Here is a 72,089-nt window from a genome sequence, read left to right as displayed (position 1 = left end):
GTAGTATGAATTAAGTAACTTGCATTCTAGGCATTTACTTTTAGTCTCTTTAGATAGATGATGAATGTGTGAGTGTGTTTAAAAAATAAAAAGATTTTTTTTCTTGCATAGGTTTCTCGTAGAACCCTATAGAGATCACTTTTCATCTAAGAAAAAGAAGTTTCAATTTCTCATGTAGCCTATTTTTTATTGATTTATTTTGTGTCAGAACATCACAAGTTTCACTTCTGCTACCCCTGACTTATAAATCAACCACTTAAAATAAATTCTTGGTTAAAATGAACTATACTTTTATTTTTGTCATAGATACATCAACTAGTCTAGGACATTTAGAACTTTGGAATAGGTGTGTGGAGAGTAAACTCTCCAAGGCCACTCTATACTGAAACATAAAAGTTGATTAAAGAGTGCAAAATCTAGTCTTGTTAAGCTGTCCAAGAAAGCTGTTCTAACACATGAGTTAAGAATGAGGATGAGTGAAGATAGGGAAAGAGAAATACCCCCTCTCCTACTTGTTGGATCCCATGCCCACAATTTTTCTGCCTGACTTCCGATTACGAATTGGTGACCTTATTTGCCTATCCTAGGGACCAAATAGGTGGCTACGGGGAGAATAACCATGGTACATAAGACAAATGTTGTATCACCTTCATAGTACTTTTGGAGGGTGTAACTTGCACCGAAAAAGGCTATTTTCGGGATGTCAGCGTAACTATTTCGGATACCTTTGCTAGTAGGCTTGGGTTGTAATTATGCCAAACTATCTTCAGAAGGTCCTTATCTTCGCTTTCTTGTATTTTGGTGTCCGTCCTAATCACCCATAGCAGAAATACCTAGAAGACGCTTGTTTGGTTGTATCTTTAGGGATTTTTTAGTGAGTGTTCTCTGCTCCTAGATTGCTATAAGTTTTTTTCATTTTTGGAGTCTTTAAAAATTTCTCTTGACATTTAAAAGTGGTTGATCAACATGTTCATCAGTCTAGGAGGCTTTGTGGCATTAGGGAACTTTTGAGGTCTAAAATGGGCCTCCTAAGGTAAATGTACAACCAAAATAAACTTTATAAGAACCAATATGATTCAAGATGATGATATCAACCATGGAGGATGATTCACCACTTTTGGAGTAAAAATGTAAAAATATTAAAAAATAATAAAATAATAAACTACTTTTTCAACTTGTATTTTTAAATCGTCTCCCTAAGGTTTTACTCAAATTTCAAGCGGGAGTACTCATTGGATGCAAAATTTAATTCCTCATCTAAGGATTACCCATGTTGCATACTTTCGATGAACCCTGCAAAATGAAAAATAAGAAATACATGAAAAAACGTGAGTGCAATCACGTTTTTCATGTATTTCTCATTTTTTGTGTAGTAGGGTCCAACAAAAGTATGAAACATGGGTACTCCTTGGATCAGGAGTCAAATTTTTCATCCAACAAGTGTTTCCACTCGAAATTTGAGTAAATACATAGGGAGATAAGTTGAAAATAGGAGTCGAAAAAATAGTTTTTTATTTTTTCCCTCTAAAATTTGATGATGTAATCTAATATTATTTTATTATTTCCACTATTATTTTATAATTTACTTAGGATGCCCATTTTAGACCTCAATATTCCCCTAATGGCTGTCACCTGCGAGTGTCAAGCCTTCATCTAGAAGGCACAAGAGTAGTTATGCAAGTGATTTTCCAACAGTAGTAGCTGGCACATCAAAGATTAATCCAGCTTTGGGGGCTCTTATTTCATAGGGTGAACCTAGTGCGGTTCCTAATTTGGACGGAAACGCTCCAATCCTTGCTAGGGTGCTCTTCCAATCAGAAGACAAGATTGATATTGAAGACATTCCTAAGTCCCCCGTGACTCCTTCGACACCCCTTCCTTCTCATATTTTGTATGTTGTATCATACGTGGGTACCCTGACTCATAGGCCAGCAAGCCATATTCACTCTCATTTTTTTTTCCAAATGGACAATGTTAGTGGCACAATCATGGCTATAGATAATGTTGGTGTGTAGACCCCTCCTTCAGTTGTAGGAGGGTGTACTATTTCTATCCCTATTGTTACACCTATTATAGTAGTTGTTGGCTCTACCTCTATTCTAGTTCCAAGTGGGGGAACCCAACCTTTCGCTTCTTTCACTGGTACCTATCCTTTCGAGATGCCACCTAGTGGGATTCCTAGTTCCCTCAACCTTTCCATCTGTTGTTTCCACATCTACCAATTTTATGGAAAGTGGTTCATCATCCTTTAGGGTTTTGCTTTTGGAAGTGATCACATCACTCCTTCCAATCCATTGGTTACCATAGGACAGGCTCAAAATGTTAATCCTTTCCAAGGAGACTAGGGATGGCCAAATCCTTCCATTAGTGGGTTAGGGGCTGGGAATTCGTCCCATTTATTTGGTCAATAGGGGGGTATGGCCTTCCCTTCCATGGTGACCTCACAAGTCTTTCATCCATTAGTTGGTGCTTGGAATCCTTATGAGGGGTTATCCCCTTCTCTCAATGTCCCACTAGGTGGAAAATATACATTGTATGGTAACCCTGCAGCAGGAGGTGGATACCCTTGAAATAATTTTGGGCCCTAAGGATTTCCTTTTGGTTTGGATCCCTTTATGAGAAATCCATGGAAACCTGTTTCCTCTTCAAATCCAGAATACTCTTTTAATAATATTAGAATTTCTACTCTTGGTGGGTAGAATTCTTCGACTCCTCCATGCTGCCATTCTTGGAAAACTTGAACTTGCTAGATATTTCAAAGTTGGTGAACAATTCGATCTGATACAATTTGGCTTGGTCTCCAGTTCCCACCAAACTTCCATCTGATATTCCTAAATTTGAACGAAATTCTAGGGAATATCTAGCAGATCATATAACCACGTTCCATTTATGGTGCTCATAAAACTCCTTGGTCGATGATTCAATCAGGTGGAGATTATTCCAATGCATCGAAACTAGAAACATTGCAAAATGGTATATTGAGCTAAGAGGGGGTACCTTTTCTACATTTGGCGAGATGGCTAATATGTTTTTAAATGATTTTCAATTGTTATTGGATATGATGTCAGAACTGAGCTTTTAGCTAGTTTCCAACAAGATAAAGCAACTCATATTTCTTACCATATCCAAGAGTGGCGTATAAGGAAGAAGCTAATTAAGACTTATGTCCCTAGTGAGTTCCTTCTTGAATGGTTTTTAAAATCTTTACAGCTAGAAACTTGTAAGGATGTGTTGCTCTTCGGGGTGTTCACTGAAGAACATGCCATCTTTAGAGCCCAATAGTTATAAATTATATATTCTCAATCTAGAGTCTTCTATAAGACTTTTCCTAATTATCCTTGATCAAATATCGATCTATCCAAACACAAGTTGGGACCCCATACCAATGGAATTGTAGGATCAATCGATAGTAGCACAACTAACTTGCTAAGTCAATTGCAGCAATTATATTTACAATCTGCTTCTCCAGCACAGGCTTCACTGTCAATGCCTATGCCTTCCCAACCTTCAACAATTAATGTTGTCTAATCTTTGAACCCTAAAGGATACCAAAAATCTGATGGGAAGAAGATAAGACGTGGTAAGAAGAAAAATAAGGCTAGGAAAGGGAATGTTAATAGATCCAATAATGACACTAGAGAGCGAAAGAAGTAATCGAAAAAGAAATTAAAGTTCCCATTAAATTTATGCAGAGTGTATCATCTAACCCATATTTTCCCTAAGATTTAGGATTCTCAGCACTTGTTAGCTTAGGATGGTTCTTCGAGTTCCGAGGCTATGTTGACTAACCATTTTCCCAAAGGGCAACAATTGTTTTTTGGTGCTAATGTTAGTACTGGAACCCCCACAGCGGGCAACCAGGAAGGGGAATCTACATCGAATGTCTATATGGCGAGGTCCCATGTTCATGTTGCTATAAAATCAGATGATTATGATGAACCAGAACCTTCTATGGCTAAGACTTATTACGATATTCTAGAGCTGCTCCATATTGAGAGGCCCATAGTTGATCATATACCTCAATGCCGAACGACTCTACAAAATGTTCAACTCTTAATCCTAATGCTAGGGTTTCCCAAAACTACTCTATTGTTGAAGATTTGACACAAATCCCTTGTGCGATGTCAACGTTATAGGTACTCCAATCATGTCCTGCACAAAGGAGTGTGTTTCTCACTGCGATGGCGGAGAAGTCGATCCAAAAAACCCTCTTGTTATAACATTTGATATGTCAAATGATAAGAAGAGACTCCCTCATCACATGGCTTTCCAGATTAAATCTACATATTAGAAAATGAATATCTTCGAACTGTAGTTTATGAAGGGGCTTCCACATGTGTCATGCAAATGTCATGTTGGAAGGCTATTGGATCTTTGGAAGCTATTCCTCCCACTACTCTCCTTACCGCATTCAATGGTCATACTCATAGGCCTCATGGAATTCTTCCAGCCTTTCCCATTTGTGTTCAAGGCAAGGTTGTCAATGTCGAGGTAGAAATAATTGATGCCAATTTGGATTATAATATGTTGTTGGGTCGAAATTGGGTTTACGCAGTGGATGCTATTATTTCATCATTGTTTTGCGTCCTATATTTCCCCCATGAAGGGAGAATTGTTATGATTGATAAAATGGCTTATTCCCCTAGTGATCCCAATGCATCTTCTTATTATACCATCCCCTTGGTGAAGAATACCAAGCAACCTATGGAGAATTTGGGAGTTGGAATATATTCATCATTGATGGGCACTTTTGATATTCCTTCTTGTAGGTTTTAACCCCGTATAGAAATTACCTGCATATGAATTCTAAAACACATAAAATAAACATTGCGAGAGCATAACACATAAAACACATATACACAGAGATTTTCCCTTGGATCCCAAAACCGGGACTACCAGCTTGATTTTTCATTATGTTCCTTTCAATGTTATTATACATATTTATACATGCTGAAGCATCCAATACCATGGACCGAAAACCATCGTGTCCAAAACCATGGACCGAAATCCATTGCATCCAAAACCATGTGCAAAAACCATGCAAAAAACAATAGGTAGGTCCGCCCAACCTAACATAGGGTCCAAAACCAAAATTTTACGGGCGCTACCCCAGACACCATAGAGTGGGGTTACCTGCATCCCTCAAAACCCCTATGACTCCCCCTGCTATGCAATCAGCGCAACGAAGGGGGGGATTCGCCCCCCTCCTAACCCCCGGTTAACTACATGGGCTAAACCTGGAAGGAATATAACACAACCCAACATTCTCCCACTTGTTGTTTTCTTTCCACAGGGATCCACAAGAGAGATTAGTTATTTATCCATCCTTGTAATGCTCATTGTTTCTCTACACCAAGGTAACTTCTCAGAGCTCACAGATTTTGTCAATGCATCTCCAGTATTATTCAAAGTGTCCACCTTTACTGAAAATCAATGTGCTTTGTCTTTGAATGGTAAGCAGGGTTCTTTGGCAAGAAAATTGCACTCTCGCTATCACAGTCTATCCTTATAGCTCCCTTTACTAACCCCATACTTGAACACAATCTCTACAACCAAACTGCTTCCTTGCTTGCATGGGTGGCTGCCATGTATTCTTCCTCTATAGTTGATAGTGCCACTATAGATTGTTTCTTACTCAACCAACTGACTGCACTTCCAAATAGGTTAAACAGACACCCACTTGTAGATCTTCTCTGATCCATATCTCCAGTGCAGTCCGCATAAACAAAGCCATGGATATCCAAAACTCTTTCCAATCCTGGTCTTCCTTGGTAGCACAAACCATAATCACTAGTGCCACGCAAATACCTTAAAACCCGCTTCACTGTTGTCCAATGCTCCTTCCCTGGTTTTGACATAAACGTGCTCAATACTCCCACTGCATGTGCAATGTTTGGTCTAGTATAGAACATCACATACATCATCAGGTTATCGACTGCACTTGCATATGGAACACAGGACATATCCTCTTCCTCTTCTTGTGTCTTGGGACACTGTTCAACAGATAACTTTACACCTACAAGAATATGAACCTTCACCAGTTTACTATCTTGCATATTAAACCTCTGCAATATTGTCTTGACATACTTCCTCTGGTTTAACCAGAGCTTCCTTTTTGCCCAATCTCTTTTAATTTCCATGCCCAAAATATAGTTTGTAGCACCAAGATCTTTCATGTCGAATTTGGAGGACAAATGGGTCTTCAAATCATGGATAATTTCTTTATCATTTCCAACCAGCAACATATCATCCACATACAAGATCAGTTAAATAACATGGTCACCAATTAATTTAAAATATGCATAGTGATCTGCTTTGCTTCTGGTGAAGCCAAGTCCACGTATAAATGTATCAAATTTCTAATACCACATCCTTGGTGATTGTTTTAACCCATACAGAGACTTCTTTAACTTGCATACCAATTATTTCTTACCCTTCACCATAAAGCCTTCGGGTTTCTTTATGTATATCTCCGCTTCCTGATCCCCATGAAGAAATGTTGTCTTCACATCCATCTGTTCTACTCAAAATCAAAAGCAAAAACAAAAAATAAAAGTAATCTAATAGAAGTTACCTTGGCAACAGGAGAAAAAATATCACCAAAATCAATTCCTGGCACCTGGGAATAACCTTTTTCTACCAACCAAGCTTTTTATTTCTCCACCTTTCCTTCTGCATTTGTCTTATTCTTGAACACCCATTTTCTACCAATGGGTTTCCTTCCAACCAGCAACTCCACCAAATCCAAGCCTCATTTTTTTGCAAAGATGCCATTTCATCAACAATGGCCTCTTTCCAGAGTTTTCCATCCTCTAAATCTACTACTTCCTTCACAGTTCTGGGATGATCATTAGTAATAGATAAAGTAAAATTTGAATAGAAAGCATATGGACTATACCTTTCTAGCTGCCTTCTTTCTCGAACTGATCTTCTCACACCCGGAGTTTGTGGCTCTTCATCCTCTGATTCCTCCTCTACTGTAGAGTTTGATTCTTCCTCCTTTAGCTCAAACTCTATCTTCTCAGATTCCTCTGGTTGGACTTCATGTTTAATAAAATCTTTCACCTCTCTAAACACCACATCTCGGTTGTACACAACCTTCCTTTCCACTAGGTTCCAAAGCTTATAACCCTTTAAACCATCCTTATACCCAATAAATATGCACTTTCCAGATTTACTATCCAACTTTGTTTGTTTCTCCTTTGGAACATGTACATATGCATCACATCCAAATACCCTCAGATGTGAAAGAGAGGGTTTCTTACCAGTCCATACCTCTTGTGGAGTCCTATCCTCCAACGCTGATGAAGGTCATCTGTTGACCAGGTAACATGCTGTCTCCACTGCCTCTGCCTAGAATTCCTGTCCTAACCTGGCATCACTGAGCATGCTTTTTGTCGTTTCCATCAACATCTTGTTCATTCTTTCTGCAACTCCATTTCGTTGAGGTGTATATGGAGTACTCTTCTATCGTGCTATACCACACTTCTTACAGAATTCTTCAAATTCATTACTGCAAAATTCTCCACCGTTATCTATCCTCAACACTTCATCTTCTTCTCTGTTTGGTTTTCCACCAGAGCCTTAAATTCTTTAAACCTATCAAAGACTTCATATTATACTTAAGGAAATATATCTATGTATTCCTTGAGAAGTCATCTATAAATGATACATATTATGCAGACATACTTAGTGATGGAACCTTCACAGGTCCAAACACATCACTGTGCACAAGCTCTAATATCTGTTTCGCCCTCTTACCACCAGAGGATAACTCACCTGATTCTGCTTCCCATATACACAATATTCACAGAAATCAAAATCTAGAGGGCTATTACTCATACCTTCTACCATACCTTTACCATGAAGTATTAGAAGGCCCTTCTCTCTAATATGTCCAAGCCTTTGATTCCACAACATGGTCTTCTCTCGAGAGACCACTAGATTTTTTGCTCCACTTTCAGGAACCACAAAACTATTGCACCCATCAACAACAATGCTACCTTGCAGCTTGTACGGAGTTCCAATCCAAACTCCCCACATCAATACTAGTGCTCCCCGAACCATATTGTAAGTATCCTTCTCGAGCACTGTTTTTACACCTGCATCAACAAGCTTGCTTACAAAAATCAAATTTTTTGGCCAATGCAGGAATATGTAGAACACCCAGAAGTGTTCTAACCCTTCCACCTTGCAACTTCAACTTTACTTTTTCACGACCAACGATTCTAGCCTTCCTGTCATCCCCTAAGAAGACATCACCACCATCATATTTCTCATACTCGCAAAACCACTCTCTATGGGGAGTGAAGTGAAAGGATGCACCTGAGTCAATCAACCATGCCTCATGATCTACATGTGTACTTGAAGAAGCCAAGTACACATCCCCACCTTCATCTGAGGTGGTTTTCACCTCTGTAGAAGGAGAATCATTAGATCCCTTTCCTTTATCAGGAGCTTTATATTTACAGTCCCTTTTGTAGTTCCCTTCCTTTCTGCATTTCCAGCACACCACCTTTACAGGTTTTCCTAGAGATTTAGATCTCCCTCTAGATTTAGACCTCCCACTCGATGATTTATTTTTGTTTCTGTTCTGGGACCATCCTCGTACAGACAAGGCATCACCATTTTGGCTCTCCATATTTTTCCATCTCATCTCCTCCATCAACAAGGATGAGACTATTTCATCAAACTTCAAGGCAGTTACATTGCTACCTATTGCAATAACTAGACTATCCCACGAATCTGTTAGAGAACACAACAAACTAATGCACTTATCTTCATCTGAAATTTTGATATCAACAGATGATAACTGACATACCACAGTATTAAACGCATTTAGATGATCTGTCACCGAGTCTCCATCTTTCATCCTTAGGTTATACAACGTTTTCCGTAGGAATAGTTTATTTACAAGAGACATAGATTGGTACAAAGTCCCTAACTTGTCCCACAAAGCCTTTGTCGTAGCTTCCCCTAATACATTCAGCAATACTAAATCTAAGACACACAATCGTATTGTGCTCTTTGCCTTCTGATCCAACTTATTCCGTTCTTCATCAGACACACCCGTTGGTTTAGTACCAGGATCTACCACTATCCACTAATCGTTATCCACCAACAGATCCTCCATCTTGATTTTCCACAACTCAAAACTCTAACCATTAAATTTCTCAATCTCTATCTTTCCACTGCTCACCATCTTCTTTCACCACCAGAACCAGTCTCGCGGATCTCCCACTGAACAGGGTCTACCACAGGCCTGGGCAAAACCCCTTAGCAAAAATGGAATCCCATTGAAGCCAAAATAGCTCTGATACCAAATGTAGGTTTTAACCCTGTACAGAAATTACCTGCATATGAATTCTAAAACACATAAAATAAACAATGCAAGAGCATAACACATATACACAAAGATTTTCCCCTGGATCCCAAAACCGAGACTACGAGCTTGATTTTTCATTATGTTCCTTTCAATGTTATAATACATATTTATACATGCCGAAGCATCCAATACCATGGACCAAAAACTGTCACGTCCAAAACCATGGACCGAAAACCATTACATCCAAAACCATGTGCGAAAATCATGCACAAAACCATAGGTAGGTCCACCCAACCTAACATAGGGTCCAAAACCAAAATTTTCTGGGGCACTTCCCTAGACCCCATAGAGTGGGGTTACCTGCACCCCTCAAACCGCCCGTGACTCCCCCCGCTATGCAATTGAAGCAACGAAGGGGGGGCTCCGCCCCCCTCCTAACACCTTGGTTAACTATGTGGGCTAGTGATGGAAAGAATATAACATAACCCAACACTTCTCATATTGCTCATATTAATGTTATTTCATCCTCTAAGGTCACTCCTTGAAGAGGTTCTTTTAGAACCCATTATTTTTTTGATCCTTGGTCCATACCCCACTCTACCGCCATATTAGAGGAAGGGAAAGTTGGTCGAATGGTATACCCTATATTTGCAGCAGAAATTGAGTACCAATCTATACTCCTATATATACTAATAGGAGGATGTGGATGGAGATGTGATTTCAGTCTGGAATATTGACTCTACTTCAACTATGGACTACCTTGATATAGTATTACCTTCTAAAGAGGAAATCCTAAAAGAAATGTCTGGTGTAGAAAGACCATGGGATAATTTGCATCACCTGTCATATTTTCTCCCTGAGTTGCATCAACCCGAGTCAAACTTGTCCAGTCCTTCTTCAACTAGAAGTGTTCACAAAATCTTAAATCCTTTGGCCCTAGCACAACTTTGTGCCGAAGGTAATATGTCCAATATTTCATAAACTATTCTGGTGAACATCTCGAGGAATCCCAATATTATCAAAAATGTCTTCATCAGAGTTGCATGTTCCCCTAAAGAAATCAATATTTATACTGACCTTTTTAAAGAATTTTTGGATGTGTTTGCTTGGTCTTATGAGGAAATTTTTGGAATTGGTCCATCGATAATTCAACATAAGATCAAGGCTTATGACAAGGATGATCCTATATGGTAGAAGCTTCGACCAGTAAATCCTAGGAAACCATCAACTATTAAAGCTGAGGTTGAAAAACTACTTAAGGCGGGTTTCATATACCCTGCTCCTTTAAGTGAATGGGTCTCAAATATAGTCCCTATTGATAAGAAAAAAGGAACGATCTATGTATGCATTGAATTTATGGATTTAAATAAGGTTTGTCCTAAATATTATTTCCCCACTCTATTTATCAATCAGATCATTTATGAGTGCACTAGAAATGAGGTGTTCACCTTCATGGGAATTTTTTTAAGATATAATCAAATAACTATTCATCTTGAAGATCAACACAAGATAACATTTATTTTCCCTTGGGGTACATTTGCATAGAAAAATATGCCTTTTGGCCTTAAAAATGTTGGAGCCACTTTTAGCGGGCCATGTCTTATGCTTTCCATGACATCAAGAGCATTATAGAAGCATATATGGATGACCTAGCTCCTCGTTCTTGAAAGATAATTGATCATCCACATCACATTCGCTTGGTTTTTGAATGATGTCATTACTATAAAATTTGGTTGTATCCTAATAAATGTGTTTTCGCTGTCACATTTGGTCGGTTATTCGGGTTCATAGTATCCAAAGAAGGGATTTGTGTTGATCCCTTCAAGGTTGAGGCAATACTTCAGTTGCATCCCTTGTCAACAGTTCACCAACTTTAGAGTCCCCAAGGTAAAGCCAATGTATTGAGGAGATTTATCGTAAATTACGTCGAGATTATAAAGATATTTATGAGATTGCTGAAAAAAGGAGTCTCATTTGTTTGGGATGATTTCACTCAAGGCTCCTTCAATGCTTTGAAAAAGGAATTGACCTCTGCTCTTCTTTTGAGTCCACTTGATTATAGCAGGGAATTCCTCTTATATCTCGTTGTGATAGAATCAACCATTAGGGTTGTTCTCATTCAAGAATACTATGATCTTAGAGAACATGTGGTTTACTATTTGAGTTGAGGCTTAGTCAGTCCTGAACTTCGGTATTGTCATATAGAGAAATTAGCTTTCGGAGCAGTTCATGCTGTTGAGTGACTTCTTCATTATATTTTGCTTAGAATTTTTTTTGTGTTGGACGATTTCAACTCATTTCAGTTTGTCCTCAGTAGGCGAGTGATTGGGGGAAAATATAACAAATGGATTGTAATCTTACAGGAATTCAATCTCGAATTCATGTATGCAAAATCTGAAAAATATTTAATATTCACAAAATTGATCTCATAGTTTCCTTGTGAAGAATATGTTGTTTATGAAGAGTCATTTCCTGATGAACATCTATTCCTCATTTATTCACAATATCATTGGTATAGTGACATCATAGTATATCTCCAGACTTCAAAGTTTCTTCTAGCTTTTTCGAAGGATGAATGTAGAAAATTGCATCACCTAGCCAAAAATTATGTTATTATCAGTGACACTTTATTATCACGAGATTTATTAAATACTTAAACGTTGTTTAACCTTAGAATAAGCTGAGTCCATTTTAAATGACTTCCATAGTGGAGCTTGTAGAGGTCATCTATTTGTGCTTGCTAAAACCCAAAAAATCTTGCGTGCCAGCTATTTTTGGCCCTCAATTTTTAAATATTACATGGAAGAGGTTAAAAAGGGCCTTCCTTGTCAAATATATACTTGGAAAATGTGCCTAATTTAGCTCCTCTTTTTCCATCATCACCGTTGGTCTGTTCACAAAGTGGGGTATTGATATTACGACTTGTAGCTTGGCTTCGACGAAAGGTCACAAGTACATTATCGAAGCAGTGGACTACTTTACGAAGTGGGTTGAGGCTATGCCTACTTTTTCCAATGATGGTGAGACATCAACTTTCCTTTTCAACCAAGTCATTTCTCATTTCGGTATTCCAAAGAAGGTTGTCATTGACCATGGCGGTCACTTTCAAAACAAGATGATATCTGAGTTGGCTTTAAAATTGGGATTCCGGCAGGAGAATTCATCTCTGTATTATCCTCAATCTAATGGTCAGGTTGAAGTTGTGAATAAATCCCTCAATATTATCTTACAAATGAAGATCAATAAATCTAGATCCAACAGGCACATCATGCTATATTCTGCACTTTGGGCATACCGCATGTTGGTTAAGACCGACACAAGTTTCACTCCCTTTAAGTTAGTTTACAGTTTGGAATCAATCTTCCCCATAGAATGTGAGATTCCATCCCTTAAATTAGTAGTAGAACTTCTTCGAGACATATATAGCCTTGAAGAACACCTTATTCATTTGGAACATCTTGATGAGAAGCATCGAGATGCAGCCACAATAAATGAGGCTATAAAAAGAGAGTAAAACCCAACATGACAAGACTGTGCATCTTAAGGTTTTCTCTGAAGTTGACCTGGTCCTAGTCTATGGCCAAGCTAAATACACCTTGGGGGCAGGCAAGTTCAAACCTATGTCATACAGTTTGTTCATCATTAGAAAGGTCTTGAAGAAAGGTGCCTATGAGTTGGTTAACTTTGACAGAAATGTGTTGTTCGAGTCCAGAAATGGGCTCTATCATAAGAAGTATAATACCTAGGCTATTTCCTAGCATTTTATTTATTTTGTAAATATTGTACATAGTTTTTTATTTCTATCTATGGGTCTCATGGTGATGGGGGTATTTTGGTCTTCTTTAGTAGGTGCCAATAGGTGATCTGATGTATCTAGGATTCACCGATGGTGCTAGTAGACATACTCAAAACTAAGCTTTCTTCACTTGTGTAATATATTATCCATCTAGTCAGTTGTTAATTGTAAGAGGTACATGTATCGATCCTGCATCCAATAATATGGCTTAATACAGTGCTGTCATTAATTTATTATCTGAAGAAATATCTTTTGGTATTGAATCATTAGTAGTTTCTTTGGATTCACGGCTGGTGGTGTCTCAAATCAACAACATATATCGTGTGAGAGATCCTTTATTACATCGCTAATTTTTGAGAGTGAGATTATTGCAAAGACAATTTATTTTTATAACTTTCATTCATATTCCATGATCAGAAAATTAATTTGTGGTTTCTATAGCTAATCAAACATTAGATTGGCATATTAATCATTCATCACATTAAAATAAAAATACCATGAAATCATTTGTATATATGATCAAACCATCGAGAAATTATTTGTATATAGATAGGAATAATATGTTCAAAATATTACAAAATGTGGAAAAATTTCCTACAAAATTAGGGCTTAAGCCCGATCATGTCCATAAAAGATAAATCATCTAAAAACTAAGTCTGTGGGCCCTACACTAGATGTGCATAATGGAAGAATAGAATGTAGATTTCCACCCATCGAAAGAGCAACACCCACTCTCATGATACTCCTACCACCCGCCTTTGAAGGCCCTCAGGGAGGTCCTCTATAACTTCCATTGGAACCTGGTGAGTTAGACCCTCCAAGTTCCTTTGCACTGTATGTAATACTCTCTCGGTATCAGCTGCTATTATCTCCACGTCTCTCCCTCGATGCCTATACCTAAGCAAACCCTCATGTCTTATTGGTCCAAAATCTTCATCATGATCAAATAATTTGGTAAGATTTTTGTTTCATGAAAAAATAGTTTTTAACTTTTTAAGTATCATATTAGAAATAAAAAAATCAAATAATATAAAATTTAAATTTTTTTACCAATCTTTCTGCATGCAACACCCACAGGAAGGGCCAGATCTGGGTGCTCTTGGTAGTCTATGCCTACATAAGGATATTCATCTACAACTATGATCTATTCCTCCCACCAAAGGAAGAACTCAACATCGAATGTTGCTTGGGTGACTTCGCCCCCTCTTGGTCACCAATTATCAGGTGGCGCAGACAATTAGGGATGTTGGGTAGAGAATTCCTCATATTTATTCAACATTTGATAACAAGCAAGTTGATAATCATGCATCCATTATTAAGATGGAAGGTAAGCTTTGTGATCAAGTTGCTTCCATTTTGATTTATCCTATATATAATTATATTTATATTAATATTAACTTGGTGGATAAGTGTGGCATGACAAAAGAAGTGTATGCAGAGTCTTGGTTGGTCCAGTTGGATACAGGTACCAAAAAGAGTTCATCACTGGGTGAGAGCTTGTGCATTTGAGTTGAATAATATGCCTACATCAGCACATATAAATGTGGTTCCTTTAGTTTCATACAATATTATTTTGCGCATGGATTAGTTGTACTTTCACAAGAATAAGGTAGATTTCTACGAGAAGGCTATTGAGTTCTTGGATGATGATGGAGATAAAATAGTCTTACAAGGAAAGAAGAAGCCTACACCATTTAGAATGGTTATAACTATACAAGCTAATCAGAGTTGTAGGAAAGGATGTGTATTATTTGCAGTGCATATTTCTAGTGACAAAGGGAAGGATGTTGAGGATGTTGAAGTTTTGAATATGTATCCAATATTGTAGCAATTTCAAGATGTATTTGAAGTAGACAAAGAGGGTCAACACAATTCTTGAGGACATGTTAAGGATGTATGTCATGCATTAGTGGAGGAAGTTGGAAGAGTATCTTCCATTCGTAGAGTTTGATTATAATAATGGGTATCAGGATTCCTTGAAGATGCGTCTGTTTAAGTTTTTTTATGGGTAGAGTTGTAATAATCCCATTAGTTGGAGTGATCTAGTGAACAAGGTATTGATTGGAATGGATATGTTGGCAGATCCGGAACAAGAAATGCAGGATATTAAGAGGAATTTGAAGGTAACACAGGACATGCATAAGAGTTATGCATATCAATACATGCTATTTAAGGAGTTTCAAGTTCGGTAGCATGTGTACTTGTGCATCAATCCCAAGAGGATCTCCTTCAATATTGGGTCATGTGCCAAGTTGGCACCTCGGTATTGTGGAGCTTTTGAGATCCTTGAGAGGATTCGACCAATGACTTAAAAAATTGTACTACCTATGATTGTGAAATTCCCTGATGTTTTCAATGTTTCATTGATTAATATATATGTGAAACATGTTGATCATGTGATTGACTGGTATGTATTACAAGTGGAACTAGAGCGGGAATTCTAACCAGAACCACAATGCATATTGTAGTGGAATCAATGCATGCTCTGGAACCAAGAAATCGAGCAAGTTAAAGTGCATTGGAAGCACTTTGGCCCCGATGAAGCTACATGGGATATGGCTAATTAGATGTGAGATTTGTATTATTCATTATTTTTTGGCTCAAGAAAATGAATTTTGGTATATGTATGTATATATGTGTATGATTGTATATACCATAATGAGCTATGTTATAAAGCTCCAATAAGCGGTATGATTTTTATGTTTGTCATGTTGGTCGGGGTTTGAAATAGTTGTTCATTGTGAATATTGCATCGGGATGTGATATAAAGATCCATAGGTAATATGTTTTATTTTAGTATTTTTCTGGTCATAGGTGTAATAATACACCAAGGATGGTGTTCACCTAAGGGGGAGGGGTTTCTGGGATATGGTTTTTGTAAATAGGGAGACAACATCAAATCTAACCATGATGTCATTTCCTTCAAGATTTAGGTGTATGGTTTTCTCAATGAAATCAATGAAGCCTTTAATGGAGGGGTAGTGGCAAGAGAAGGGACGAAGCTTCATGCAAAGGAATTGGGAGAGGGAATGGGTGGGACCATCAATAATGCTTTGAAACCATCAACCTTATCAAAAATGATATCACCACTACTTTCTTCACTTTTAATGGAGTTTTCTTTGAGAAAATTGATTGGCACTGACAATATGAGTCAGTAAGAAATAAACTTTCAATGTGCTTCTCCACTTAGTAGAAGCTTGAAAACAATGTTCTCAACATTTTCTTCATTGTCATCGTGTTTATGATATAAGTAGATGTGCATAACCAATGTAATAAACTGAAGCTTTTTTTTTAATATTAATAAATATGCTCACTTTTTAACTATTAATAAATACACTAATTTCTTCTAAAATTATGTGTTGGAGATGAGTCATTCTTATTTGGTTTATAGGTTATATATTTCATGAATAAACTAGAAACTTATAGGAGAGGTGAATCCTTCTCTTCCCATTTTCATATTTTCTATTGCATTTTGATGCCTAGGAAGAGTTTAAAACTCTAACATTGCCTTATTTTTAACGTAATATTTTCAATTATTATTCACTTGTGAAAATATGGTAGCTTGTGAGTACTAAATATTGTCTATTAAAATTAAGAAACATAGTATCTTGAACTAGATTCTCTTGATCAAAATCCTATGCATACATAGTGGGGCAGAAAAAATCCCATTTGGCTCCATGTTTGTAGAGGATTACATAGAAGTAGGACTTGTCAATACCACTAGTATAGAAAATTATCTAGACAATGTAGTGTAGATGGTTCAAAGGTAATTATAACACTCAGTTATGATCTATCAAGTGTATTTGATTAATACGTTTTTTAATGTTAGAGGGTAAATTTTGAATTGTTTCTTCTATTCTAGAAGCATTGACAACAACATGAAGAGGTGAGAGTTGGGCTGTGTATCTTAAAAAATTGGTAACCCTATTGATCATTTCTGGCATTGCAATCTCAAGTGGGAGCACCACAAAGCATTCTTGGCATATTGTGCCATTATATATGACAAGGATTCCACTGGAGGAAAGCACAAGAGTTTTTATCTATTCACAGATCCCAATGATTATGATGGAGTGACTCCAACATCAGAAATAACCTGTAAGATGATTTTTTTTTTCATGTACCAAATATTCTGAAACTTCCTTATATATTAATATTAGCCTTACCTACTTATACCATTTAATAAAATCCAAGAATAATATGCACAACTATATCTTGGAAATATAAATGAAAAATATATTTATATATAGCAAATTTAGAATCCTCAAAAATTTGAATATTTTCACCTACCATCTATATGTTGTAGATATGTTTTACAAAGAAAAACATTTTTTTAGCCAAGTAAACATTGATGAAATTAAACTTATTTCTAAGGTTGATAGAAATAATGACCTTATCTTGTTATGGTCGATAGAAACAATGACCTTATCTTGCTAAAAAACCTAATGATCTTGATGTAGGAGCTTTTAAAATGAAGTATTATGCCTATAATTGTATTTATCCCTCTTCACTCCCTAAGACCACTTGCCTAAAAATTTGTTCACATGAGCATCTTTCACTTATGAAAAATAAGAAAGACATGTCTATCTGAAAATTGAAAACCTTGAACATACATGGTTGAAAATAAAATATACAATTGACACAAGTTTTATAGTTGAAAATAATATTAATATGCATGATATGAAGTTCATGTACATGTCTTACTCTTATCAAAAGGCTAGTATAATGCTCTAGCTCCGTAAAACCCTATCTAGGGAAAGGCAAGAAAACCCCTAGCTCAACCAATGAGCTCCAAAAGGAAAGAACTAGTCAAGTCACATGGATTTGATTATTATGTTTTTTTCATACATCTTGATTCTTTCATAGTGGAAACAATAGAGAAATCAACTCACATGATCATTTTATTTGAATGACCCAATTTGGAAAGTTGGGGTTTGAAACATTCCTAGAGTAGTTTGAGGCATCAAATGGAAATTTTGGGGGTAAAACTTTTCCACTTTTTGTGCATCAAATTTTTTTCCTATTGTATAGATAGATACTTTTTCAATAATTCAATAATTTCCTCAATTAGAGTTTGCATGAAAAAATTATGCCGCTCAGAAGTTTGCCTTCCTGTTTTGACCACCATAATTTGAGAGGTTGCCACATCAATCCCCATTGTTCATGGAAAATAGTCTAGCCACATGATCATGATGAATAATATTGTAGAAGAGTTGATATTGTAACTTTAGTTAAGAGTTTAAGGAGTCAAAGATTATCATTAGTGGGTTATCAGGCTGTGTTATAACTAGGCCACTAATTGAAATCATGGTTTTGTTCTTTTCGAGTGATGTTTGTTCCAAAGACGAGAAAATTAGTCGAGAGGGATAGGGAGAGAGGGACTGCGAGAACCCCATAATGACATGTACGTACTCTAAATCCTTTGACAATGTAATTTAATAATGTCTTGTACTTATGGCGAAGATACAAAAAACAAAACCGCCGACACAGAATATTCAAATGATGACTGCTGAAAGGAGGACCAACCTATCTCAATTTAGTATGGTCAGATGAAGTGGAGTTATGACTGGTAGTGATAAAGTGGATGAAAAGAAATAATCTGAAGGTGCATGAGTGAAAAACACTATTGAGAAAGTTCTTATGTTTGATATTCAGAAAGAAAAAGAAGTATTTATGGAAGAAAAGCGAAGTTTTATGTATTTTCAAGCTCTGACCTCTAGTGAACAGCCAAAGCCTGATAAAAAAAATAACTACAATGTGTCGTCAATTTTGATACAGAACCAAGTTCTGACATAAGATGAAGATCCAACAGAAGACCAAGATTCAGCAAATCAGCAAGACCAGGATTTAGTCGTTTTTCAGTCACATTGAGGAGGAAGGATGTTGGAAGCTTCCCATCATTAACTGAATTTTTTAAGAAATCATACATGGCAGAGCCTATTTTTCATGTATTGGAAGAAACTATTGACATGTGAAGGTTTATTTTGGGATCACATGGTGATGAGAAATGCGTTGAACAGATTAATGACATTAGCTTCCAACATCAATTTCATATCAAAACAATTGATGGGAAAACACTAATATGCGGCAAGTACTCAACTACTGCAGAATGGGTGTTGTCATCAAGTTCGACATTTTTTAAATTTGTTAGGTCCCTATACTACTAGTGTAACCCATTATTGTTATTAGTGCGACCCCCTTATTATATTGGTGTGCCTATGTAGTTCCCATATTGTTACTGTTGTGCCCCATAGAAGCCCACTATTGTTATTCTTGTGCCGTTACATTATTATTGTTATGTCAGGTCTGATTATGTTATGACCCCTTAGACTCCTATATATAGAAAGGAGGTCTTGTCATTTGTATCATCGAAGAATTGTTTATTTGTGTAATGTAAAGGAGGTTTCCCCCTCAAATAGGCTTGTTTTGAATGCATTGATCTCTCTTTTCTTCTATTTTGTGAGAATCAGATGATTACATAACATTTGGTATCAGAGGTTTGAATTCTAGGGTTTTGCTACTCCAAACAGGTCATCGTGGAATTTTCGCTATAACGTTTTTCGAAGATGTTCCATAAGCTAACAAAAAAAATCCATTTGGTATGAAATGTTGGTGAAGCTCGGGCCCAAATTTCAAATCCTGTTTCACTATATTTTCGAAGATACAATCCAAGACATTTAGGGTTTATGCAGGCTCCCAAATTACATCTCAAACAGGTGACCATGGGAAAATCATCATAACTTTCTCTCTAAGCATCAGATTGAAATTTCGTCAAAATTTACAAAACAAGGATGAACTTTAATTTTCTGTGTATTGCATTCAAGTCCAAAGGTTGAAATAGTGACACATGGCACTTCATACAAGTTCGCTCTATGAAAAAATTATAATCATGTCATCATATGAGATTTGGCATAACTCTTTGTTGAAGAATCCAATATTGATCAGACTAGTGGGGTTAGAAAGATGACTCAGAGAGATACCACAAGACGCAATTGTAGAACTTGGAGATTCGAAATTATAGAGTTACAGTCATTTCAAGATCGAGCTCCTAAAATCAAGAAAAGGTGATATGAGGAAGTTTGATGGCAAGGATCTGGTAAATTGGATACTGCATATGGAACAATATTTTGATCTACATGATGTACAACTATTACAAAAGGTAAGTATTTCATCTTTATATTTGGAATCAAATAAATTTTTATAGTATAAAGGGATTTTTTCTCATAAACCACTTGTCACTTGGTCAATTTTCACGGAGGAAATGATAGCGCATTATGAGGATACAAAGAGAAACACCTTCTTTACCCAATTGATAAATCTCAAACAAAGGGGTTCAATGACAAAGCACATTGAGGACTTCCAAAAATTGAATATAAGTGTAAATGATATTCCAAAGAAGTAGAGGATTGACGTCTTCGTAGGGACTTTAAAGGATAACATTCAACATGAGGTTTGCCTTTGGGAACCTGATTCATTGGAGAAGGCATTCAGGTTGGCAAGAAAAATTGAAAGAAAAAATGTAGAAACAAGAAATCCTACCACTCACAATTATAAATATGGAAGTTTTGTTGCTCCTAGCCTTCCACAACCTACAATGTTGACACCACAACAATTGGAAGGAAAAGGAGAAAATGACGTTTGTTACAATTGTGATAGAAAATACACTAAAGGTCATAAGTGTGCTGAGAAGAAATCATATTACATTGATCCAAATTTAAATAGGAACACAACAAATTTCAGATATAATCATAAATATAGAGATGTAGCAGAAATAACACTTCCTTTGATTAATATCAAATAATGAAATATGCTTATAAATAGTATGGAAATGATACTAGCTCGATGATGGTAGCTTATCTCTGAGAAGAGATATGGTGGCTACATGCCTCTAAACTACGTTACAATGAGGTTCAAGGGCCTTTTTATTATGAAAAAATAAGATAAACCCCTAAACAACCAAAAACCTAACCGAAGAAGATGTAACACCAAGAGTTTATGGGCCTTGTTGGGGTTATTTGGGCAGCCAACTTCTCGGGGTCGTGACTTGGTCATATTATCTCCGTTTTATGTGCATGATACCCAGTTGGAAATATCTCTTCAAGGACTATGAAACAAAAGAATGACTTCTCAGAAATCAATAGCAGTATATTTCCAAAAAAAAAATGTTGTTTAGGGCGTCAAAACGGCTCCAGAAGTTTAGGACCCAAAAAATTGCTAAAAATAGTAAATTGTGCTACAATTAAGGAAATTGAAAAACTGAAAGAACAATGGTGGGGCTCCATGTGGAATTGGTGGGTGGCCACCAATATCCACCTAGATCATTCCTACCCCCTTAGGAAGAATTGGTCCCCATTGCGTTGAGTTCCTCCCTGACATGATGAAACTTCTGTTGAACTTGGTCCCTGGTGAGCCACTTAACCCTGGTGAAGGAGTTGGCCTACTTTGACAAATCGATATAGTTAGATCTTCTATTGGTGAGTTTTATTTATCTATGTGTCGATGATATGATTAGTTGCACCTTGTTCCTTGCAATCTGGATTTAAATCTATTGGTGTGAGATGTTCTGCAATGTCGGATGTGCCTAGTAATGGTGGAAAGTATGGCCGAAGGTGATCCACATTAAACAATGGGTGCAGGCCAAGGAATGGGGGAAAGCTAAGCTCAAAATAATTATCTCCCACAACCTTGGTGGTTGTGTATGGCGCATATTGAAGCATACGAATCTTAAGGTGGGGCCCGGCGAGTCGCTCCTTCTGTAAATGTAGCCAAACCTTGTCGCCCACCTGGAACTTGTGTGGTACCTGATGCCGATCATGCCACTTCTTGTACTTGGCATTGGTTTTGTCCAATATGTCATGGAGCTGTTGGTGGATGTGTTGAATATGCTCAATGAAGCTATTTGCCTTATCGGCTTTGAACTAGAAATGAGATGAATCTCCCTGAGTTGCTATAATTGGTATGGCCACATCAACGGGACATAGTGGCTGGAATCCCAAGCCCACCTGAAAAGGGTTGTGGCCAATCGAGCTGTGGAGGGATCAGTTGTAGATATGCTAGACATAGGGGAGGCTCTCATCCCATGTGCATGTCTTCTTTGAGTTGTATATGCGCAGAATGTGTACGATCACCCTGTTGACGACCTCTATCTAGCCATCTGTTTGGGGATGGAAAGTTGTGGACTTAGTGAGCTTGGTGTCTAGCATCAACTAGAGACTGGACCAAAATGTACTAAGGAACCTGCTATCCTGATCTAAGATGATAAACTGTGGGACCCCAAAGTGTACCCACACTCGTTCAAAAAAGCGTTTAGTAGTGGCTTCTGCTGTGATACTCTTCTTGCAAGCCACCATAAAGGCCATCTTCGAGAATCGGTCGACGACCATAAAAACATAGTCATTGCGATTCTTAGTAGAAGGAAGGTCTGACATGTAATTCATGGAGATGGATTCCCAAGGTCGACTAGGGGTAGCCAGCGGAGTATAGAGACCTTGCTACTTGATGGTTGGTTTGGCGATGGCGCAGGCAGTGCAGGATCTGATGTACTTCCCGACATCCTGTCAAAGATTCAGCCAATAGAAATACTTTTACAGTAATGCCACGATTTTCTCGACCTTGAAATGCCTAGCGGCCCAACTGTATTGCATTCCTAAATCATCTTCACACGCCCGCTTGAAGGAACAAAAAGGTGTCCCATATGGCATAACAGAGCATCCTAGAGGTGAAAACCTAGAACTTGTTGACCCTCCCAGAGAATATGATATGTGTGTCTGAATTATGGGTCGTTTTTACAGAGAAGTGGAGAATTAGAAGTCTCGTGCCCACAAGAGTTGAGCACGATAGTTAATGCCATGATTGGTGGTCGACTGAGGTAGTCTGCAACATTATTTGTGCCGCCCTTATTGTAATTGATATTCAAATGGAACTATTACAGGTATGTGGACCACTTCTAATGGCGATCATTTTGCAACTACTCTTGCATATGTATGATCTACAGGGGTCCATGGTCTGTGTGGATGACCGTTTCCTTCCCCAAAATGTAATCCTTCCATTGTCGGCATGCTTGCATAATGGGATACATCTCTTTATCATAAGTGGGATAATTCCAAACCATCTCTGAAAGTGTCTCACTGTGATATGCCACTGGATGCCCTTGTTGAGTAAGGACTGCCCCAATAGTATAGTCAGAGACATTTGCCTCAATATCAAATGGTTGGTGCAGAGAAAAGGCGATGTTTCAACTTTGCGAATGCCTTCTGTTGAGATTCAAACCAAAATAATTTTTCTTTCACTCCTCCTTTGCTGACTTGACTTAAGGGCCAAGTGATATAAGAGAACCCCAACATGAATGTGCTGTAGTAATTGGCAAGATCCAGAAAGCTGCAGAGCTCTGTCAGAGTGATTGGGGCTGGCCAATCTCGAGTGACTTGGATCTTGGCTAGATCCACACGCACCCCCCATTAATCAATAATGTATCCCAAATATCGAAACTGGGTCATGCCAAAAGTAAATTTCTCCAAATTGGCACATAGCTTGTGTTGTAGCAGTGTTTCAAGAACCTGTCGGATGTGGTAGAGGTGCTCTTCCCAACTTTGGCTGAAGATCAGGATGTCATCCAAGTATACCACTACAAATGATTTGGTGAATGGCCATAAGATGTCATCCATGAGCCTCATGAAGGTTGTAGGAGCATTCATCAACCCTAAAGGCATAACCAACCATTCGAAAAGGTTGTCCTTTGCTTTGAAGGTAGTCTTCCACACATCAGAGGGTTTGATTGGTACCTGGTGATATTCGGACTTCAGGTCGATCTTGCTGAAATAATTTTCTCCCTTGAGTTGGTCCAGAAGGTTATCAATGTGTGGGATCGGGTACCCATTCCAGACAATGATCTTGTTCAACGCTCGATAGTCAACACAAAGTCTCTAAGTCCCATCCTTCTTTTCTACCAACACGATCGAGCTCCCATAGGGTAATGAACTCGGCCAAATGTAACCTTTCTACAGCATCTCCTAAATTTTCCTCTTGATTTCATCGTTCTCCAAAACAAAGCATCGATAGATTGGTCCATTGGGCAACGACGCACCTAGTGTCAGATCGATGGAGTGATTGACCTGACAGTGCAGAGGCACCCCTGTGAGGGAGGTGAAGATGTCCTCGTACTACTCCACGACCTTGTCCATCTATTGTTGTTGTGTGGAGGGGCCTTGTTTGGAGGTCATGGCCACTGTCTTCTTCTTTCCTTGAGGGCATATCATCAGGAAAAAAAAATTCTTGGTTTTTGAAATTAGCTTACTGCATTGTTTGTAGTAACTAGAGAGATGTCGGTAGGCGGGGCTACCTCCAATATCATGTACAATTTATTTCCTAATGTAACAATAAAAACATGAGGCCTCAACTCATACACAGCATGTCCCTTCCACAAGTATGGTTGGCCTAATAATACGTCACAAAAATCAATGGGGAGAAACGTCACATAATACCTCATCCGTGAAGGGCATGATGTTGTATGGAAGGTGACATTATTAGCTCACACATAGATCATGTTCTTGGTGACATTATTAGCTCGGAGCAGTTCATGCTGTTGAGTGACTTCTTCATTATATTTTGCTTAGAATATTTTTTGTGTTGGACGATTTCAACTCATTTCAGTTTGTCCTCAGTAGGCGTGTGATTGGGGGAAAATATAACAAATGGATTGTAATCTTACAGGAATTCAATCTCGAATTCATGTATGCAAAATCTGAAAAATATTTAATATTCACAAAATTGATCTCATAGTTTCCTTGTGAAGAATATGTTGTTTATGAAGAGTCATTTCCTAATGAACATCTCTTCCTCATTTATTCACAATATCCTTGGTATAGTGACATCATAGTATATCTCCAGACTTCGAAGTTTCTTCTAGCTTTTTCAAAGGATGAATGTAGAAAATTGCATCACCTAGCCAAAAATTATGTTATTATCAGTGACAATTTATTATCGCGAGATTTATTAAATACTTAAACGTTTTTTAACCTTAGAATAAGTTGAGTCCATTTTAAATGACTTCCATAGTGGAGCTTGTAGAGGTCATCTATTTGGGCTTGCTACAACCCAAAAAATCTTGCGTGCCAGCTATTTTTGGCCCTCAATTTTTAAATATTACATGGAAGAGGTTAAAAAGGGCCTTCCTTGTCAAATATATACTTGGAAAATGTGCCTAATTTAGCTCCTCTTTTTCCATCATCACCGTTGGTCTGTTCACAAAGTGGGGTATTGATATTACGACTTGTAGCCTGGCTTCGACGAAAGGTCACAAGTACATTATCGAAGCAGTTGACTACTTTACGAAGTGGGTTGAGGCTATGCATACTTTTTCCAATGATGGTGAGACATCAACTTTCCTTTTCAACCAATTCATTTCTCATTTCGGTATTCCAAAGAAGGTTGTCATTGACCATGGCAGTCACTTTCAAAACAAGATGATATCTGAGTTGGCTTTAAAATTGGGATTCCGGCAGGAGAATTCATCTCTGTATTATCCTCAATCTAATGGTCAGGTTGAAGTTGTGAATAAATCCCTCAATATTATCTTACAAATGAAGATCAATAAATCTAGATCCAACTGGCACATCATGCTATATTCTGCACTTTGGGCATAACGCATGTTGGTTAAGACCGACACAAATTTCACTCCCTTTAAGTTAGTTTACGGTTTGGAATCAATCTTCCCCATAGAATGTGAGATTCCATCCCTTAAATTAGTAATAGAACTTCTTCGAGACACATATAGCCTTGAAGAACACCTTATTCATTTGGAACATGTTGATGAGAAGCATCGAGATGCAGCCACAATAAATGAGGCTATAAAAAGAGAGTAAAACCCAATATGACAAGACTGTGCATCTTAAGGTTTTCTCTGAAGTTGACCTGGTCCTAGTCTATGGCCAAGCTAAATACACCTTGGGGGCAAGCAAGTTCAAACCTATGTCATACAGTTTGTTCATCATTAGAAAGGTCTTGAAGAAAGGTGCCTATGAGTTGGTTTACTTTGACATAAATGTGTTGTTCGAGTCTAGAAATGGGCTCTATCATAAGAAGTATAATACCTAGGCTATTTCCTAGCATTTTCTTTATTTTGTAAATATTGTACATAGTTTTTTATTTCTATCTATGGGTCTCATGGTGATGGGGGTATTTTGGTCTTCTTTAGTAGGTGCCAATAGGTGATCTGATGTATCTAGGATTCACTGATGGTGCTAGTAGACATACTCAGAACTAAGCTTCCTTCACTTGTGTAATATATTATCCATCTAGTCAGTTGTTAATTGTAAGAGGTACATGTATCGATCCTGCATCCAATAATATGGCTTAATACGGTGCTGTCATTAATTTATTATCTGAAGAAATATCTTTTGGTATTGAATCATTAGTAGTTTCTTTGGATTCACGGCTGGTGGTGTCTCAAATCAACAATATATATCGTGTGAGAGATCCTTTATTACATCGCTAATTTTTGAGAGTGAGATTATTGCGAAGACAATTTATTTTTATAACTTTCATTCATATTCCATGATCAGAAAATTAATTTGTGGTTTCTATAGCTAATCAAACATTAGATTGGCATATTAATCATTCATCACATTAAAATAAAAATACCATGAAATCATTTGTATATATGATCAAACCATCGAGAAATTATCTGTATATAGATAGGAATAATATGTTCAAAATATTATATAATGTGGAAAAATGTCCTACAAAATTAGGGCTTAAGCCCGATCATGTCCATAAAAGATAAATCATCTAAAAACTAAGTCTGTGGGCCCTACACTAGATGTGCATAATGGAAGAATACAATGTAGATTTCCACCCATCGAAAGAGCAACACCCACTCTCATGATACTCCTACCACCCGCCTCTGAAGGCCCTCAGGGAGGTCCTCTATAACTTCCATTGGAACCTTGTGAGTTAGACCCTCCAAGTTCCTTTGCACTGTATGTAATACTCTCTCGGTATCAGCTGCTATTATCTCCACGTCTCTCCCTCGATGCCTATACCTAAGCAAACCCTCATGTCTTACTGGGTCAAAATCTTCATCATGATCAAATAATTTGGTAAGATTTTTGTTTCATGAAAAAATATTTTTTAACTTTTTAAGTATCATATTAGAAATAAAAAAATCAAATAATATAAAATTTAAATTTTTTTACCAATCTTTCTGCATGCAACACCCATAGGAAGGGCCAGATCTGGGTCCTCTTGGTAGTCTATGCCTACATAAGGATATTCATCTACAACTATGATCTATTCCTCCCAGCAAAGGAAGAACTCAACATCGAATGTTGCTTGGGTGACTTCGCCCCCTCTTGGTCACCAATTATCAGGTGGCGCAGACAATTAGGGATGTTGGGTAGAGAATTCCTCATATTTATTCAACATTTGATAACAAGCAAGTTGATAATCATGCATCCATTATTAAGATGGAAGGTAAGCTTTGTGATCAAGTTGCTTCCATTTTGATTTATCCTATATATAATTATATTTATATTAATATTAACTTGGTGGATAAGTGTGGCATGACAAAAGAAGTGTATGGAGAGTCTTGGTTGGTCCAGTCGGATACAGGTACCAAAAAGAGTTCATCACTGGGTTAGAGCTTGTGCATTTGAGCTGAATAATATGCCTACATCAGCACATATAAATGTGATTCCTTTAGTTTCATACAATATTATTTTGCGCATGGATTAGTTGTACTTTCACAAGAATAGGGTAGATTTCTACGAGAAGGCTATTGAGTTCTTGGATGATGACGGAGAGAAAATAGTCTTACAAGGAAAGAAGAAGCCTACACCATTTAGAATGGTTATAACTATACAAGCTAAGCACAGTTGTAGGAAAGGATGTGTATTATTTGCAGTGCATATTTCTAGTGACAAAGGGAAGGATGTTGAGGATGTTGAAGTTTTGAATATGTATCCAATATTGTAGCAATTTCAAGATGTATTTGAAGTAGACAAAGAGGGTCAACACAATTCTTGAGGACATGTTAAGGATGTATGTCATGCATTAGTGGAGGAAGTTGGAAGAGTATCTTCCATTCGTAGAGTTTGATTATAATAATGGGTATCAGGATTCCTTGAAGATGTGTCTGTTTAAGTTTTTTTATGGGTAGAGTTGTAATAATCCCATTAGTTGGAGTGATCTAGTGAACAAGGTATTGATTGGAATGGATATGTTGGCAGATCCGGAACAAGAAATGCAAGATATTAAGAGGAATTTGAAGGTAACACAAGACATGCATAAGAGTTATGCATATCAATAGATGCTATTTAAGGAGTTTCAAGTTCGGTAGCATGTGTACTTGTGCATCAATCCCAAGAGGATCTCCTTCAATATTGGGTCATGTGCCAAGTTGGCACCTCGGTATTGCGGAGCTTTTGAGATCCTTGAGGGGATTGGACCAATGACTTAAAAAATTGTACTACCTATGATTGTGAAATTCCCTAATGTTTTCAATGTTTCATTGATTAATATATATGTGCAACATGTTGATCATGTGATTCACTGGTATGTATTACAAGTGGAACTAGAGGGAGAATTCTAACCAGAACCACAATTCATATTGCAGTGGAATCAATGCATGCTCTGGAACCAAGAAATCGAGCAAGTTAAAGTGCATTGGAAGCACTTTGGCCTCGATGAAGCTACATGGGAGATGGCTAATTAGATGTGAGATTTGTATTATTCATTATTTTTTGGCTCAAGAAAATGAATTTTGGTATATGTATGTATATATGTGTATGATTGTATATACCATAATGAGCTATGTTATAAAGCTCCAATAAGCGGTATGATTTTTATGTTTGTCATGTTGGTCGTGGTTTGAAATAGTTGTTCATTGTGAATATTGCATCGGGATGTGATATAAAGATCAATAGGTAATATGTTTTATTTTAGTATTTTTCTGGTCATAGGTATAATAATACATCAAGGATGGTGTTCCCCTAAGGGGGAGGGGTTTGTAACAACCCCAACTCAAATTTCACGTAATAAAGGTTAATAAAGGAAAAATAAGACTAAGTTCATGGGACACATATTCCAAGTTGAATGTTGGGTAAATAACTATAGTGGTCATCATTTTCAATTTATTAATTGATAAGGAAATTGGAAAAGTAATTGGAAAAGGAAAAGAGGCATTAAATGGAATTTTATTTATGAAAATAAAGGAAAATAGCAGAAAAGGAAGGTGAAGAGATACAAATTTGCATGAGAGGGAAATTTTCAAATTTCTAGCATACTATGGGACCAAATAACAAGGGTTTAATCTATAAAGAGCTTCCAAAACATAGGTTTTAAGTGGAATCTTTTAAGGGATAAGGTTTCAATGTGCTATATAAAAATGTTGGTAACAACAAGGGAAAGAGAGGACCCATGGTTGTGCACTCGGTTTTCTCATAGCATACTCTATTAAAAGTGAAGAAAGTGGTGGTCAAGAAATTTTTGATAAGTTTGAGGGTTTTAGAGTCAATTAGTTTGTAAGTGAGGTCAATGGCTTCTGGGATATGGTTTTTGTAAATAGGGAGACAACATCAAATCTAACCATGATGTCATTTCCTTCAAGATTTAGGTGTATGGTTTTCTCAATGAAATCAATGAAGCCTTTAATGGAGGGGTAGTGGAAAGAGAAGGGACGAAGCTTCATGGAAAGGAATTGGGAGAGGGAATGGGTGGGACCATCAATAATGCTTTGAAACCATCAACCTTATCAAAAATGATATCACCACTACTTTCTTCACTTTTAATGGAGTTTTCTTTGAGAAAATTCATTGACACTAACAATATGAGTCAGTAAGAAATAAACTTTCAATGTGCTTCTCCACTTAGTAGAAGCTTGAAAACAATGTTCTCAACATTTTCTTCATTGTCATCGTGTTTATGATATAAGTAGATGTGCATAGCCAATGTAATAAACTGAAGCTTTTTTTTTAATATTAATAAATATGCTCACTTTTTAACTATTAATAAATACACTAATTTCTTGTAAAATTATGTGTTGGAGATGAGTCATTCTTATTTGGTTTATAGGTTATATATTTCATGAATAAACTAGAACCTTATAGGAGAGGTGAATCCTTCTCTTCCCATTTTCATATTTTCTATTGCATTTTGATGCCTAGGAAGAGTTTAAAACTCTAACATTGCCTTATTTTTAACGTAATATTTTCAATTATTATTCACTTGTGAAAATATGGTAGCTTGTGAGTAGTAAATATTGTCTATTAAAATTAAGAAACATAGTATCTTGAACTAGATTCTCTTGATCAAAATCCTATGCATACATAGTGGGGCAGAAAAAAGCCCATTTGGCTCCATGTTTGTAGAGGATTACATAGAAGTAGGACTTGTCAATACCACTAGTATAGAAAATTATCCAGACAATGTAGTGTAGATGGTTCAAAGGTAATTACAACACTCAGTTATGATCTATCAAGTGTATTTGATTAATACGTTTTTTAATGTTAGAGGGTAAATTTTGAATTGTTTCTTCTATTCTAGAAGCATTGAAAACAACATGAAGAGGTGAGAGTTGGGCTATGTATCTTAAAAAATTGGTAACCCTATTGATCATTTCTGGCATTGCAATCTCAAGTGGGAGCACCACAAAGCATTCTTGGCATATTGTGCCATTAGATATGACAAGGATTCCATTGGAGGAAAGCACAAGAGTTTTTATCTATTCACAGATCCCAATGATTATGATGGAGTGACTCCAACATCGGAAATAACTTGTAAGATGATTTTTTTTTTCATGTACCAAATATTCTGAAACTTCCTTATATATTAATATTAGCCTTACCTACTTATACCATTTAATAAAATCCAAGAATAATATGCACAACTATATCTTGGAAATATAAATGCAAAATATATTTATATATAGCAAATTTAGAATCCTCAAAATTTTGAATATTTTCACCTACCATCTATATGTTGTAGATATGTTTTACAAAGAAAAACATTTTTTTAGCCAAGTAAACATTGGTGAAATTAAACTTATTTCTAAGGTTGATAGAAATAATGACCTTATCTTGTTATGGTTGATAGAAACAATGACCATATCTTGCTAAAAAACCTAATGATCTTGATGTAGGAGGTTTTAAAATGAAGTATTATGCCTATAATTGTATTTATCCCTCTTCACTCACTAAGACCACTTGTCTAAAAATTTGTTCACATGAGCATCTTTCACTTATGAAAAATAAGAAAGACATGTCTATCTGAAAATTTAAAACCTTGAACATACATGGTTGAAAATAAAATATACAATTGACACAAGTTTTATAGTTGAAAAGAATATTAATATGCATGATATGAAGTTCATGTACATGTCTTACTCTTATCAAAAGGCTAGTATAATGCTCTAGCTCCGTAAAACCCTATCTAGGGAAAGGCAAGAAAACCCCTAGCTCAACCAACGAGCTCCAAAAGGAAAGAACTAGTCAAGTCACATGGATTTGATTATTATGTTTTTTTTCATACATCTTGATTCTTTCATAGTGGAAACAATAGAGAAATCAACTCACATGATCATTTTATTTGAATGACCCAATTTGGAAAGTTGGGGTTTGAAACATTCCTAGAGTAGTTTGAGGCATCAAATGGAAATTTTGGGGGTAAAAATTTTCCACTTTTTGTGCATCACATTTTTTTCCTATTCTATAGATAGATACTTTTTCAATAATTCAATAATTTCCTCAATTATAGTTTGCATGAAAAAATTATGCCGCTCAGAAGTTTGCCTTCCTGTTTTGACCACCATAATTTGAGAGGTTGCCACATCAATCCCCATTGTTCATGGAAAATAGTCTAGCCACATGATCATGATGAATAATATTGTAGAAGAGTTGATATTGTAACTTTAGTTAAGAGTTTAAGGAGTCAAAGATTATCATTAGTGGGTTATCAGGCTGTGTTATAACTAGGCCACTAATTGAAATCATGGTTTTGTTCTTTTCGAGTGATGTTTGTTCCAAAGACGAGAAAATTAGTCGAGAGGGATAGGGAGAGAGGGACTGCGAGAACCCCATAATGACATGTACGTACTCTAAATCCTTTGACAATGTAATTTAATAATGTCTTGTACTTATGGCGAAGATACAAAAAAAAAACCGCCGACACAGAATATTCAAATGATGACTGCTGAAAGGAGGACCAACCTATCTCAATTTAGTATTGTCAGATGAAGTGTAGTTATGAATGGTAGTGATAAAGTGGATGAAAAGAAATAATCTGAAGGTGCATGAGTGAAAAACACTATTGAAAAAGTTCTTATGTTTGATATTCAGAAAGAAAAAGAAGTATTTATGGAAGCAAAGCGAAGTTTTATGGATTTTCGAGCTCTGACCTCTAGTGAACAGCCAAAGCCCGATCAAAAAAATAACTACAATGTGTCATCAATTTTGATACAGAACCAAGTTCTGACATAAGATGAAGATCCAACAGAAGACCAAGATTCAGCAAATCAGCAAGACCAGGATTTAGTCGTTTTTTAGTCACATTGAGGAGGAAGGATGTTGGAAGCTTCCCATCATTAACTGAATTTATTAAGAAATCATACATGGCAGAGCCTATTTTTCATGTATTGGAAGAAACTATTGACATGTGAAGGTTTATTTTGGGATCGCATGGTGATGAGAAATGCGTTGAACAGATTAATGACATTAGCTTCCAACATCAATTTCGTATCAAAACAATTGATGGGAAAACACTAATATGCGGCAAGTACTCAACTACTGCAGAATGGGTGTTGTCATCAAGTTCGACATTTTTTAAATTTGTTAGGTCCCTATACTACTAGTGTAACCCATCATTGTTATCAGTGCGACCCCCTTATTATATTGGTGTGCCTATGTAGTCCCCATATTGTTACTATTGTGCCCCATAGAAGCCCACTATTGTTATTCTTGTGCCCTTACATTATTATTGTTATGTCAGGTCTGATTATGTTATGACCCCTTAGACTCCTATATATAGAAAGGAGGTCTTGTCATTTGTATCATCGAAGAATTGTTTATTTGTGTAATGTAAAGGAGGTTTCCCCCTCAAATAGGCTTGTTTTGAATGCATTGATCTCTCTTTTCTTCTATTTTGTGAGAATCAGATGATTACATAACATTTGGTATCAGAGGTTTGAATTCTAGGGTTTTGCTACTCCAAACAGGTCGTCGTGGAATTTTTGCTATAACGTTTTTCGAAGATGTTTCATAAGCTAACAAAAAAAATCCATTTGGTATGAAATGTTGGTGAAGCTCGGGCCCAAATTTCAGATCCTGTTTCACTATATTTTCGAAGATACAATCCAACACATTTAGGGTTTATGCAGGCTCCCAAATTACATCCCAAACAGGTGACCATGGGAAAATCATCATAACTTTCTCTCTAAGCATCAGATTGAAATTTCGTCAAAATTTACAAAACAAGGATGAACTTTAATTTTCTGTGTATTGCATTCAAGTCCAAAGGTTCAAATAGTGACACATGGCAATTCATACAAGTTCGCTCTATGAAAAAAAGTATAATCATGTCATCATATGAGATTTGGCATAACTCTTTGTTGAAGAATCCAATATTGATCAGACTAGTGGGGTTAGAAAGATGACTCAGAGAGATACCACAAGACGCAATTGTAAAACTTGGAGATTCGAAATTATAGAGTTACAGTCATTTCAAGATCGAGCTCCTAAAATCAAGAAAAGGTGATATGAGGAAGTTTGATGGCAAGGATCTGGTAAATTGGATACTACATATGGAACAATATTTTGATCTACATGATGTACAACTGTTACAAAAGGTAAGTATTTCATCTTTATATTTGGAATCAAATAAATTTTTATAGTATAAAGGGATTTGTTCTCATAAACCACTTGTCACTTGGTCAATTTTCACAGAGGAAATGATAGCACATTATGAGGATACAAAGAGAAACACCTTCTTTACCCAATTGATAAATCTCAAACAAAAGGGTTCAATGACAAAGCACATTGAGGACTTCCAAAAATTGAATATAAGTGTAAATGATATTCCAAAGAAGTAGAGGATTGACGTCTTTGTAGGGACTTTAAAGGATAAGATTCAACATGAGGTTTGCCTTTGGGAACCTGATTCATTGGAGAAGGCATTCAGGTTGGCAAGAAAAAATGAAAGAAAAATTGTGGAAACAAGAAATCCTACCACTCACAATTATAAATATGGAAGTGTTGTTGCTCCTAGCCTTCCACAACCTACAATGTTGACACCACAACAATTGGAAGGAAAAGGAGAAAATGACGTTTGTTACAATTGTGATAGAAAATACACTAAAGGTCATAAGTGTGCTGAGAAGAAATCATATTACATTGATCCAAATTTAAATAGGAACACAACAAATTTCAGATATAATCATAAATATAGAGATGTAGCAGAAATAACACTTCCTTTGATTAATATCAAATAATGAAATATACTTATAAATAGTATGGAAATGATACTAGCTCGATGATGGTAGCTTATCTCTGAGAAGAGATATGGTGGCTACATGCCTCTAAACTACGTTACAATGAGGTTAAAGGGCCTTTTTATTATGAAAAAATAAGATAAACCCCTAAACAACCAAAAACCTAACTGAAGAAGATGTAACACCAAGAGTTTATGGGCCTTGTTGGGGTTATTTGGGCAGCTAACTTCTCGAGGTCGTGACTTGGTCATATTATCTCCGTTTTATGTGCTTGATACCCAGTTGGAAATATCTCTTCAAGGACTATGAAACAAAAGAATGACTTCTCAGAAATCAATAGCAGTATATTTCCAAAAAAAGAAATGTTGTTTAGGGCCTCAAAACGGATCCAGAAGTTTAGGACCCAAAAAATTGCTAAAAATAGTAAATTGTGCTACAATTAAGGAAATTGAAAAACTGAAAGAACAATGGTGGGGGTCCATGTGGAATTGGTGGGTGGCCACCAATATCCACCTAGATCATTCCTCCCCCCTTAGGAAGAATTGGTCCCCATTACGTTGAGTTCCTCCCTGACATGATGAAACTTCTGTTGAACTTGGTCCCTGGTGAGCCACTTAACCCTGGTGAAGGAGTTGGCCTACTTTGACAAATCGATCTAGTTGGATCTTCTATTGGTGAGTTTTATTGATCTATGTGTCGATGATCCGATCAGTTGCACCTTGTTCCATGCAATCTGGATTTAAATCTATTGGTGTGAGATGTTCTGCAATGTCGGATGTGCCTAGTAATGGTGGAAAGTATGGCCGAAGGCGATCCACATTAAACAATGGGTGCAGGCCAAGGAATGGGGGAAAGCTAAGCTCAAAATAATTATCTCCCACAACCTTGGTGGTTGTGTATGGCGCATATTGAAGCATACGAATCTTAAGGTGGGGCCCGGCGAGTCGCTCCTTCTGTAAATGTAGCCAAACCTTGTCACCCACCTGGAACTTGTGTGGTACCTGATGCCGATCATGCCACTTCTTGTACTTGGCATTGGTTTTGTCCAATATGTCATGGAGTTGTTGGTGGATGTGTTGAATATGCTCAATGAAGCTATTTGCTTTATCGGCTTTGAACAAGACATGAGATGAATCTCCCTGAGTTGCTATAACTAGTATGGCCACATGGGACATAGTGGCTGGAATCCCAAGCCCACCTGAAAAGGGTTGTGGCCAATCGAGCTGTGGAGGGATTAGTTGTAGATATGCTAGACATAGGGGAGGCTATCATCCCATGTGCATGTCTGCTTTGAGTTGTATATGCGCAGAATGTGTATGATCACCCTATTGACGACCTCTATCTAGCCATCTGTTTGGGGATGGAAAGTTGTGGACTTAGTGAGCTTGGTGTCTAGCATCAACCAGAGACTAGACCAAAATGTACTAAGGAACCTACTATCCTGATCTGAGATGATAAACTGTGGGACCCCAAAGTGTACCCACACTCGTTCAAAGAAGCGTTTAGTAGTGGCTTCTGCTGTGATACTCTTCTTGCAAGCCACCATAAAGGCCATCTTCGAGAATCGGTCGACGACCATAAAAACATAGTCATTGCGATGCTTAGTAGAAGGAAGGTATGACATGTAATTCATGGAGATGGATTCCCAAGGTCGACTAGGGGTAGCCAGCGGAGTATAGAGACCTTGCTACTTGATGGTTGGTTTGGCGATGGCGCAGGCAGTTCAGGATCTGATGTACTTCCCGACATCCTGTCAAAGATTTAGCCAATAGAAATACTTTTACAGTAATGCCACGATTTTCTCGACCCTGAAATGCCTAGCGGCCCAACTGTAGTGCATTCCTAAATCATCTTCACACACCCGCTTGAAAGAACACAAAGGTGTCCCATATGGCATAACAGAGCATCCTAGAGGTGAAAACCTAGAACTTGTTGACCCTCCCAGAGAATATGGTATGTGTGTCTGAATTATGGGTCGTTTTTGCAGAGAAATGGACAATTAGAAGTCTCGTGCCCACAAGAGTTGAGCATGATAGTTAATGCCATGATTGGTGGTCGACTGAGGTAGTCTGCAACATTATTTGTGCCGCCCTTATTGTAATTGATATTCAAATGGAACTATTACAGGTATGTGGACCACTTCTAATGGTGATCATTCTGCAACTACTCTTGCATCTGTATGATCTACAGGGGTCAGTGGTCTGTGTGGATGACCGTTTCCTTCCCCAAAATGTAATCCTTCCATTGTCGGCATGCTTGCATAATGGGATACATCTCTTTATCATAAGTGGGATAATTCCAAACCATGTCTGAAAGTGTCTCACTGTGATATGCCACTAGATGCCCTTGTTGAGTAAGGACTGCCCCAATAGTATAGTCAGAGGCATTTGCCTCAATCTCAAATGGTTGGTGCAGAGCAAAGGCAATGTTTCAACTCTGCGAATGCCTTCTGTTGAGATTCAAATCAAAATAATTTTTCTTTCACTCCTCCTTTGCTGACTTGACTTAAGGGCCAAGTGATATGAGAGAACCCCAACATGAATGTGCTGTAGTAATTGGCAAGATCCAGAAAGCTGCAGAGCTCTGTCAGAGTGATTGGGGTTGGCCAATCTCGAGTGAATTGGATCTTGGCTAGATCCACACACACCCCCCATTAATCAATAATGTATCCCAAATATCGAAACTAGGTCATGCCAAAAGTACATTTCTCCAAATTGGCACATAGCTTGTGTTGTAGCAGTGTTTCAAGAACCTGTCGGATGTGGTAGAGGTGCTCTTCCCAACTTTGGCTGAAGATTAGGATGTCATCCAAGTATACCACTACAAATGATTTGGTGAATGGCCATAAGATGTCATCCATGAGCCTCATGAAGGTTGTAGGAGCATTCATCAACCCTAAAGGCATAACCAACCATTTGAAAAGGTTGTCCTTGGCTTTGAAGGTAGTCTTCCACACATCAGAGGGTTTAATTGGTACCTGGTGATATTCGGACTTCAGGTCGATCTTGCTGAAATAGTTTTCTCCCTTGAGTTGGTCCAAAAGGTTATCAATGTGTGGGATCGGGTACCCGTTCCAGACAATGATCTTGTTCAACGCTCGATAGTCAACACAAAGTCTCTAAGTCCCATCCTTCTTTTCTACCAACACGATCGAGCTCCCATAGGGCAATGAACTCGGCCAAATGTAACCTTTCTACAGCATCTCCTAAATTTTCCTCTTGATTTCATCGTTCGCCAAAACAAAGAATCGATAGATTGGTCCATTGGGCAACGACGCACCTAGGGTCAGATCGATGGAGTGATTGACCTGACAGTGCAGAGGCACCCCTGTGAGGGAGGTGAAGATGTCCTCATACTACTCCACGACCTTGTCCATCTACTGTTGTTGTGTGGAGGGGCCTTGTTTGGAGGTCATGGCCACTGTCTTCTTCTTTCCTTGAGGGCGTATCATCAGGAAAAAAATTTTCTTGGTTTTTGAAATTAGCTTACTGCATTGTTTGTAGTAACTAGAGAGATGTCTGTAGGCAGGGCTACCTCCAATATCATGTACAATTTATTTCCTAATGTAACAATAAAAACATGAGGCCTCAACTCATACACAGCATGTCCCTTCCACAAGTATGGTTGGCCTAATAATACGTCACAAAAATCAATGGGGAGCAACATCACATAATACCTCATCCGTGAAGGGTTTGATGTTGTATGGAAGGTGACATTATTAGCTCACGCATAGATCATGTTCTTGGTGAAGCCACCCAATGGTGTACGATTGTGGGTGTGTTGTGGTCGGTAAACCCAACCACTTCAGGACCTCTGCTACAATGAGGTTATTTTGGCTCCTAATGTTGATAATGAACTGTAGCGGGGAACCCTTCACCCACATTTGGGAGTGGAATAGACACTCCTCCTCCTCTAGAACTTCAGGTTCCTCCTTTTGGATCTTTGTGGTGGCAACGGTGACGTTGGGATCCACATCAATAATTTTCTTCTCTTTGTCATTCCCCTTGTCGGGTTTTGACTTAGATTCGGAACATGCATATGATTCTAAAGCCTTTGGCTCGGCCACCAGTAATTGCTTGGTCCGACAGTTGCATATGTTGTGGGTGGAGCTCTTATGGAACTCACATGACTTTCCTGTGTCCTTCTTTGGCTTTGTAGTGTTATACTTTTCTTGTGGCCTTGGTAGGTTGTCCTAGGTTGTCCCGTCTTGGCTTTGTCCCTTTTTCTATGCTTTGGGGGCACCATTCCCTTACTTCAAATTCACAAATCCAAAATATTGCTTCTTCTATTTAAACTTATGCTCGATCTTAATGGCATATCGGTACACCATGCCGAGCGAGGAGATGTATAGGAACTCCAACTCGTCTTGGAAGTATCTATGTAGGCAGTCGAGGTACTTGAGTAACAATTGTTTCTCAGAATCCTTGATGCCCAACTTAGTGCAGAGGGTATGAAAAACATTGGCAAACTTTGGCACATCTTGGTACCTTGCTTGCCGCAACGTGGTCCACTTTATGTATTTGCCATCATAACTCCCGACAGGGTAGTACTGCTCCTTGATGGCATCCTAGAATGAATTCCAAGTGGGAGCGGTAGAAAAAAGTGAGTTCGTACTTTCATCCTTCTGCTCACAATAGGTTTCCCACCAATATTTGATGTGGGGGGCGGCTTTGAGAAGAGGAAAAGTAATATTTTCTTGGCTGGAAAAATCATGAACAGAAAAATATCCTTCTAACAGATCCAAGAATTTATCTATGACGTCTGCATCTATTTGGCCCTCAAATATGGGAATGTCAAAGTTTACCTGTACCTTAAAAGGTGTGGAGCCTCCAGAGTGGCTGTTGGATGTGGATGCACCACGGGTGGGCAACCATTGAAGGATTTGGGCCAAGTTATCCACCACCATGTTCCTTTGTTTCTAAACGACCTCCTCGAGCAATATTTTGATAGGATCTCCTACTCCCTTTTCTTTCTTTTCTTCCTCCATGGGAGGCTGTCAAGATTTATGAGGTTGGTCTTGCAAAGGTTTGACTAGTTTGGGCCATAACTCCTTATATCCTAACTGCGTTGGGGACATGCAGAGAAAAACATAGAAAGAGTAGACCGCTCTAATACCACTGATCCAAATTTAAATAGGGACACAACAAATTACAGATATAACCATAAATATAGAGATGCGGTAGAGATAACACTTACTTTGATTAATATCAAATAATGAAATATGCTTACAAAAAATATGGAAATGATACTATCTCGATGATGGTATCTTATCTTTGAGAAGATATATGGTGGATACATGCCTCTGAACTGCATTACAATGAGGCTCAAGGCCCTTTTTATCATTGAACAATAAGAGAAAACCTAAACAACCAAAACCCTAACCCGAGGAGATGTAACACCAAGATTTTATGTGCCTCGTTGGGGTTAGTTGGGCAGCCAACTTCCCGGGGTCATGACTTGGTCATATTCTCTCCATTTGATGTGCATGATACCCCATTGGAAAGATATCTCCGAGGACTACGAAGGAAAAAATAAGTTATACGAAGATTTTTGCGGTAGATTTTGAAAAAAAAACGTCATTTAGGGCCTCAAAACAACTCCATAAGTTTAGGACTTGAAAAATAGATAACAATAGTAAACTATGCTATAATTAGGGAAACTGAAAAACTGAAAGAACAATGGTGGGGGTCCACGTGGAATTGGCGGGTGGCCACCAATATCCACCTGGATCATACATTGATTGTAAATAGGAGGAAGAAAAGGATCAATAAATGTCAAAATAATATGATATACACCAAGAACCAGCCCCGAAAAAAGAAGAAATGTATCCGACCATATATTGTAATGCATTGGCAGGAACTACCACTCCTCAAACTCTCAAGATAGAAGGGCATATCAAGAAGAAAAATGTAATAGTGTTGATTGATTCAGGTAGTACCCATAATTTTATTCATTGTAAGATAGCTAAGGAATTGAATTTTTTCTTATATCTAGCACCAGAGTGTCAAGTAACGGTTGCAAATGGAGGAACCATAAATTGCTCTGGAAAGTGCCATAATATCAAGCTATCCATGGGAGAACATGTCTTGAATAGTCCAATGTTTTCCATTCCAATGGGTGCTAAATATGTTGTACTAGGAGTCCAATGGATACAATCTTTGGGTATGATAGCTTTTAATTGTCAAGAAATCATCTCTAACAGCATGACAAAGCTTCTAAAGAAAGAACAATGGGCCATAATTTCATAATTATGTTCACTAGAGGTTCCCACATCGAAATCATCTATTTCTCTAGATCTCCAAAATGTTTTGGACAATAATTACAAGGTATTTGAGACTCCCAAAGGCCTCCCACCTATTTGTGATCATGATCATGCTATATATTTGATTCTAGGAAGTGTTCCTCCAAACATTAGGCCTTACAAATATCCCCATGCTCAAAAGAGTTAAATTGAACGTATGGTTGCAGAAATGCTAGAGGCTGGTAAAATTCAACCTAGTCAAAGTTCTTTCTCTACTCCAATAGTATTGGTGTTATAGACATTTTTGTGCCTTGCAGCTCTAAGCATGAAATTTCCATAAACCAAGGGCTCCTAAGTCCCTAAAAGTGTTGTTCCAACCCCTAAAGGAACAAGGTCAACAAATTACAGCTTCTCCCAGAAGTTCTCCACCAGAAACTGCTCAGAATAAGTCAAAACGGGATCATTTCAGCTGCTCCACTAGCTAAGTGCGTTGCATAGCACCTAAATCCACTAGCTAGGTGCGTTGCAACGCACCTAAATGCACTACCAGGGTGCGTTGAGCGGGAAATGACAAATGGCAGTGTCATTCCGCGAGGTGGAGAGACAATGGAAGCTTCCAGAATCTTCTCCTATGACACTTGCCTCACTGAATTTGACAAAGGATGAGTAAGAGGCCTTCAGTCTCCAAGTGGAAGCAAGAACTGACAGAGAGAAGCCACTAGTCAAATCATAAGTTGAATCATCCTCCTTGCATACATCTATATATGGATCCCTCATCCCAGAGATCCAGAGGCTGGAATTTTGCACATTGTAAGGAATTGTTGTTGGTTTTGAGACACATATCAGAGAATTGGGTGATCTATGCTTTGTTGGAGGTGAAGAGGGGCTTCTTTGCTGGGAGGTTGATGCTGGGTCAGGAATCATCAGTTGTAACTCCTCCTGGATCGTCTTGTATATCAATAAAAACTATTTGAGTTTCTTCTCCATGCTTTTGTATCATTGATGCTTGTTACATTTTTATGGTTAACTTAAATCTGATCCTAAGTTATTTATGAATATAAATCCATGTCTTTGTATAGTTTTCTTCTTCTGTGATCTTACAGGTACTTGGTGAAGCTAGGCAAGTAAGGGAGCAGGTAGCTGCAAGCTGTCAAAGAGGAGAGAGATTGGATCAAAGGACTAGCGCAAGTCACAGGTTGGTTCTTCCTATTCCTCTTTGTTTATAGTTCATAAAGGAGATACAAAAGTAGTTTTCTCTGTTTGTTTCTAAGGCAGCTGTCACACCTTAGTGGGATAGAGCAGTTCTAAATAGACACTTTTCCCGGTAACAAAATGGCGACTCCGCTGGGGACGATTGTCTAATTAGTTTGTTTGTGTATCTCTTGTTGTTTGTTTCATAAACTTATAAGTAGCATTCGAACTGCATTTGCCATAGCAAATGCAAAGTAGACATCTGCTGCTTCAATCCATTCACTGGATCTGTTTATGATTTGAATAGCTGATTCATAGACTATCTGATTGCCCTTGTGATAGCTCTTAGACCCTCCTTAGATCTACCCCTGATTGTGCATTACTGATTGCTTTTACTCGGCCAAAAACCAAAGACTAAACTGCAAACTGTGACCCAGAACCCGGATAGAATTCTCGTTTCTGCCCCAACGCAGGCACTGTGAAGAGGTTCTGCATTTCAACGCACTTCCTGAAAGGGAAACCTGCGCTGCAATGTAGTTTCTCTGTGTAACAGGTGCGCTGATCAGCCTAGCCCTGTGCAGCTGAGGTTCTTGTGCTTCATTCTTTCCAGTTTTGTCTCTGAATTTTGCAGCCTGTGATCAGTGTATGACTGTTTCAAACCCCTTTTCCTTACTGATATTCTGCCTCATTTGTACAAAAGAACTGTAGATGTTTTTGTGTGTTTGTTGAGTCATTTACAGTTTTCCATTGCAAGAGTATAATAATTGTACTGTCGTCCTTTAATTTAGATCTGTCGCAAGTGTCGATTTTGATCATAGGAGAAAGTTTATTTGCTGTTGATGGTCGACTATGCGTTTACTACTGCCTTTGGTCTGAATTTATGATTTTCTAGTGTCAAAACGAGTATTCATTTCAAAATCGTAGAGTGTCGTAATCGTCTCTATCTTTTGATTTCGAAAAGAAGCTTGTTTGTGTTTGTCGCTTAGAAGCAAATTCAGATTTGTACAACAACTTTATTTTTAACATCAATACTAAGAAAGTGAAAAACAAATACATGCATGTGCATTTGCATATAGACAGTCTGTTTGGCTTGATTTAGGAAAGTGCATTTACAGTGTGCTCTTTGCTCTTTGTGAAAAGATTGTGTCTTTCTTTTCCCCTAGTAGCTAGGATTTTCATTGCTGAAAAGAGATAAAAGTTTGTTTATCATCTTTAGATTGCATTTTAGGAATTACATCTACATCTTGTGGTGAACCCAAAAGGCAAACTTCATAAGAAAGATCAACTTAAAATAAATTCAATGAATCTAACAATGCTTTGGAACTTAACGCACAACATTTAGAGGTCTAGGCTAGAGACGTATTCCACGTCGTAAAGCCTGGTAACTGTTGTCCTCACCGATGGTTGGGTGATTCCTCCACTTTGAGACGACAAGTGCTAGTACGGACTTGTGCTCCCACGTACCGTCGAGTATATTTTGGGAGACCTCTATAGGCTTAAATCCTTTATCCATAGGAAGCCGTGTCGGCTGCCCTACTGATCGCAATGCACTGAACACAGCATTCGGGAAGATTGATTGTCGTACCGTAAAAAGTATTATGTAGTTTTGCGATTGGTTTGGTACTCCCTCTACCTAGACCTCCAGAGCAGTCCCTTTCGTTCCTTTTCAGACTCTTTAACGGAAAAGGTCCATCTGAGCACTTGTCACTTCAGGCTCATTAAAAATCGAAGGAGACTAGAGTCATCATTTGTTTTTTCTTGACTCTTAAAAACTGAAAAAACAAGTTGTGTCATAGCGTGTTAAAATTTATTTTAAACGGAATATTCATACCCCTTTCCTACGTTGATCTTGGGTTGAGAAAATGGAGTCTACCAATCAAGGAATTCTCCTTGGTGGAAATCCTAGTCCCTTCTCCTCTTGGGGAGATGTTGGTGCACCCCATATGGCCACATTGTCACTTCCAGGGCTAAAAATTGGTCTGCCAGTATGGCTCTTCTCAACCTCTGTCGTTCAGAACACCACTATTCTTGAACAATCGAATCAACAATTAGACGAGTCCAGAGTTGCCCACCAGCCTTCTACTTCCTCTAATTCTCCCTCTCCTCCTTCCTCTTCGCTTGATGGGGCTGGTAAAGCCAAAAGTCAAGTTCCTAAGGAGAAGAAGGAAAAGAAGAAGAAAGAGAAGAAGAAGAAAGAGCCAAAGGCGAATGGGGGAAAATGAGTGTCGTCTAACGAAAACCCACACACTGCACCGACCAGGCCTAAATCACCATGTGTCATTTGCAAAGGAGACCACTTTCACAGAGATTGTCCTTCCATCCCACGGATATTAAGGGACTGGTCTCCTCGTTTGCACAACCCGGTGTCGTCAACCTCTGATGATCATGTTGAAAGCACACCATCAACTAGTGAAAGTGAAGCCCCAGGACAAAAAGGGAAAGCTAGATTTCCTTGTAAACTGTGCGAAGGCAATCATGCCGTCCACCGTTGTCCCTTCTTAGACGAAGCTAAAAGAGTTTTGGATGATTGTCCGGTTTCACCGTTACGACTTCCTCCTGGATATAAAAAACTCTTGCCGAGTCCGTCACTAGTTGAAAATCCAGTTGGCCCACTCAGGTGGTCGGCTGAAGCACCTATCATTGAAGATAAACCATCTGGATCCATACCAGACGAAAGTCAAAAGGTTGAGGCGGCAGTTGACCCGGTCTTGTCTTCAGAGGTTTCATCTTCAGATGATACAGTCACTGAAGAGAATAAGGATGACACCATCCAAATTCTCTTCATAAACACAGACTCCGACGAACATGGGGGCAATTTACCCGTTCCTTTACCACATGAAGGAAGTTCGTCAGAGCCATACCCGGCCGTCTATTTGGTCCCACCTCCAAGCAACCTAGTTGTCTCCTTCGACCGGAATCAACTAGGCAGACCCCGTTTACCAGCAAGCATAACATTCTGAATTATCGTTCAAATATATAGAATGGTTATGGCTGGTACCATCATAGATGAGGGGGCTTCTGTGAGTATCCTTTCCTCAACTGCTTGGAAAGCGCTTGGTTCGCCATCGCTTTTTCCTGAGATGAGAAATCTGACAGGCTTTGATAAAGGAACCAGTCGACCTTTAGGGATCCTTCCCGATGTGCCAATAACATTGAGAAGGAAGACAGTTCGCATGAACGTAATGGTAGTTCAAGGACCCTTGGATTATAACCTACTCCTTGGACGAGACTATATTTATTGCATGGGAGCGATTGTCTCCTCACTCTTTAGAGTAATGTGTTTTCTGCACGAAGGAAGAGTGGTCAAGCTCGTGGACCAACTTTCATTTCCCGGATCACGCATAGCAAATAGTCATATACCATCCCTGAATGGTCTTTTCACGCAAGAAATGTCTCAATCTCCAGTCCGCCCTCCCGATGAGCGCGAGTAATTCGGAGAGATATGACTGAAACCCAGGGGGCATGCATCCTGTTCTGCTTTAGCAGGAAAACTTCGGGTATAGGGTAGGTTTCCGCGGGAGAATATGACTAGTCTGTACCCCGTCCGTGATTGGAAGAGGGGTTATTCTAGAACAAGATTCTTTTGTCAAAGTTATGTGAGTTGGCGGGCATCGTCGCTCACCTTTGTTTGTTTCGATAGACATCGTCGAACAAGTGTTTTTTTTGCAGTGTGCATAGAACAATCTTTGAGTAACCTGTAAGAGGTAGGCCTCTCTCAGTAAAACAAATGTTTTGGCGGAAAGAAGTAGAGGTAACCTTGAAACTCTGTTTTATACCTGGGGGCATGCAAACCTTTTGGAGTGCAAGCAAAGAGCAATTATTTATCTGTTTTTTGGATTAGTCATTACCTAACTTGCATGAAGAAAGGATGTGGGGCAAAACTCTAAAAATTGCCGTTTTTATATGAGACATTCTTATCATATGACTGGATTAATCGAGCAGTGTTACGGCGAGGTTCAAGCTCATTAAAAAATAAACCCGGACCGAGCAAATGTTTCCACCCACGTTTAAGCTCGTTAAAAAATGAACTATTCCCTGGTAAATAACCACCGTGAATGTAGTACTTCAGCCATTAAAGCCTTGGTCGTGTTTGCACCGTCACCTCCACTTTTTCATTGGCCGATCATTCACCTCCATCTGATTGTTTACGCATTTTGAGGGACAGCTGTGAAGAGTGATTTCACTAGCCATCCTTGTGACACTGCCGTGATTGGAAAATTCCAAACCTTACCTAGAATCAGCTGCTACCCATTTTATCACTCGTTCCTCAAAAGACGAGTCTTCTTTAAGCTCTTTTCAACTGACTCGTAAAATATGAAAAGGTTGCTGAGTCCTTGGCCTTCCAGCTCATTAAAGGGACAGGAAGTGCTATCCCTCCTCTAGATTTTAATCTTTTTGGACCTCAGGTATTATTGCACAAAAAGATCGAGCGCTTGTTTTGTTCAGCTCGTTAAAGCTATCGAAAATTCATCCCTTCTGTATTGTTTTATACTTTTTCGGACTTAAGGGATTAGATGACGCAAAAAGGAATTTTGGAGTTACCTTTACGTACCTTTTCAAACTCTCTAAAAATGAAAAGGACCGAATTATCTTTGTCGTTAAACTCGTTAAAAATGATTAATAGCGACAAACTTGTCTTTAGACGAGAACGAGTTTCACTATCGCTAGGCTCGTTAAAACATAGCGATGGGTTTGCCCGAAGGGCAAATTATAGAACAAGCATATGTTATCCTCCTCAAGCTTGACAAAAATAAAGAGGTACTGGTCAGCAATGACTGGGGAAAAATTGGGAAGAAATCTCAAAGAATCTTTATTGGTAGCAAGTCGCTCTTGAACATGACACTTCCGCTCCGTGCCCGAGTCGGGTTGGGTTGTTTCATTCACCGGTCACATCGCCATGGTCACGCCATACCATCCACATTTGGGGTTAATGCTACCAATCCATCACATCAGTGTCGCCGATATGTTCAGGAGAAGTCATCCAGAAAGGCCACCTGTGTCCCGCCCACTACCATACGTTATATTGCATTCTTTCATGACCGCCACCCTGAACCATATATCATCATATCATTTTCACCTCCATCAAAATCATTTGCTCCGTTCTGTGTCATTGATGTGGGATTCATTAAGGCCCTCTTATGACGGATCACTTCTTGTTGACATCATCTCATTATCCAAGAATTTGGTCTAGGAACACCCCATTCAGTACTTTGAAGCTTGCATGCCTCAATGGCAACTTTCTCACTTCCGGCGATAGGTTTACATCAATTACCTTCGACCGAAATATCTTGCGTGGTGTTCGATGCCAAGTCCTTTATTCACACCACGTGAATTGTACTGCAGTACCTTGAGGATCATTATCATTATCGGTGATTCCTCTCGCACTTGTTAACAATTTACATCATTGACAGGTAATCAAGCGATGTCTTTCCATGTTCGACTTCAAAACATTTCTCACATGGATCGACTTGTACTTCGAGTGAAGATCGGACGAGATTGAAGACCCCGGATCTAGTTTCATCCATCCGGGCTGCGATATATATTTAGGAAAATAAAGACATTGAAATGTACAGCATTACAGCCCAGATAATCATCCTACCAAAAGGATGATGGCTCTATCAGAATCATCAGTCTACCATCAGACGATTGTCTGTCCTATGTACATGAAAATGAATTTATAAAGCTGAGCATGGGAATGCCCGCCTCAGCTACATCATGAAAACAGTATGAAGATAATGTATTGTATTGTATCTTATTACAGGTCTCCTCCCAGCATTGAAAGAACTTCGGATCCTCATAATAAAGCATTTCACTCGATAAACGGCCTCATACTTTAGGGGGCAATTGTTATAGACATTTTTGTGCCTTGCAGCTCCAAGCATAAAATGTCCATAAACCAAGGGCTCCTAAGTCCCTAAAAGTGTTGTTCCAGCCCCTAAAGGAACAAGGTCAACAAATTACAGCTTCTCCCAGAAGTTCTCCACCAGAAACTGCTCAGAATAAGTCAAAACAGGATCATTTCAGCTGCTCCACTAGCTAAGTGCGTTGCATAGCACCTAAATCCACTAGCTAGGTGCATTGCAACGCACCTAAATGCACTACCAGGGTGCGTTGAGCGGGAAATGACAAATGGCAATGTCATTCCGCGAGGTGGAGAGACAATGGAAGCTTCCAGAATCTTCTCCTATGACACTTGCCTCACTAAATTCGACCAAGGATGAGTAAGAGGCCTTCAGTCTCCAAGTGGAAGCAAGAACTAACAGAGAGAAGCCACTAATCAAATCATAACCTGACTCATCCTCCTTGCATACATCTATATATGGATGCCTCATCCCAGAGATCCAGAGGCTGGAATTTTGCACATTGTAAGGAATTGCTGTTGGTTTTGAGACACATATCAGAGAATTGGGTGATCTATGCTTTGTTGGAGGTGAAGAGGGGCTTCTTTGCTGGGAGGTTGATGCTGGGTCAGGAATCATCGGTTGTAACTCCTCCTGGATCTTCTTGTATATCAATAAAAACTATTTGAGTTTCTTCTCCATGCTTTTGTATCATTGATGCTTGTTACATTTTTATGGTTAACTTAAATATGATCCTAAGTTATTTATGAATATAAATCCATGTCTTTGTATAGTTTTCTTCTTTTGTGATCTTACAGGTACGTGGTGAAGCTGGGCAAGTAAGGGAGCAGGTAGCTGCAAGCTGTCAAAGAGGAGAGAGATTGGATCAAAGGACTAGCGCAAGACACAGGTTGGTTCTTCCTATTCCTCTTTTTTTATAGTTCATAAAGGAGATACAAAAGTAGTTTTCTCTGTTTGTTTCTAAGGCAGCTGTCACACCTTAGTGGGATAGAGCAGTTCTAAATAGACACTTTTCCCGGTAACAATTGGTGCACAAGGAGGATGGGTCATGGCGCAGTTTTCCGGATTGTAGGGAGCTCAATAAGCTCACTATTAAAGATAAATTCCCCATTCCTGTCATTGATGAATAATTGGATGAATTGCATGGATTAATTTACTTCACCAAGTTAGATCTTCATTCAAGATATCATCAAAATAAAATGACATTGAAGACATTCCAAAAACAACATTATTGAATAAATATGCATTTTCATGGACTCGAGAAGCAACGACGGCCTTTGAACATCTTAAAGAGGCAATGTTCCAACCACCAGTCTTAGCTACGCCAGACTTCATAAAAAACTTTATTCTAAAATGTGATGCCTCAGGAAATGGAATTGTTGATGCTTTAACGCAAGAAGAAAGACAAACATCAAGAAGAAAGGCCCACTGCTTTCGAAAGTCCTCCAATCAAAGGAAAGTATTTATGAAAAACTATTTATGAGAAGAAAATGTTCGAAATACTACATCCACTTAAGAAATAGTGACCTTACCTAACTAGAAGATCACAGTTCAAACAATATTGCCAGAACCTGATGAGGAAGGAAAAATCATATTGGAACTTGAAGTAGTCATAGAAGCAAGAACCTGACAACTACGGAATCGATCAATTTCATAGTATCTCATAAAGTGGAAGAACTTACCTGCTGAATATTCCACATGGGAGGATGAGAATTTTATACAAAAGCATCCAGAACTACTCAAGCATTGAAGACAACACTATTTGAAGGAGATGGGCATGTTAGGTCACTATACTACTTGTGTAACCCCTTATTGTTATTAGTGCAACCCCTTTATTATATTGTTGTGCCCATGTAGTCCCCATATTATTATTATCGTGCCCCATAGAAGACCACTATTGTTATTATTGTGCCCTTACATTATTATTGTTATGTTAGCTCTGATTATATTATGAACCCTTAGACTCCTATATATAGAAAGTAGGTCTTGTCATTTGTATCATCCAAGAATTGTTCATTTGTGTAATGTAAAGGAGGTTGCCCCATCGAAGAGGCTTATTTTGAAGGCGTTGATCTCTATTTTCTTCTATTTTGTGAGCTGGTTTCATAACAAAGTTCATTCCAGTTCATCCAATATTTGCGTCAAATATATTGTTATTACAATTAGTTGCTGAAGTTCATAATGCACGTAGGTAGAATAGAGATATAAATTATTTTGATTGCATGGAATAAATTAAAAAATGTATTAGATATACATATGAGTACTTTAATATGTTGATTCAGTTTGGTGGGAGTCTTTCTTCAATAATCAAAGTGATATCATTTCAAGAATAACAAATGAAGATATACTTTTGAAAACTCCATTTATTTGGCCATAAAATGTGTCAAATGAACATGAGGAAAGAAACATTGTTTAACAACAACAATCTCAAGGTATTATTAATTTTTCACAATTAGAGGAAAGAGAAATGTATATTGGTTCTAGAATATCTCGTGCACAACATGAAACCATGGAATACCTTTACAGGGATTCAATACAGGATATTAAGTAGGGTTGCATGATCGCAGTGCTAGGAGATGGAGATGCCAATGGCTATCCATTCTGGGTTGCTAAGGTTATAAATGTCATTACAAAAAATGAAGATGTTGTAGGTGTTGAAGTACATTTCTATGCCACAAATACACAACCATTCAATGGTTTGTTCAAGCCAGAGATGGTAGTTGATAAAAAAATTGGTGAAAAGAGAAAAAGAAAGGGTACAAATACAAATCTTTGCCGCACCGACCTCTTAAAATTGGAGGATGTTGACATACTTGTTTATGACTTCAATTTAACAAAGAGAGGAACTCTTCACTTCAAGATGATAGAGATTCTAAAGAGGTCTTTACCAGAAGAAACAATGTTGAGATGGGAGTCTACTGAAACCAGTTGTAGATCCAAAAGAATTTTGAAACATGAAATGGTGGGCATGCATGTGGACTCAGATGGGGCACTATTTGATGAAAGAGAAGAATATGGAACATCTTCATATTCATCTGAAGATGTGAATTCTTATGGTGTGAATAAAATATGAGTGATTTTGAATAATTGTCTAAGACAGTTTATAGAACTGATGTTTGCCTCGTATCTTGAAATAAGAATTTTAATTTCCAGATCATGTTAAATGAAGTTATGAGTCATTTTTATTTTTGTTGGATTATATGTTTTAATTATGATGATTTTTATCATTTAGAATGTCTACAATGCAACAATGACTTAGAGATATAATTTATGTTTCATTCAATCTACAAGTATTGAAATTTTGATTAATTTCATCATGTAATTGTTCATAATGTCATGGTTTAAAATTTTCAATTTTTTTTTTTTTTTTTAATGTTATGGTTGAAAACAATAAGAATTTTAGTGATTTTTAGTGTCATGTTATTATATGTTTAACACAATGGATGAAAACTAATGGAATTTTAATGTGCTTCGGATCCCATTATTTTATCTTTATCATCTTTACTAAAAAATATTGAAATTATACTTGGGAATGAAAAATGTTATTCTACAAAAAACATTAGTGTGTTTTATTCATTTATTTTTCACAAAAAAAATAGGTTTTACTTCCATTTTTTAAATATGTTGAAAATTAACCCTAAAAAAAACATCGTTCCAGAATACACGCTTTTCATTTTTAGCATTGTTTCCATGTTTTTTGGGGTTTCTTGGCTAAAGTTCCCATTTTGAGTTCACACTTCCTGTTTCAAAGTTTACATTGTTATTTATTAGGCTATTTAAAATTTTTAAGGAGCCATAAAATAAAATCATATTCATTCATAGACATAGAAATTGGATCCCTGCACCAATCTCCATTATATAAATTTAGCTTGATTACATTATAGTACATATCCATAAACACTATGTAGTATCTCTTCAAGACTTCATTTTAACTCTCATTAAAGGCTCAAAATATGACAAAATTACAATAGCATATCACTACAAAAATCAAGTTCTCAATCTAGCAGCATGACAATCCTTCTCTGATCTCTCTTCTTCATAGGTTACTATGTATGAATATATATAGTTTTTGGCCTCCTGGATCCCATCCATGTTCACTTGATATGATCCACTTTAACTAATTTGAGGAGATCTATCTACTTGGTCCACATTTACTTGATTTCTTCAACCTTAGCAACTCAATCCTTCTTTTATAGCTTTGATGAGTTCCAATGTAATTTCTTACTTTTATTGCTTGTTTCTTTCTTATTTCTAAGTGCTGCTTTCCATCCAAGTCAACCATTTTCTTTTCCACTTTTGCGTCTTGTTTCCACAACTATTTTCTGTCAAAATTTGTCACAAAAATGAAGGACGCAACATTACCATGTTATGATAGCCACATTTGAAACCCCTATAATACTATATTGTGGGATATTATTGTAACTCTTGCATGTATAATTAATTCTACAACATGAATCCATTCTTTGGGATAGATGTGAATTCCACAATAAACTCTTTTACCATGATAAGGTATTATTTAGCATACATTTATTTTTTGAGAGAGTTGTGTACTCTAAAATATTCTCTTTAACTTGATAGTGTATTTTGTAGCACAAATGCATTTTTTTTTGTGATAGTTATGACTTTTAGGGAAAATGCATATAGAATTCATAAATATGAATTCACCAACAACATTTGGAATGAGTTTAAAAAGTCAAATTTTCATTCTCTAGAAGGATGTGGAGTTGGATGCAATGTCAACAAAATTGAGGAGAAAACTATTGAGTCAAACTCATTAGAAGATGAAAATTTGTTAAAAATTATTCTTTGGAAGATGGAAATAAAACATTTGGATTGAGTTCCTCATGAAACCAGAATATGATATCATTGTGATTTCATAGTTATTACAAAGACATCAATTGATAAGCAATTACTAGATAAATTGAAATTGCTAATAGTTTACAATTATAACAATAATTAAATAAGGAAATGCATATTCAAAGGTCTTCGGAAGAAGAAATAGTCAAGAAAATGTTACCGCAATTAGGAAATTTAGGAGCTCATCAACTTGTGCTTTCCAATGAGCTTGGACACATATTTTAGTTTTGAGGTAGTGCAACAACATATAGGAGCACTCGATCATTCGATGGAGACAAGTATACCTCCAAGGAGATATACGAGTCATGTTGCACTAGTTTTTGTAAGCCTTCTAGTTCTCTTAAGGATGATAGGTTTGATACCTTGATGGATGATGATGTTGACATTTATTCTAGGATGCAAATTGATAGGAGTATTGTAGAGTACAAGGACAAGGTTGATGGGTTCTCTTAAAAACAGGGAGCTGACCAATATGCCACTCTTTCTTCAAGTCTTCTTTTCAAATGATGAAGTTATTTTAGTTCACAATATTTATGATTGCTAAATGTTTTGAATATGTGAAAAGGACCATTATGCATGCACATTTTTTATGGCCTTTCACGTCTTGTTACTTATACCATGAACTTTATATTTTGGGATCAATTAGTTGATCTAATGAATGAAATCCACTTCTGTTAGTCTTGTATGGAGATGTGGTTATAAGATGTTCTAAGTGGCTCATGATGTGTTCTCCACTGATTTAATCCCTTGATGTTCACTTGAGAAATGATGGATTTTGGGAAGTTTCTTTTGTCCAAGGTTATGTTATCATAGGTAGTTATTATTCATTCGATAATCAACATGCTATGATTGCATGGGTGAAAATATATTTATATAACATTATTGTTAATTCTAAGACTACACCATGTACAAACTTTTAGGTGATAAGTTTGGTGTATTTGCAAAGGGACTCAATGAGTATCAACATAAACACTTTATCTATAAATAGAAGGTGTTCACTTTCAAGTTATTCTAAAAGCGTTAACACCACATTTATGAGTTCTTCATGAGACACAAGGTACATGTTTTATATTCATACCTTCCATGGTCTAAGATGAATTTGAACACGGGACATGGTCCATTATTGACTTGCACAATGGGGATGGCTTACGCAATTATTGATTGACCTCAATTACGTGATTAATTAGAATTCATCCCTAAGGAATTAGAGTTCTCTTGATACCTTAGGTTATATATCATGGGCACATGGAGTTGTATTTTTCTTCGAGAACGACAAACTTCGAAGAGGCATTATGCATATTAGCGGAGGGAATTAGGCCTTGTGTAGCATGGAGTAACTGATATTCCTACATGGAGGCTTGGATTTGGCTCATGGACACTTAGGTTGCAATAGTGTTCATGTATGGGGAGTGGAGCTAGTGAAGTATATAGTTGTTGATGCCTAGAGATGTTTAGGTTGAACACATGAGGAATTGCCCGATCCCGATTAGACTCTTTTCCATTGAAGTGGCAATCACGAATGGAATTTTGTGACCAATTTACCCTTCACAAAATGGTGCTCCAATGAATGAAGACTTGGTTTACAATAAAGAAAACCTTACAATTAAGTGGTATGAACAAAAGAATTTAATTTTAAAACTAGTTTAAATACAACTAAATCAACTTCTAACTACCAATATACAAGCCTGCGTGTACTTGGATAAGGAAAGATGAGTAAAAGTTATGTCAATAAAGATGAAACAAAGGACTATGAATATCAAACTACTAGCAAGGATACGATATTCAAATGGCTGAAAACCACTTCCAAAACTCAAAATACCATGAATAACAAACTACAAGTAAATATGAGATATTCAAATGGTTGAAAACCACTTCCAAAAATCAAAGCACCCAAACTCATGTTGTAGGATTCATAAAGTGACACAATATATATACATATATATATATATATATATATATATATATATATATATGTATGAAAGATAATATGTTAAGATATTCCGAAACATAGGAAATAGTTAAGTATAACTTGGTCTAGTGTAGAGTTAAGTAACGTGTGTTTCTTTACTATGTACTTTTCTAACTTACAATGTGATGGACACAATACTCTCTTCGATATTACCGACACTTGAGCATGGAGGGTCATTTGTAAAGTTACCGTTCATGAGAGAAGCTTATGTAAATTTTCTTTCTTTTACATTAATAAAATGTCTGAAGTGGTGGCTTACCTCAAAAATAATAGTGTATTGATCTGTGATCTTTGGTGTACTACTTGAAAAACTTACCCTGTAAATTCCTACAGATAAAACACCTATCAATTAAAAAGATTCTTCTAACACTAAGGTCCATACACACATCATCAACAATACACATACAAGCAAAAGTTTATGAAGAGTAAATAAATTTAAACTGGTCCACAATTCATCCATAAGTCTCATATTCATATAACACGTAATTTATGCATATAATGATAAAAATTGGACTATTCGATAACGACAACAAAACACAATTAGTAACAAAATATGAAGATTAAAACCAATTTTATATAATAAAGAGCAATTTACCAAAAATAAAGCAAAATTGTCAGTCATTTTAAACATGAATTGATCACAGGTCCAACCTATACAACAAAAGAAAAAAGAGAGCAAAGAGTGTTACTATGTATCCCGATCTCGATTTTTGAACCCCTGTTTCAGAACCAAGGATTGATTTCTATAGCACTGCAACATGAGAGATCAATTCTTTCCAAAGATTCTTTCATAACAAACAAGCAAAGCACCATTTGAACTAATAACTAAAAGAAAAAAATTCTTTAACTGACACAGAGTGCCATTTAAACTGATTTGGATCCTCCTTTTTGTACTGGCTCAACTTTGGGTATAGCATAACTATGTTCCACCAATCATAGAGCGGGATGAAAAAACCAATGTATTTGAACTGAGCAGGTTCCTCTCATTATGCGATTCCTCTCATGATCTGTTGCAGGTTCGTTTGATTTGCAACGTCCTGTCAAATTTGGCATTTTCCATATGCGTCGTGGAAACATGGAAGTTGTTATTTAGGAGGCTAAATTGGCTTTATGCTACCTCTTGCAAGCCATTTCGTTGAATAAAACAACTGATCAATTCATGTTGGAATAAATACCGTGCAATGTGAGTTTGAACGTGTGGGGGGTATAACATATCACGAGGAATGGTAAATATTTTCATTGTTTGTAGTTACAAAGATCCGTTATGCATTTCGTTGACTAACAGTGACATGGGGTTACACATAATAAACGACTGAATAAATATCGTGTTGGAATAAACACCGTGCAATGTGAGTTTGAACGTGTGGGGGTATAACATATAACGGGGTATGGTAAATATTTTCATTGTTTGTAGTTACAAAGATTCGTTATGCATTTATTTTTTTTATATATATGTTAGACAGCAGCTATCGGTTTAAAATATGGAAAATCAATATCTCTGTGCCATCATGAAGTCTTGTTTTCTACATTGTTATTATTGTGAGCCAGAATCAACGGATTAATTTGTTATTTGGGGGAGCTTTTATCGACAATGGAGTTCCGAAAATATAAATTTTACAAGTGCATGGAAAACCAATCAGAGCTGTGCCTCTTTTTCATTGCGGTTTGATTGTACAGAATACATGGAAGACATCTGAAGGTTGTTAAAAGATAAAATAAAAGAAAAAATAGTCAACAAGGCACGCCCAGTCTTTCGCATGTTGCCATAGACGTTGATATCGAAGTGATTATAATCCAGCAACGGAGCAATGAATTGACATACAAGAGTTATGGTTTACTTTAATCTGGGATGCCTTGTTAACGATTTCGAGGAACAACGAGAAGTACGGGCTCCAAAGGTGGCCGTTGTGTGATATTAGGGTTGGGTAGGTCATTAGGTCATTGGTCACATGGTCATGCATTAGAGATTCGTGCCTGTGGTCAAATATTTTACCATTGAAAACCTTAAAATTTCCAAATAAAATTACAACATAAAGCAACAAACTAAAATACAACATAATATAATTATATATACAATAATGAAAAGTGGTTTATATATATATGATATAATATAATATCATATGATATGATATACTATGCATATATAATATTAATATGGTTAATCTTAATATATATATCGCTATATATATATATATATAAATATAATATATACATGTGTCACACATTTAACATGTTAATATATTATATATTAATTTAATGTAAAATAATATATGTTCATGTATTTTTGCAATATCATTATTTTACAATGTATAATTAGTAATTTGCCCTTTTTTTAAATGCAGGTTTGCTAATTGAGAATCAAAAGCATTAACAAAACAATACCATATGAAAAGTGTGAGGTAATGTGGAAATTGAAGGTGCTATATTATCTTCTTGATACCACTCACAACAATATCACCATGTAAAAGGAGAGTGAGAAAATAGTTAATGATGCATAGTGTAAATAAAATAAAAAATTGAATGACATCGTTTTCCAAATACTATTTACAAACTAAAAGAAAATAGAAACTAAGCCACGCAAAATAATATAGAAGGATAAAAGGGTCCCCGTTTATTATCATAAAACAAAATCAAAATGAGGGGATGTTGCAGCGACAACAATAGCTTAGGAGGGAACAATGTAATCCATATTTTTTTGTGGAAAAGAAGTGTGGAAACATGTTCTGTATGCACATCACGTTGCAACCATTATTGTGTACAACATCATCTTGGATATTGACTTGTGTACACTTGGAGTATAGCACTCCACTTGTGCGAGCCTACATGTGATTATTGTAGGTTTCTTATAAGGGCATTGATCCATACATATTGGATTGTCTCCCCCACTTATTTATCTTTTTTATTGATCTAAGGGATCAGTTTAGTACTCAAAATTCAAAGTGTTCAAAAGTAATCAAAACCTATACCAACATGTAGATCTTGGTGACCTGAATCTAATACAACTCATTTCACTCAAAGTTGATATCGTATGCTCCTGATATCGTGTTCTCATCATTTTCCCAAATAGACAAAATTTTAAAATTGAGTTGCAGGTACACCGAGTCAGTAGTCTGTACACTGAATAGGTAGGTGGCTAGGGAGTTAAGTGTGTCCTTTATGGACCAATGGTTTGTTGACAAGTTTCTTTTTTTTATTTGCTCGTGAATGGTGGATTTCTATTGGTTTAAGGTTCGTTGACTAGGTCCTATGAGGGAGAGCCACGTGGGCCGATTGCTAGCTGCCACGTGGCCTCTTGCTGGCATTGTAAAATTTTGTATAGGGACCGACAGGGCCTCTGATAGATTTGAACCGCGAACCTACCAAGCAACAACACAACACTATATTGTTTTACCAACCATGTCCCTAGTTATACATAGTCATTGATTTGTATTTAAAGTTTCGTGGTTGCACATTTGGGGGTAGGGTTGCAGCTAAGACCCAACCGTGGTCACCGTGCACACGAGAACCAAGGGGTGGGACCATGGGCCAGGGCTTAGCCCTAGTCCCATGGTCACAACCCATGACATAACACATAGCAAAACAAACCGTGGTGATAGTTAGATGGGCGCTAGCCTCTACGGGACCAGACTCAGGTCAGAAGACACCTCATGTAACTGTAGGCAGGAGCGTAGTGGAGGGGCCAACCCTTAGCACTTAGAACGGGGGCGAGCCCTAAGTCACATGGCCTCACATGACCAACAACCAAACCTAAAAAAACAACGAATGTATTTGGCACCAAGCCCTGGGTTCCACGAGCTCCAATGTGACTTGTGGTAATTAGTTGGGGGCCCAGCCAGTGGGGATGGGTGGTTAGCCCCAACCCGTGGGCACATAACCCCCATACAACCTCATTTTTTGGAACTGGCGGGTTAATGAACAATTTAACTATTCAACAATTTCATCTGTCAGATGAGATTGTAGGCCAAGTTTTCACACTGACTTCGGGTGCGCAAAAGCCAGGTTTGGGCCGAATTGTAGGATTGCAAGTTATGGAAATTGGGAAACAATTGTAACAAGCATAACTTTCTTAATCTTTTTCCAAACGAGGTGCAAAAGGTACCTATATAGGGGTTTTTGACAGTTTTGGATCCATTGGAGACATGTTTTTTGCATTAGGACCATTGTAAAGCAATGAAAATACAAATTTGAAGACTTAATGAAAGAGGCCCTACATTGGAAGTGGGACCAGGAGAGGGGTGAACTCCATTATCATGTTTGTTGTTATGTGTTTCTGATATTGTATTTTGTCTCTGTTTTGGTTGTTATCTAAGTTTAAAATTCATTTTTTTATGTGTTTAGTAACTTGATCCATTACCAAAAATACATAAAACTTTCACTTGCAATTTGTAATTACCTTCAAGTTTCAATTATAGATCATTTTGGTATCCGAGCATCAGGTTATTGTGAAGCTTTGATTTTGTTTGCAAGTGTTTTTTCTGATGCTTACAAGGTTGAAGCTTAAGAGAGGAGAAGGAGAACTTGTGGAGTCAAGATCTCAAATTGTTTCAAGGAGAACAAACACACCTCAAGCTTCAATAGTCATGGCACATGAAAAAAGTCTTGAAGGGATGTGTGAAGATGAAAAACTTTTAGAAAATATTTACTTGAGATGTCTGAAATGGAAAGAGTTCTTTATGAAGAGAAGAATTCAAGGTTTTATGGAGAGAGATCAAAACCTCCAAAAAGATATGGAGGAAAATGAGACAAGCCTCCAAAAGGGAATGGAGGGAATGATGAAAAAACACCACCTTCACCTCCATCGTCATCCTCATCCTCATCTTCTACTTATTCTACACTTCCCCAAACACCTCCAAATTCTCCAAAGGGACATGGTAAAACTCCTTTTCTTAATCTTGATATAAATTTTGAATTACCTATGTACAATGGTGAGGTAAATGCTGAGAAATTGGATAATTGGGTTCGTTGGATTGAAGTGTATTGCAGGATACAAAGAATCAAGGATGATGAGACCAAAATCCAGCTTGCTTTTATTAGATTGGAAGGTGGAGCACTTATTTGGTGGGAAGCCAAAACTCAAGAGGACATGAAGAAACATGGTAAGGTTTTATCCTCTTGGAATGATTTTGTTGTTGAAATAAGAAGGCAATTTTATACATTAGTATACATGAAAAAAATATTATGGATTGGAAAAACTGTAGGCAAGCTAAAGGTCAAAATGGGCAATGCTATACTTAAGAAATTAGAAAAATAGATTTGATTTTGGCTATAGACTTATCCTCTGAAGGAACTCTACACAAATACATTGGAGGATAACATAGTTACTTGAGACATACCATTCTCATGTTTAACACTACAAAAATAGGTGGAGCTTGTGTACGTACAACTCACTTAGAGGCAAGAGGGAACAATTTTTTTGAAGAGACTAGTGAGAATTCATTCAAGTCTGAAGAAAAAGGAGAAGGGAAGTTTAAAGGAAAGGATAAAAAGAATGCTCCTTTCAGGAAATAAGGAGAAAGGCTCACATGAAAACATTTTTCTAAAGAAGGCCATGACAAAGACCATTGTTGGAAACTTCATCCTGAGATTTGACCCTAAATGTTTAATAACAAGGAGAAAGAAAATATTGCTGCAACTACACAACAAGATATAGGATCTGATTCTTGAGATGAAAAAAAAATTATAGCCATGGGATTAAAAGATAAGGATTCAATTGAAAGTACTAGTTCTTCTAGCAAACCCATTGAAACTCAAAATGAAAGAGAAAGAATAGAGTTGTTCCATGTTAGAATCATCAAAAAACATAACATGGTAGATACTTTGTTTTATAGTGGTTCACAAGTAAACTTCATTTCAAAAGACATTGTCATGGAACTAAATTTGGAAAACATTCCTCATCCTAAGCCTTATCCTTTGGGTTGGGTATGTGACAATGCCAAGTTGCAAGTAACAAGAAAATGCATACTTAGATTTTTCATCACTACAAATTTTATTGATGAGATAGAACTTGATGTGGTACCACTTGATATTTGTGGGATTGTCTTTGGAAGCCCATACTTATATGACAGGAAAGCCATCTTTCATCTCCATGAGAACAAGTACCAATTCTTTACAGATCAAATGGAGTACATTATTAGAGAACATAGCAAGAGGTTGAATTTATCTCTTGCAAATGCTGAACAAATGCAGAGGCTTGTAAATTATAGTCAGAATTTTACATTGTTGATGATTAAGTATAAAGATGTTGATGAAAATGAAGCCTTTCAAGGATATGACTCAAGTTTGGAATCTGATTTCATTGAGGTTTATAATCCATGTGATCATATGTTTCAGGAGTCTAACATGTTGCCTCCTAAAAGAGGAAAATAATATGAAGTTCAATTGTAGCTGAATGCATCATTGTTGAACATTGGTATGAACAAGATGCTAGTGTTAAAGAATGCAGGGGTGAAAAAGAATATGTAAAATCTATTTGATAAAGAGGACATTGGTTCTAAAATATATTCTTGTGGATTTCGTAATGTTTTAGCCTTGAGGAGGCATGGTGCATGGTGATGGCGATCACATTTGGTAAAGATTCAAACAAAGTGCGAGGCTAGACATGCTAAGCATCGTTATCACTATAATGTTCAAGGTGAAAAGAACTTGAAAGTGAATTAGTCTCCTTTGATTGCAGACATAGGGGAGAATGTTTAGATTTATTTAACAAAAGTTTTCTCTTCTAAACATTTTGAAGAATTGCAGCAAGGTCCTATTCTTGATAGAGAAACATGAACTCCAAGAAGAAGGAACGAGAAGCACCTTCATATGGGGTTCCAAGGTACAAATTGAAACAAAGCCAAATGGGTTAAAATTGGAAGGGTGAGGGAAATCTACCCTCATTTATTTGTTGACTGAAAATGATCTTTTGGAGGTCCAAAAGCTTCCAATGGGGATAAGTGATCCAAGGTTCAATTTAGTGCTCAAAATTCGAAGTGTTCAAAAGTGATTGAAACTTGTAGTACCAATGCATAGATCTAGGTGACCTAAATCCAATGCAACTCGTTTCAATCAAAACTGATATCATATTCTTTTGATATTGCATTCTGATCATTTTCCCAAATAGGGAAAATTTTAAAATTGAGTTGCAAGTATGACCAGTTAGTAGTCTATATACTTAGTAGAAAGGTGACTAGGCAGTTCACTATGTATTTTACGGACCAATGGATTGTTGACAAGTGTCTTTATTTATTGGCTCATGAATGGCGGATTTCCATTGATTTAAGGTTCGTTGACGTGATCATATGAGGGAGATCCATGTGGGCCAATTGATGGCTCCCATGTGGCCTCTTGTTGGCATTGTAAACTTTTGTATGGGGGCCAGCAGGCCCTTTGGGAGGTTCAAACCATGGACCTACCAAGCAATAACACAACGTTCCACCATTCCGCCAAACATTTTCCTTATTATACATAGCCATCAATTTGTATTTAAAGTTTCGTGGTTACACATTCGGGGGTAGGGTCGGGGCTAATCCCCAGCCCTAGTCATCATGCCCATGAGAAGCAAGGGGTAGGACCGTGGACCAAGGCTTAGCCCTAGCCCCGTGGTCACAGCCCATGACATAACACGTAGCAAGAAGAACAGTGGTGAGAGTTAGATGGGGGCGAACCCCTAGGGGACCAGCACTGGGTCACAAGAACCCTCATGTAACCACATGTAGGAGCATAAAAGAGGGTCCAAACCTTAGCACTTAAAGTAGAGGCTAGCCTATTACACCAGACAAATCCCTCTTGCGGACAAGAGAGATATCCCTAGATCCTTGACGGAAACTAGAAACAAGCATCAAATCACAACAAGGGATTTTCATCGAGCATAATCATGACCATGAATATAAAATCATGAATATAAAATCTCCCCACAACCTAGATTAATGAAACTAGATCCAGGGTCTACATAATGATGAATATAAAATCTCCTCATAGACTAGATTGATGAAACTAGATCGAGGGTCTACATAATCATGAATATAAAATCTCCTCACAACCTGGATTGATGAAACTAGATCCAGGGTCTTGATCTCCATCTCTCGATCCATAGTACAAATATAACTATGCAAGTGAATTTTTCAGAGTCGAACATGGTAGAAACCACTTGATTACTGGTCAGTGATGTGAACTGTTAACAATTGTGAGAGAAATCACCAATAATGACAATGGTTCTCAAGGTACTTCTAGTACAATCTATGAAGTGTGAATAGGTGATCTGAAGTCAAACCATGGAAAATTTTAGGGGCTAATGTTCGCCCAGTGGGCTAATTTTCCATTATTTTTCCACAAAAAATATTCGCCAATTTCCAATTTTATAAAAGACGATTCGCCCAAATTTTAAAATATAAAATTATTTTACCTTAAAAATCGCCAACATTATATAGAGACTATAAATAAAATCATTATAAATTTGAATAATTTTACAAATATATCAATAAACATTTTATAGTTTGCGTGTTAGGGATTAGTGAGATTCGCCAATCTTTTTAAACTTCAAGAAAACTTTCCATCCTTAAAATTTTCCTTGTCGAACACTCATAGAATCATTTGATCGAAGTCCAATGATGAGAACCTATCATCGAAAGTGAGAAACCTGTCATTAAGGCATGCAAGCTTCAAGGTACTGAAGGTTTCTAGATCAACTTCCTAGATAATGAGCTGAAGTCGATAGGAAGCAAGTCGTTGTAGGAAAACATACAACATGAAACACAATGTCAAGTTTTGAAAATAGTTTGCAAGTACTAACTCAAGGATGGATGACACGATTGAAGGCTAGAATTTTATAAAGGGATTTTGAACTAAGGTTGAAATTCTCTTAAACATATAATGACATGACAATTTACTTGGCAACATTTGACATAACTGTAATACCAAAACCCATGAAGACTTTCTAATGAGGTTCGATTAATTATAAGACAAATGGATTTGCCAACCCGGACGTGAGTGTGATAGAGTGTTGTGTTCAAGAGTGAACTTCTACCTTTAAAAAATAATAATGTAAAATGGACACCTTTCCCAAATTTCCCCCCCACCATTACTAGCGAGTACCTCTTTATTTTTTACAAGCTTAAGGAGGGTAGAATATGCTTGGACTATAAGCTCATCCTTCGGATGAGTCCATCGAAGTATTTTTAACGAACCCTAAGAAGGAATGGTTCGGTCTTGTTTATGATTAATGGGCCTTATACTATTTATTTTTCACGAGTCTAATAAAGGAGTAACTTGATGTCATTTTATTTTAAGAGTTTGAAAAAGACACAACAAGGAAACTCATTTACTTCTTTCACCATAAAATGTTAACAAGCCCAGAGAAAGTAAACCTCAATGTTTTTCAATTTTAGAGAGTGAGAAGAAAATCATAAGTAGACTCCATCAATTTCTTTTTTGTAAGTTTTAGTCTCTCAGGTCCGAAAAAGGATAAAATAATACAAGAGAGAACTCTATTGACCATGTTCGGTCAACTTGTACCTTTTTCGTAAATAGTCCTAACTCAGTCCATAAAAGGGGTAAACTTATAATAAGTGGATGGTTGTTCATTTACTTTTATGAGTTCAAACAAGAAAGTACACAACAGTATTTTTGTTTTGAAAGAGTATGAAAAGGGCTTAAAAAAGGACTCCATGACTTTTGCTTTTCATAATTTCTTAAGACCATGAAAAGTGATAAAAGTCTGATAAATAGTAAAAATCATTCATCCTCACTTTGTAACCTATCCTGCACATTTAAACTCAATAAATCATTATAACTACTCCAAAATGTCATTTCCCCACTCAAAAGGCCTTAAATATAAAAAATAATATTCTTTAACTTCAAAAAACCCAATAAAAGTGGGAATTGTAAATTATTTTCACCATTTTAATTTTTACAATTTGAGAGCAGAGAGAGGAGTTTTTACCACTAGACTTCCAGGACTGATTCTGAGCTAACCGATGGACGAAATTGTGCACCACTTCTTCCAAGTAGAATATTTCTCTGTAAAATAGCTTTTCATCCATTTAAAATTTCGTTTAAGCTTCCAATTATTTTTTGGGGCAAAACTATTTTTAAAAATGCACACTTTAGCCTACACTGTTCCTTTTCAGTCGGGCCCACGCACACTGATAAAAATTTCCATACGAAAAATCACGGCCTACAAGGAATTTTATTGAAAAAATATGTGCAGTTGCACCCTGTTTGTAAAACGACAGTTGTGCAGGCGGTGAGGGTTTATTTTTAAACAATTTTTGGGCCAAAAAAAAAAACATGAGATGGCTTCCAAAAATTATTCTAATCCTTTTAAAATGGTCATTTCATGTCATTTGATTGCTCAAAATGGAGAGGAGGGAAAGAGAGAATGAATCCAATGATTTGGTAGCTTTGGCAGATTCGGCTGCCATGCGGGCTCTGAGAATTTGTGGCCTCCTGAAATAATGCCTCATTCATGGGATGAAACCTCAGGTAGATCTGATGACATGGGTGGTAAGAACCTGGAATGTCTAGGAACAATGTTTTGTCATCACCAATCATCGTGTTACCATTGACGCTAATGACATCTATTTCTTGACTGGGATATGTCATCGGGGAGCCAACATCCCATTATTCAGACAAAGGAAAGGAGGAGATACTACTGATGGGTATCTATGATGTTTTTGTAGGGGTGCACCACCCAAGGATGGCAGAATTGATATTCAAACCATAGAGCTCTTGCCCCTAAGGACCATTACTTTCAGTGTTAGCAAATGGTGTGGTAGTGCTAGCCTTCATTTAGCCACACAGGCACAGATGCAAATGACTGTGGAATGCTGGGAATCCAACTAGTGTGAGGCAGTGGTGCTGAACATGAACGACCAGTTGACTAGACGGAAGAATGGAAAACTGGAGAATTTTCATTATGGTGCCATTCTTATTGCTTTTTCCCTAGAGAGGATTCCTGTTCTCCAGCCACAACAAATTCTAGTGGATCAAGGTGGGCCTAAGCATGCATTATGAGGTGCATTGCACTGATGACATGCCATGGAGGTGATGAAACAGTAGTGAGGTATACTCTAGAGTTTTTTGATTGGTTAGGCCAACAGATTATTCCGATTGAGGAATTTACATATGTCAGGATGGATTACATAGGTGATCATGATATCCCACTTGCAGTTAGAACTCAGTGGGGTGATCTAGGTGAGAATTTCCTATTTTGACATATTTCCAAAATTTTTAATTTTTATGTGTTTTTTTGTCTTCAAAGGCTAATTATTTGAAATGTATGTGCAGACGTTGGCCCAACCCGACCAGGAAGGTTGAGACGCTTTGATAGATGAGGTGAGCAACCTATAGTAGTTGTGGCAACTATCCTTGAGGTAGAGGATATCCTGACAGAGCTGGAACACAATATTGAGAGGTTGACTTTAAATATCCCAAAGACTGGGACTGATGAAATTCCTCATACCTATGAGAGACATGTAGTTGGGGCTTCAGGGCCACTTAGACGTTTGCTGCGTTGAGTTGCTCATGCTATCATTTTCTATCATGAGCATCATCATGCTTAGCTATTCTAGTTTCTAGGATGACATTTTGATTTTTGGTGTCAGCATATTCTAAAAATAAAAGGCCACGAGGCCTTGTGTCCTGGGATGACATATTTTGTAGACATACACTTTTATGCAAACTCTATTTTAATGAAATAATACTACCTTTTTCTATTGTTTATCTTAATCAAAGTATGAATGTTGTTTTTAATTTAAAAATGTTGCAAATGTCTATTTAACACATGATTCACAAATGCATCTACCAATGTGTTTAAATATCTCGAAATGTGTTGCTATTCAATATAATCAAATTGTTTTTCCAAAAGACGAACCCATAAAAGCACTCTTAACATTGTTGGACTCCTTACTGTATAGACATCGTTTAAATGTAATACCATGAGCTACGAATCAAACCTAATGATCAAACTCAAGATACAAAACGTGATGGCATCAAATAATAGCTCAATGACTACGCTATATTCCGCTATGTTGTTTTTTGTTTGACCGAGACATATTCCATGACTAGATACTAGCTCATTACTGGTTGAATAGATAACCCAGGCTACGGAAGATAAATTCTGGGTACTACGACTAGCACCATCAGCGAAGCCAATGTAAGTCTAAGAGAATGCCAACATCTACAAATCAAGTGTAAAATGAGATAGGGAGGAGAAGTAGTAGAAAATGTGAAAAACATTAACTATCACACATACCTAAAAAATGTTAAATAATGTACAGATCTCCACCAAATTTTTATACATAATATTTCTTTAGGTAAAGACCATTTCTAGTCTTTCACAAAGGAATACCATAATAATCAACCAGCTCAATGGTCCTTTAGCTAATACACATTTTATGATGTAAGGGCCGTTCCACATGGGTTCGAACTTTCCTGCACCTAACTTCTCATGAGCTTGATCATAAACCAATACTAGGTCACCTTCTGAATATGAATGAGGATTAACGTTTTTATCAAACTAAGATTTGACACTTTTTTGTGAGCCTCTCTAGCCAGTGTGATCACGACGATTTTAATCGAAATGTGCTAAATGTAGCAAGTATTCTTTGTTTGTAGAGGTAGCAGGTAATAATTTGATAGCTAGTTTTAGTGATAGGATTTCACATTCAATGGGTAATACTGCTTCTAAACCATAAGCAAGTTGGAAAGGAGTAAAATCAGTCGATGTTTTTACAGTATTACGGTAAGCCCACAGTGATGAAAAGAGCATAGAATTCCAATTTCCTTTGTGAATACCAATTATACATTTAATCATATTGGTTAAAACTTTATTGACAACTTCGACTTGACCACTAGCTTGTGGATATTACGGAGTAGAGCTATCATGGCATAGGCTGAGTTGTGTGGATAGTTTGACCATCATAATGTTACAAAAATGACTACCATGGCCTGTAATAATGGCTTGTGGGACACCAAACCGAGCAATCACATGATTGAAAATGAAAACTGATGCAGTTTCGTCGTCATGTTTATATCTAGGCATCGCTTTGGCCAACATTGTAAAGTAATCGACTCCAAGGATAATATACCCATGCCCCCCAACTGAGTGAGGGGTTAAAAGTGACGAAATTGATGCCAAATTTGGCAAAAGGACCAACACCTATGATAGGGTGAAGAGGAGATGGATGTGCTCTCATTTTGCTATCGTATACTTGTAAATTATGGCATTTATAGACTATAATAATGCAATATTTAAACATTGAAGGCCAAAAATAACCAGCACATAATATCTTTTGGGCAGTAGCATATCCAAACATATGACCGCCACATGCTCTACAGTGGTAATCATTTAATGTTTTTATGGCCTCTTGAAGAGTCAAACAACGTCGAAATATAGAATCGAGACTATGACAGCAAAGAGTGTCACCAACAATATTGTATTGTTGGGATTGGTATTGGATTCGAAGACGATCAGTTTTAGATAACTCGGGCCTAAAAGTTAGTTTTTGGAGATATATAACGATATCTCCATACCATAGATTCCGCGTACTAATAGAAAGAGAGATTCATCAGAAATAAATAAATAAATAAATAAATAAAATATTTTGCTACAGTTTCTATATTATCATGAGGAAAGTCACACAATAGTTTGGCGAAAATCAAATATTTCTTTGACTTGGATTTTTCAAATTCCAAATCAAACTCTTGTAAGATAACTATCCACTTGGAGTATTCCCCCCTTAGCAATTGTTTAGTGAGAATATACATCATAGGGTTGTAATCTGAAATGAAAGTCATTTTTCGAAGAATTATATAGTGATGGAGTCGTTGAACAACTTGTACAACTTCCAAGGCTAGCTTCTCCACATGTACGTATTTAATCTCGGCTTTAGTGAGATTTCTACTCAGATAATAAATCACATGTTCACTACTAGAATCATCCTTTTGGACTAACACCATGCCAATAGTGGCATCAAACGCGACTAAGTACACAAAGTAATCTCGATGTAATCTGGTGGATGAAATAATGGTGCATTGGTTAGTGCTTTTTCTAATGCATCAAAAGTTTTATCAGCAAGCTCATCCCAGAAAAATGGAATTCCCTTTTGTCAACAGTCGAGTAAAACCCTGGGTTAGTTTGGCATAATTGTGAATGAATCTATGAAAAAAGTTTTTTTTCCCTTGCAAACTTTGGAGTTGAGTAAGGCTAGGAGTAGGAAAATTTAGAATTTCCTCTACCTTGAAGGGGTCAACATGAATGACTTCTTTCGAAACGATGAAACCTAGAAGCTGAACTGACTACACACAAAAGACACATTTGTGTGGATTCAACTGAATATTGTAATGCTTACACCTAATGAAAATTTCTTTTAAGTGCAATGGGTGATCTTGCCTTTTCATTGAATGAGTCAGTAGGTCATCTAAATAAGGTTGAACAATATGCTTGATATCGTGGAATGCATAAGACATTGCCCAATGAAAAGTTGTGCCAACATTTTTTAGGCCAAATGGGAGTTGTGATAAGAAAAATTTCCCCATGGGCATATAAATGTGGTTTTGTATTGATTGACAGGGAGTATGTTTATCTAATTGTAGCCAGAAAATCCATCCATGAATGAAAAATTTTCATTTCCAAAACAGTCATCGACAATTTGGTCTATATAGGTGTTATAGACATTTTTGTGCCTTACAACTTTGAGCATGAAATGTCCATAATCCAAGGGATCCAAAGTCCCTAAAAGTGTTGTTCCTGCCCCTAAAGGAACAAGGTCAACCAATGACAGCTTCTCCGAGAAGTTCTCCACCAAAAACTACTCAAAACTTGTCAAGTCAGGATCAATTCAGATGCTCCACTAGCTGCCTGCGTTGCAAAGCACCCAAATACACTGGCTAGGTGCATTGCAACACAGGTGAATGTACTACCAGGGTGCGTTGAGCAGGAAATGACAAATGGAAAAGCCATTCAACGAGGTGGACAGACAATGGAAGCTTCCTGAATCTTCCTCAATGACACTTGCCTCACTGAGTTCGACCAAGGATGAGTAAGAGGCTCTCAGCCTCCAAGTGGAAGCAAGAACTGACAGAGAGAAGCCACAAGTCAAAACATAAGCTGACTCATCCTCTCTGCTTACATATATATATGGATCCCTCATTCCAGAGATCCAGAGGCTGGAATTTTGTACTTTGCAGAGAATTGTTGTTGGTTTGAGAATGAGATTAGTGCATTGGGTGATTTATGCTTTGTTGGAGGTGAGGAAGGGATTCCTTTGCTGGGAGGTAGATGTTGGATCGGGACTCACTTGGTTGTATCTCCTCTTGGACTTTCTTATCATATCAATAAAACTATTTGAGTTTCTCCTATATGCTTGTATATCAATGATGCTTTGTTATATTTGCATGTTTAGCTTAAATCTGATCCTAAGCTATTTATGAATGTAAATCTATGTTTTTGGGTAGTTTTCCTCTTTTGTGATCTTGCAGGAACTTGGTGAAGCTGGGACAGTAAGGGAGCAGGTAGCGGGAAGCGAATAAAGAGGAGAGCTATTGGATCAACAAACTAGCAAAAGACACAGGTTAGTTACATCCTTCCTCTTCGTTTACATTTCATAAAGAAGAATACGAAAGTAGTTTTCCTTGTTTGTTGCTAAGGCACTGTCACACCTTAGAGTGGGATAGGGGCATTCTGAATAGATACTTTTCCCAACAACAAATTGGCAACTCCACTGGGGAGCATATCTAGTTAGTTTATTTGTGTTTCTATTGTTGTTCTTCTCATAAACTTAGGAGTGGCGAATCGAACTGCATTTGCCATTTACAAATGCAAAGTAGAGATCTGCTACTCTAGTCCATTCACTGGGCCTGTTTATGATCTGAACAGCTGATCCACAAATGCTCTAATGACCCTTTGTGATAGCTCTTAGTCCTCCTTTAAATCATCCCTCTAATTGTACCTTATTGATAGCTTTTATCTGGCCAAAAACCGTAGATTAAACTGCAAACCGTGACCTAGAACCCAGAGACAATTCTCATTTCTGCTTCAGCGCAGACTCTGTGAAGAGGTACTGCATTTCAATGCAGGTCCCGAGAGGGCTACCTGCGCTGCAATTCAGTTTCTCTGTGCAACAGGTGCGTTGATCAGCCTTTGCCCTGTGCAGCTGTGGTTCTTTGGTTCATTTTTTTCAGTTTTATCTCTGATTTTTGCAGCCTGTTATCAGTGTGTGTACCTATCTGGAAACCCCTTTTCTTTGCCTTAATTCCACCTCAGTTGTATAAAAGAAACTGTGTTTTTTTTTGTGTATTTGTTACATCATTTGCAATTTCCCATTACAAAAGTAAATTAGTCATACTGTCGCCCTTAGATCTAGACCTGTCATGAGTGTCATTTTGATCTTAGGAGTGAGTTTGTTTGCTGTTGAAAGTTGATTACGCTTTTAATTTTGTCTTTTGGTTTGAATTTATGAATTTCTAGTTTCGAAACAAGTGTTTATTTCAAAATCATAAAGTGTCGTAATCGTCTCTACTTTGTTGATTTCGAAAAAGAAGCTTGTTTGTGTTTTTCACTTGAAATCGAATTCAAATTTGTACAACAACTTTCTTTTTAGGCATCAATATTAAGAAAGTGAAAAAAAATACATGCATATGTGCATTTGCATTTTGACAGTTTGCATGATTTGATTTAGGAAAAGTGCATTTACAGTGTGCTCTATGCTCTTTGAGAAAAGATTGTGTCTTTCTTTTCCCCTTGTAGCTAGGATTTCATTGTTGAAAAGAGATAAAAGCTTACTTATCATCTTTAGACTGCATTTAGGAATTGTATCTACATCTCGTGGTGATCCAAAAAGGCAAACTTCTAAGAAAGATCAACCTAAAATAAATTGAATGAACTTAACAATGCTTTGTAACTTAACGCACAACATAGAGGTCTAGGCCAGAGACGTGTTCCGGCGGCGTAAAACCTGGTAACTGTTGGCCTCACTGATGGATGGGTGATTCCTCCTGAGAGACGATAAGTGCCAGTACGGATTGTGCTCCCACGTACCGTCGAGTATATATTGGGAGACCCCTATAGGCTTAAAACCTTTATCCATAGGAAGCCGTGTCGGTCGCCCTACTAATCGCAATGCACTGAACACAAAATTTGGGAAGATTGATCGCCCGTACCCTAAAATTATTCTGCGGTTTTGCGATTGGTTTGGCACACCCTCTACCTAGAACTCCAGAGCAGTGCCTTTCATTCCTTTTCAGACTCCTTAACGGAAAAGGTCCATCTGAGCACTTGTCACTTCAGGCTCATTAAAAATCGAAGGAGACTAGAGTCATCTTTTGTTTTCTCTCGACTCTTTAAAACTGAAAAAACAAAGTTGTGTCAAAGCGTGTTAAAATTTATTTTAAACAGAAT

The sequence above is a fragment of the Pinus tabuliformis genome, chromosome 1_2 (genome assembly GCF_031772625.1).
Source record: "Pinus tabuliformis cultivar Carrire ecotype Pingquan chromosome 1_2, CPIR1, whole genome shotgun sequence".
Classification (NCBI taxonomy): Eukaryota; Viridiplantae; Streptophyta; class Pinopsida; order Pinales; family Pinaceae; genus Pinus; species Pinus tabuliformis.
Note: the sequence above shows the minus strand (reverse complement) of the source record.